The following is a 72089-nucleotide window of genomic DNA, read 5'->3' as shown; positions in this document are numbered from 1 at the left end:
CGGTATAAATAAACAAGTGCTGCAAGGGTTATTTTTTATGCGCAACACGTCGCTGCTCAGGAATTTATTCTTATCTCCAAGTGCTTTTTGAGTTTACATAAGTGATCTTTGCATGTGTCTTGTGTTACGTTTCTCCGTAGCCATCTTTTTATTGTCTGTAGCCATATATGGAAGTGAAACGTGGACGATAAATAGTCTTGACAAGAAGAGAATAGAAGCTTTCGAAATGTGGTACTACAGAAGTGTGCTGAAGATTAAATGGGTAGATCACATAGCTAATGAGGAGGTATTGAATAGAATTGGAGACAAGAGAAATTTGTGGCACAACTTGACTAGAAGAAGGGATAGGTTGGTAGCGTATATTCTGAGGCATCAAGGGATCACTAATTTAGTATTGGCGGGCAGTGTGGAGGGTAAAAATCGTAGAGGGAGAGCAAGGGATGGATACATTAAGGAGATTCAGAAGGATGTAGGTTGCAGTAGGTACTGGGAGATGAAGAAGCTTGCACAGGGTAGAGTAGCATGGGGAGCTGCATCAAACCAGTCTCAGGACTGAAGACCACAACAACAACAACAATTGCAATCGGAAAATGTAAATATTGTAATTTTAGACCCCAGTATTAGAAATTATTTCTTTGTGTATCTGCTTATACACTTCGTGCCTCCCGTTACATACAAAATAATACTATTTTCTACCTAGCACGTAGAGTTCCAAGATTTATATTTTCCTACTGAAGATCATAAAAAGACGACAGGAAGGAAAGAGAAGCAGAACAATCCAACACGCAAATGGTAACATCACATTCAGTATTAATCTGAACTCAAAGAGTGCTTCAAAACCGGAAGAAATTCCTGAAAAGCGTCGTACTGTGCATAAAAAAAACGTAACTGGTGCAGTACATTTTTTATTAAAAACATGGCGCTTTTACTTCTTGTCATTTAAGTTGAGAATGTTTCCGGGCTGTTACAGCATAAGAGTTGGACTTGTTTCTTTTATTTACCTTTACATATACAGCTAAAGTTACATGAGAGAGAACATTCGGAAGAGGAAAATCGAATTTCGGAAGCAGTTTCTTGCCGTCCGCTGTACACGTTAAGCCCTGAAGCGGTTTTGCTAGATGGGTCAAATATACCGATTTTCCGATCTTGTGCTCTGGAAATAAGCTATTCCTGTTTATGATTTAGCCAGCACACTGGATGTTTCTCCTCAGTTGACTAGCAGTTAAATATACCTTCTTCTTCTTCACAGCAGAAAAAGCCAATCTTTCCAAATCAGCCGAAAATTTTAAAAAAACAAGCCGTAACACAACAAACCACGTACGTCTCAGAGCGGTAGCGAAAGACGACTGTAGAGGAGGAACCGCGTTTCTAGAGTCGACTGTTTGTCTTCATGACAAATCAGAAATGGTATTAGGAAATCTGTTTATGAAATACGGGTTTGGGAGCCTCATATAAACGTGGCGTAGGCCTATATGCTCTCTGTGTTTTTAGTACGCGCATAGTATCTCTGCAGATTCACATACGAAATTATTCATCTGTTCGTTTACAATGTTGTTTCGTACTTTTCATTATTTTATGTCTCACTTTTTGCGACCATTTGCATGAAAAATAAGTTAAAAAAAGGCATTATAGCAGCGCATTTCACATTTCTATACCAGTATGCAGCGAAATAGCTGACATCAAGAAAGAATTACCACAAAGAACAACAAATCAACGTTTTAGCAAACTACCACGAAAACAAAAACATAAATATATGTCCAGAAGAATACTAGACTACATCTAGCAACACTTATGTGGAAAAATGCAGATGGCACGCTGCAGAGGAAATAAATATGTACCACCCACTGCAAACTCATGACCAGATTAATCTAGAGACAGTAACGAAAACAACCTCCTTGATGATGGTGATATAGCACTGAAAAATGTTTGGTCACTCTGAAAACAGTCAAAAAAACATGTTGTACTAGAGATGACAGCATGGAAGTAGATTATCGCTAAGCAAACACGAATGATCTTCGAAAAACCCAAGGTAATCGAGCCCAATAATCTCGATGTGCAATGTTACCGTACAGTTCAATCCTCACATACAACCTCTATCAGAAAAGTCTTATTTAATACTACTCTTCTTATCCAGGTATCGCGAAATCAAACGTCTGCTTATATATGATCTCTGTTTTGCTTTCATTACTTCTGCAAAGATCAGCATTTTTATTTAAAACCCATAATGAAAACGTAAAATATTGAAGCTGACTCACGAACTTTCTTTAATTTAGGAACAGCACTTTTTCTATGTGACACTCCACAGCTTCCCATAAGATTGGAATTGCGCGGAAATCGTTCCAGTGGTTCCCTTCGTTTACCAAATAGAAAGCAGAATCATGTTTTCTAAAGCTAGCAGACAGAGAATAAATTAGTACCTGATGGGTTCTATAAAGTGGGGAACTTCAACAAATCAGTGACTGAGACGGAACCGTTGCCAAACGAACGTTTGTTAATCACAGGATGATCAAATAATCGTTTACTTCGGTCTGAAAACGGATGAAAAACTTTGTGAATAATATTATGTTCAGGAACTGTCTCTGACACAGGGTCGCAAGTCCTTGTTTCACAAACTTTATTATTAATGTACTCCGGTTATACGCCTGTTTTTAGTAAATGACTGACCTCAGAGATGAGAACATTACAAAGACATATATGTCAACGTTTCAAATCTATCGATTCTTGACTAAGACTGTAAATGTTATCTCCATTGGCAACTTTCAGCAGTATTTTCAAAAGTATCTAATACAGCATTCACAACAATTACGACTAAACATACATTGGAACAAAATTTTTTTTTTTTTTTACGTGAATGAAGGCACCAGAGTTCTATGTAGGAGTTGCAATAGTGACTAAAAGGGCTGAAGAATTGAACTGCGTTTGTTCATTCAATAGTAAATGTGGGGATACAAACATCTGTTTCTTAATTTGTAAACTGTCTGAGTGAGCTTTGCAGCGTTTCGTTAAATGTGTAGGACTTCTGTATCTGTTATGTCCCTGTGGTTTCATTTATGCTGTATTCGGTAAAGGATGAACTGGCTTCTTTAATCGCCAACTTGTATGGTGTTCTCTGAGCCTTACTTTCATTCAGTCACGTCCAATAGAGGCATTTTCTAGGAGAACTGCGCATTCACATAGAACACTTTCAGCTCGGCAAAACCAGATAAGAATTATCTGTAAAGTCAGTTCACAATAGTCTTACAGCACCTATGAATTGTAGCCCAAATATCCCTGTACATTACTCGCTCCTGAGATTATAGAGTAAGCCAAAACTATTGCTTTCACGAAGAGAACAATAGTCTGTGGAACCATTGTACGAGAAGGTCTACACAGTTTTATTTCAATAGACTTCCAGCAGAACTAAACATTTGAGAGACAAACTCCACTTTTCAAGCAATATGTTGACACAACTTTCATTTTCACTTCTTTTATGCTGTACAGGAGTTTCTATCAGCGGATTAAATGTTCTCGTTGTAATGTTATAAGGAAAGCCGATGGTTATGGAAGGTAAACATTCCCTAGGGCACCTATATCGTCACTAAAATGATGAGTGAATGCTTACCATAAATTTAAAAAAAAAAAATCCACTAGTGAAGGTGCACCATCACTGACCAGGGTTAGTGATGTGTACAGCAACAGATTATTAACCATGCGTCCGACAATGGTACCAGGCATCAGCATAAATGTAATTGTCGTCAGCTGGTTACACAGCATTGCAGCTATGGTTCTACGAACATCTTACAATGGAGAAGGGAAACACCAATTACGAAGTTAATACAAACTGTCACTAAACAAGGCAAGATTAAGTACAATGTTTATGATGAAGGGCGATGTGATATACTATATAATGCTCATGTAACGACCGGCCATGGTGGATGCGACCGAATGACACAATGCTTCAAGTCAACGTACATTACTACAACATAAATGGATGTTCAGCTTTATTTCAGTTTATCTGAGTCTTGTTTACAAAAATAAAAAGGTCAGAAGAAAGTTAAATTCCAGATGTCAAGCAGATTTCATCTATTTCCAATCGCGACAAGGTACAGGTTATAAATTCGTAATGGGATACTAGGACCATTTCACTAAATTCGTTGTTCTCTGAAGTCCAAAACGGTGAGGAGCTACGTGAGAACGTTACTGACATTTTCAAGTTGTTAGATGCTCGCTCAGTGTTGCAGTCAGACAATGGTCGTCGGGAGGACGACGGTTCAATCCCGCGTCCGGCCATCCTGATTTAGGTTTTCCGTGATTTCCCTAACTCGCTCCAGGCAAATGCCGGGATGGTTCCTTTGAAAGGGCACGGCCGACTTCCTTCCCCATCCTCCCCTACTCCGATGAGACCGATGACCTCGCTGTCTGGTCTCCTTCCCCAAAACCAACCAACAATGGTCGAGAGTGCATTAGCAAATAGTGAGCAGTTTAGCTGAACTTTTCTCAGTTTTAATGTTGTACACGATATAGCTAGACGCAGCCAGAGCCAAGCCAGCGTAGTATGGTTTTTCTTCATCAAGTTAACGTCCTGAAGCATTGGCGAACGATCACTCTGAGGACGACCTAGAAAATATAATTAATCAGGTGAGTGTTAGCAGTGAGAATGGGACTGAGACGTTGCAGGATCATAGCAGATCTCCAGTGCAAGGAATAACATACCAACAGGAGCAGAGGCTGAGAACACAGAGAAAGAGTATTGTGTTCCAGACCTTAATGAATACCGCAAAAAGAAAAACAATAGAGAGGAGAGTTCCAGAAGCGAAAACTGTTGCTCTGAGGACTGTTGCGACGAGAAGCGGCCAAGTGGATCTGCCAGCACAAATGCTTTTGCAAAAAGAAAAATGTGTTGTTCAATTCTGTAAGAGCCATAGTGCACGTCCTTGCTGCAAGAAATTAATTTTATACGACTACGTTTTGGAATTGCAGCTCAAAAAACGGTACTTTCGAAATGTGACTATGTTTTGTTATTGTAGCCATGGTTCACGTATCTTGCCTCTTAGTGGTGAAGGCGTAACATCACTAGCGATTGTGCACTATCCCTAGTGAATGTGTTTTGTTTGTCAATACTGGAATCGGTAATCCACTTTCACTAAAGGGGTCAGTGAAGGTGAAACTTCCACGTCCGCAGTAACAAATACACTATCGTCATTAGTTTATTTACTGTTACTTTCTTCAATTTTATATTTTTTTGTAATTTCTAATATTACTATTCTCTGAATTTTGTTTTCACTCTCTCCTTGAGCGAGGAGCTATAGCACACGTGGACTCGCAGAATTTGAGGAAAAAAAAATGAGAAAAAGACGAATGAGTTATTCACTCAATTTTCGTTAATGCCAGATGCGCTTCAGCAATATATTTTAGTATCTTCTCTTCGGATCCATCAATTTCCTGAGAACAGTGCAGTTTTCCGAACACTGGTTGCCCATTGAATAAGGATTTAAAATACTGAAAATAGCATCGACATTGATGGATTAAGGAATATTGTGTACTGTAGTCGCATTTATTACAGCCGTAAGATGTTACCATCCGGAAACGACGAAGCGGCGTAACGTGATACAGTGACAGACAAGCCAGATTGACAATGGACTGACGAAGCATTAACGTAACATCTTGGGACTTCAGAAACGGCGTTGGTTCGCATTAAGCGTGACATCAGCATTACGATGCATCCACAACGCTCAAGTGACATTTAGCTTCCAATTATTATTTTCTCACGCGCGTTTTCGTCAATTTTGCCTTGTTTTCCAAACATCATTCGCTCCTAGAAATGTGATGCTCTTCTCCACGTTACACTATCGTAAATATTTGGCCGAATACAATAAGCTTTGTCATTAATGCCACTACTTGCCTTCCAATCTCTATTGCCAACTTTTGTTGTCTACAGTTCCCTACAGTCATCTCCTTGTCCAAATCACATAGTTTTGTGCTATTTAAGATGTACCCCATAGAGGAGTATCTCTCCGCTAGTTATCTCACATACTTACACATCTAACTTACGAGGGCTATCCACAAAGTACATTACGTTTTGGAATTAAAAATAAATAAAGTATTGGAATTTTTTTATTATATACAGATGAAAGCCACACTTCAGTACTACTTTTCTACATAGTTGCCATTTAAATTAAGGCACTTATAGTAGCGATGGACGAGCTTGGAAAATCCTTCGTCGTAAAATTCGGCCGCCTGCGCCTTCAACCACGTGGTTACCTCTTCTTGAAGCTGTGCGTCGTCATCAAAACGCTGCATAGCCAACCACTTCTTCATTGCTGGGAATAAGTGGAAGTCGCTCGGTGCCAGGTCGGGACTGTACGTGGGATGAGGAAACAACTCCCACTTAAAAGATTCGAGAAATTCACGAGTGGCATTTGCCGTGTGGGCCCGGGCGTTATCGTGAATCAACAAGATCTTTGAGCCCAACTTTCCCCTGCGCTTGTTTTGTATTGCTCTTCTGAGGTTGTGCAGAGTTTGCCAATACCTTTGAGAGTTTATTGTAGTGCCTCTTTCCAGGAAATCCACAAAAATCGTATTTCTACCGGGTTACTGATTAACCACGTGGTTGAAGGCGCAGGCGGCCGAATTTTACGACGAAGGAATTTCCAAGCTCGTCCATCGCTACGATAAGTGCCTTAATTTAAATGGCAACTACGTAGAAAAGTAGTATTTAAGTGTGGCTTTCATCTGTATATAATAAAAAAAATTTCCAATCCTTTATTTATTTTTAATTCCAAAACGTAATGTACTTTGTGGATAGCCCTCGTATTTCACCCTACCTGCCTTACTTTTACGATCTTTATTAAGACAACGTCTCAAATGCGTCGCATTCTCCCTCGTGACAACAATCCTTTGTTTATTTTACACACATAAATCGTGCTGAACTCCAGCTTTTGTTATTCCTTACCCCCTGAGGACGGAGAGCAAAAATTGAGTGTCTGTTGTAAGACGATCAATTTGGATTTCGGAAAGGAAAGGACACGAGAGAGAGGCAACAAGGTGTTGCGACTGATAATGGAAGGAAGACTTAAGAAATATCGACACGCTCATATGACTTACTGATACGGAAAATGCTTTCAACAAGATAATAAGGTGCAAGATGTTCGAAAATCTGAGAAAAATGAGAGTAAGCTGTAGGGTAAAACGGATGATATAGAATATGCACAAAGTGGAAGAACGAATTGCTAGGATGAAAAGAGTGTACGACTTGGAGGTAGTCTTTCGCCACTACTGTTCTATCTGTACGTCGAAGAAGCAATGATTGAAATGAAAAGTTCAACAATGGATTTAAATGTCAGGGTGAAAAGATATCGGTGACAAAATACGTTGTCATCCTCAGTGAAAGTAAAGAAGAAAATGGCTCTGAGCACTATGCGACTTAACTTCTGAGGTCATCAGTCGCCTAGAACTTAGAACTAATTAAACCCAACTAACCTAAGGACATCACACACACCCATGCCCGAGGCAGGATTCGAACCTGCAACCGCAGCGGTCGCTCGGCTCCAGACTGTAGCGCCTAGAGCCGCACGGCCACTCCGGCCGGCAGTAAAGAAGAATTACCGAATGTGTTGATGGGTAGAAGCAGTGTAATGAATACGAAATGTGGACTGAGAGTTGAAGGAAGAAAACGAAAGTAATCAGGTGTAGCTGAAATGAGATTAGCGATAACCAATATCAAAATTAAGGATCACAAATTAGTCGGAGTTAAGCAATTCCACCACCTTGGTGGCAAATTAACAAGTGGCGGACGAAGTGAGGATATTAAATGCAGATTAGCGCAGGAAGAGAGGGCATTCTTGGCCGAGAGAAGTCTACTGGAATCAAACATAGGCCTTAATTTGAGGAAGAAATTTCTGAGGATCTGCGTTTGGAACGCAGCGTTCTACGGTAGTGAAGGACAGTGGGAAAATCGTAACAGAGGAAGATCGAAGCGTTTGAGATGTGGTGCTACAGAAGAATGTAGAAAAGTGGGTGGCCTGATAAGATAACGAATGACGAGGTTCTCCGCAGAATCTGGGAGGAAAGTGATATACAGAAAACACTGACAAGAAGAAGGGACAGGGCCACAGGACTAGTGTTAAGGCATCACTCCATGCTACTAGAAGGAGCTGGAGAGTGTAAAAGCTCCTAGGGAAAGACAAAAATTGGAGTTCACCCGGCAAATAACTGAGGACGTAAGGTGCACGTGCTATTCTGACATGAAGAGGAATCCACGGCGGGCCACATGAAACCAGTTACTCAGAAGATTGGTGACTCGATAAACAGATCGGCAAATTAGTGGCAGCGCGGGATTAGCCGCGCGGTCTAGAGTCGCTGCAGTCATGGACTGTGCGGCTGGTCCCGGCGGAGGTTCAAGTCCTCCCTCGGGCATGGGTGCGTGTGTTTGTCCTTGGGATAATTCAGGTTAAGCAGTGTGTAAGCTTAGGGACTGATGACCTTAGCAGTTAAGTCCCATAAGATTTCACACACATTTAAACTTTTTTTTTTTCTTCAAATGAGTGTGGCATATTTCTTTCGGCAGTTCGAATGTTAAGGCATCCTTGCTTTGGTGAACTTATTTAATTTTACTTCCCATAAAACAAATATTCTGCTGCACCTTTCACAGATTTCTGCAATTACTCTTGTTTACTCTGCTCCTACTGAATATTATTGACTTTTTTGTTTGTTCTTAAATCAGCTTGTCCATCGTACTGCAGTCTACCAGATCTTTCGTCATCTTCACAATGAGTGACTGTCGTGTGGTGGACGTTTCCCTCTGGACATTAATCATGTCCTGAACTTTTCTTTCAATCGCATTTTAGAGAGCTAGCTAAACATTAAAAGTGATAATAAGGAAGTTCTGTCTTTTTCAGTAGAATATTTTTTTGCTGGCAACTCCGTTTTTATTGCTGTTAATTATTTCATTTTGCAGCTGGAAATTAACATAATTTGTGCTGTTCCTTCTCAAGTTTTAATCGCCTTGTTCCAGATGTGACGGCATTCTGATTCTTTCTCATGGTAGCCCTGTAGAGCCACGGAGAGAGACGGTGAATCAACGAAGGATTTTCAACAACAAAGATCCAATAAAGCGTCTACAAAAAGATTTTTAAATATTTTGAATCCTAGTTTCACTGTGCCTCGGAGTTACAGAGCAGGCCCCTCTGTAACTAGCTAAGTACATCAGCTCAAAATTCAGAGTAAGGCGACATCATACCAGTTCCCAGAGGATCCTACTAAATAAAGCACTACAGTGTTCAAACCAGCCTTCCAGACGAGGACAGCTTTACACTCAGAACACACGTCTACACTATCACGGACAGATGGCGCGAACGACACACCTCACTTAGGTTGACGGACGTCTATGACGTCATCTGGTCACAAAGTTAAAATAAAATAAATTTGCCAAATCATGAAAGCAGCGGATCCCATCGACGGGATGAACGATGGGAAAGAGAAACTTTTTTACTAGTACATTCTTTCAAGTCCTGTTCAAACGATCTGTTCCATTCTGTCACGGAGCATGCTTTTTTGTTCTTCTGTTATAGTCTTTTTTTTCATATCATATCCGCTCTCTTACAGAATTTCATTCTTCAAAGAAATTCCATTTCATGTGACCGTATTCTGTTTTCTTTTCTAACTGGCCACTCATCTTTCATTTCCATATGTAAGCGTGAGAAGAGCCATCGTCTTATATTCGTCAGTGTCTCCTGTGCTTTGTTCCTCGTGATTCTGTTGGTCGTTCCACACTTTACATTGAATTTGTTTACTCTTTTAGCCAACGTCTTGGCTGTGATCGTGAGTTATTTTCCATCCCAAACAACTGGAACACTCTGCTTATTCTACAGTCGGATTCGAGAGGAAGACGATTCAAATCCGTGCCGGGCCATCTAGATTTAATTTTTCTGTGATTTCTCTAAATTGCTCCAGGCAAATGCCGGGATGGTTCTTTTGAAAGGACACGACCAATTTACTTCCCCATTCAGAGCTTATGCTCCGTCTTTAAAAACCTCGATGTCGACGAGACGTTAAACACTAATCTTCCTCCCTTTTTCTTATTCTGCATTATTATTTCATCGTTCATTACAGTTTTTGATGTTTCTAGCGCTGGTCCTTCCCTTATGGGGGAGGAAGTCTTCATGTTCTGGGTGTGGCTGTTTCACTTAAGATTGAATTAACTGAAACAATAAGAACCTGCACAGTCTGCAAATAAAAGCGGGCTGAGCATAGTGGTGTTGTCCAAGCAGATTCCCTCATAAAATCACATTTTCCCTTCTACAATTGCTCGTACGTAAAAACTGAGAAACAGTTTCGTTAAATGCAACATCCTTGTCTTATTCTTAGTGATTCAACGTGTTTTCTAACAATTGTATCTCCCAAATCTTATACTACGCTTTTCCTTTCGTAGAAACACCAAACTACTTCCATCAGATAAAATGGACGACCAGTGTCTACCACAGCACTCCATATTTTCTTCTGTTTTACCACCCCAAGGGCCTTTACATGTATAGATCAACTTACCTTGGGCTAAGAATTCATGCATGTGTATTTTAGGTTGTTTCTAAAGGGCTAGTCCCTTTTTAATTGTTACATAAAGTTCTATCATTTGTCTTAAACATAATTATGATTTGTAATAGTCGCTGTTTTCTTTTTATAAGAAAGTAAAATGTAACGAGAAACCATCTGTATTCGCTGTATCCACACTGTTAAAGGAATTCTCCTGGGGTACCGTGCCCAAGAGTATTCTGAGGATCTCAGGTAGAAGCGGAAGGAAGGGAGCGGAGAACGGTGGACCGGTTAGTTACAAAATACAGCAGTAGTAAGTTTGAGATTTCAAAATACAGGCCGCTTGCTGCAATTGCTAGCAGTGCGTACCCATTACACGTTTTGGCCTTCTTAGACCTGATACTGAGTTAATACGTCCGTTTGTTCGGCGAGCAAGATGTAAATGACTTCTGCTTGAGATTTTTTTATGTTGATGGGGTGGGGGAGGCGGGAGGGGGGGGGGGGGGAAGCTATCCTAGCTGTGTACGCTTTTTGGACCTGCGCCACTACAGTAACAAACATTCATTAGCTGTCCAATTTTTTTCAAAAAGTTATCAAATGAGAGACTAAGGAACTATGTGTTGAAAAGGGCTGTATTAAAACGAACGAAACCTGAAGGGAAAGCCCGTTACACTTTAACGTTCCATCGACAGAGACGGAGCAAAGCTTGGTATAGGGAAAGATTTTAGTTTTTTGCCCTTACCTTCATAGCCTTCTCAGCTTCTCATTTCAAAAGGCTGCCAAGACACGAGCAACACGGGCAGAAAATAGAAAAAGGTAGCGTGGGGAGAAGATGAGAAGGTGAAGGCGTGAAGAAAAAAGTAGATAATAAGGGAAGTACAGGAACTAAAACTGTTACATGATCTAATTGGTCAGTACAGAGATAAAATGAAAAGCATAAAGCGCTTCGTTTCATCATGATTCACATACTCAAAGCCGTAAGAAAATTATAGTTTTTGTTTCTCCGATATAGTAAGGATGTTGTACCTAGACGATAGGGTATCTAGGAACACACGATGTTTTGTGGTCAGAACTTCAATCTAGTGACTGATTTTAGCATGCGCACTAGAGATCACCATATGCTGTTTCTGCCATTTTCTACAGTTTCTGTTTGTTAGAACTGAGGTAGTGTTCTGCGTAGCATTTGTAAACATTTTGCGTTCTGCACATTTAAGAGCTGTGTAATACGTTAAAGCTCTTTGGAATATGGTATTAATTCTTCAGGCAGAGAATTTTATGGTGAGTAAAATGCTATACATTTCTAGAACTTTCTGTATAACGTCTTTGTTGATCCATTGTGGACGTGGGGCAGCGGCTGGTCAAATATTTAACAAAAAAATTCTCCATACAGCCGTGCAAATTGAGAAGTTATTTTATTTTGTTTTGGCTTCGGCATTTCAGTATCTAAAAAATTATCGATATTGGCATACTGAGGCCATCTGTTTCTTGATGTTGTGAATTCTCAAGTACTTCCTGCGAAGACTTGACCAGAAACAGATGGCTACAGTATGCCAATATCGATAATTTTTGAGAGGTGCGTATGGGGCCTGAAGGCGGCATACTGAATTGCCGAAAGTGGTAGCCAAAACAAAATAACATGACTTCTCAATTTGCACGGCTGTTGGGCGAATTTCTTTGTTAAACGTTCGTCGGCCTTGCACCATCTTGTACCTGGAAACTGAAGGGGTCTTTTTACAAAGTAAAGTATGATACTTGCGAAGGAACTGACTTTACTTAACGCCTAACACTTCTAACTGTTCTGAAAATGGATATTTATGTTAGTTTCCAATAACTTCTGTTTCAGAATTTATTTAAATTGTAACTTGTTTGTGATAATAATCCTCTTTAATTAGATTTCGCTTACTGATCGTAGTTGTAGTAGAGTAATAATGAAGATTTTCTTTATTCAGTGCTTTTAAACTTCAATTGAAAATTTGTGAGGTACGTGACCATGTTGTACCTTGGAACATGATTTCATATTTGGAAAAAACTTAATTTTCCGGAGCAATTTATGTAATTTCAGGGAAAGACTACAGCATATAAAAAGTCATAACTTAAAAACAGTCATAATTCAAAAACAGATTAAGAAAATACATGAAACTTCTGTTACAGAGCTGAAAGTCGGAAATTTTACCAAGCTATAATACTCTCTGCTATATCAGAAGAGCAGAATGGTGGCATTTTGCCCTTTTGCTGTGTTAATTAATACAGCAAAAGCGGAAAATGTCCTTCTTTTAATAAATTCATTGCTCTGGCACCCGCTATGAAGAATATGTAGAGAAAGATAATACGTGTGCTGTAGTGAAAATCACAAGGATTTCACCACGGATGCTAGTCAAGCAGGTTCTCGCAATATTTCAGGTATTCTCCAGCATCGTGGTTTGCACTTTACTAGCACTCATACGTGTATTCTGTTTATACAGAACGTGCAGTGAAGAATTTTCCCGTTGAGGATATTTCGCGAACGAAGCAAGTAATACTTCCAGAATCTTCTTGGAACCTACGCTCTCAGAATTTCAATACAAAACTTCTCCCTATTGCATAACACCTCTCTTGTAGCGTCTTCCATTGAAGTTCATTGAACTTTTCCGTAATTCTCTGCTGCTTTCTGAAGGATCCTGTGACGAAACGTGGCGCTCTTCGTTGGACCTTTCCTATGTCTTAGCTTAATGCAACTTGGTAAGAGTCCCAGACTGATTAGTAACACTCAAGACCTGGTACTTAAGTGTCTTTTAAGCAACTTCTTTCGCGAATGAATTACATTTACATAAAATTATTTCAAAGAAATACAGCCTGGCATCAGCTTCATCTAACATTAGTACACTCTAAGAAAGAAAAAAACGGCGCACCACAAAGGATTTATCCGCATGGGACAGATCAGTAGATGTGCTGTACGTGTACAGGCTAACAAATCATTACAATTTCACAAAAATTGGGTGATTTATTCAAGAGAAAGTGCTTCAGAGATGGGACAAGTCAATAACGTGTTGGTCCGCCACTGGCCCCTTTGCAAGCAGTTATTAGGCTTCACATTGATTGTAAAATAGCTATTTTTTATGATGTTATTAAATGTGTTAATATTTGTAAAGCAAAATTATATATTTGAAGAATTGTGGTCAGAGAAACAGATGTTAGGCAACAGTATCAGTTTAACTTTAAATGCGAACATTTTTAGGTTAGGCTTTACAGTGGCTGTTACTGACATTAAATGAAACAACAAGTTCACTGTTACCAGTCACCGTTTTATTTATTTCCACGACGCGTTTCGAAGGTTTAAACCTCCATCTTCGGGTGGATTTACTCTGCTTCAGTTGATGTTGCTTCAGTAAAAATCGATTTAATTCTTTCATATGTTTATAAATAGTACAGTTCACTGTTAGAACTTTGGAGTTACAGAACTTTCTTTCTAAGGACACGCACTCAGACTTTTCGGTATTAACTTGTAGCCCGAAAGTCGACGCCACTGGTTCCACGATCTGAATGCTTCTTTTCAGTTCTGCTTGTGTTCATGCTATTACGGCAATGTCATCTACATAGTCCATGTTGTTGTAGTTGTTATGGTCTTCAGTCCAGAGACTGATTTGATGCAGCTCTCTCTGCTACTCTATCCTGTGCAAGCTTCTTCATCTCCCAGTACCTACTGCAACCTACATCCTTCTGAATCTGCTTAGTGTATTCATCATTTGGTCTCCCTCTACGATTTTTAACCTCCACGCTGCCCTCCAATGCTAAATTTGTTATCCCTTGATGCCTCAGAACATGCCCTACCAACCGGTCCCTTCTTCTTGTCAAGTTGTGCCACAAATTCCTCTTCTCCTCTATTCTATGCAATATCTCCTCATTAGTTACGTGATCTACCCATCTAATCTTCAGCATTCTTCTGTAGCACCACATTTCGAAAGCTTCTATTCTCTTCTTGTCTAAACTATTTATTGTCCACGTTTCACTTCCATACATGGCCATACTCAATACAAATACTTCCTGAAACGACTTCCTGACATTCGAATCTATAGTCGATGTTAACAAATTTCTCTTCTTCAGAAACGCTTTCCTTGCCATTGCCAGTCTACATTTTATACCCTCTCTACTTCGACCATCATCAGTTATTTTGCTCCCCAAATAGCAAAACTCATTTACTACTTTAAGTGTCTCATTTCCTGATCTAATTCCCTCAGCATCACCCGATTTAATTCGACTATATTCCATTATCCTCGATTTGCTTTTGTTGATGTTCATCTTATATCCTCCTTTCAAGACACTGTCCATTCCGTTCAACTGCTCTTCCAGGTCCTTTGCTGTCTCTGACAGAATTACAATGTCATCAGCGAACCTCCAAGTATTTATTTCTTCTCCATGGATTTTAATCCCTACTCCGAATTTTTCTTTGTTTCCTTTACTGCTTGTTCAATATACAGATTGAATAGCATGGGGGATAGGCTACAACCCTGTCTCACTCCTTTCCCAACCACTGCGTCCCTTTGATGTCCCTCGACTCTTATAACTGCCATCTGGTTTCTGTACAAATTGTAAATAGCTTTTCGCTCCCTGTATTTTACCCCTGCCACCTTCAGAATTTGAAAGAGAGTATTCCAGTCAACATTGTCAAAAGCTTTCTCCAAGTCTACTAATGGTAGAAACGTAGGTTTGCCTTTCCTTGATCTATCTTCTAAGATAAGTCGTTGGGTCAGTATTGCCTCACGTGTTCCAATATTTCTACGTAATTCAAACTGATCTTCCCCGAGGTCGGCTTCTACCAGTTTTTCCATTCGTCTGTAAAGAATTCGCGTTAGCATTTTGTAGCCGTGACTTATTAAAGAGATAGTTCCGTAATTTTCACATCTGTCAACACCTGCTTTCTTTGGGATTGGAATTATAATATTCTTCTTGAAGTCTGAGGGTATTTGGCCTGTCTCATACATCTTGCTCACCAGATGATAGAGTTTTGTCAGGACTGGCTGTCCCAAGGCTGTCAGTAGTTCTAATGGAATGTTGACTACTCCCTTGGCCTTGTTTCGACTTAGGTCTTTCAGTGCTCTGTCAAACTCTTCACGCAGTATCATATCGCCCATTTCATCTTCATCTACATCCTCTTCCATTTCCATAACATTGTCCTCAAGTACATCGCCCTTGCATAGACCCTCTATAATACTGCTTCCACCTTTCTGCTTTCCCTTCTTTACTTAGAACTGGGTTTCCACCTGAGCTCTTGATATTCATACATAGGCCATATAAGTTATATTTTCATTGTTGATTTGAACACCCTGAAAGTTTTCTTTGTTGAACTCCTGCATTGCCTTTCTGAGTGCCGGACTGTAGAGGACAGATGATAATTAATTTCCTCGTCTTAATCCTGTACCCACTTGGAAACTTCCAGATTAGAACTGAGAAAAATGTTCTGCGCCCTCGTGTGTGTCCCAATACGATTTTCTAGCTAACGGTGTTGTCTTTGCGCCTATGATCCTGTGGGAGGTTAATTTTGTAGACAGCTTTTGTGTGGCGTTGGGCGGACACTCCGCGGTGACAGCGCTCTCGGCCTCGCGAGGATCAGCATAACGGAGAGAGCGTTAGCGGGCACCTCTGCGGCGTGTCCCCTGGATGGCAAACACTTGTGCTAATGGCTGAGCAGACACGCAGACAGAGGCGCAGCAGGACGGCCGTTCCTTGACCTCCCGGAGACAGTCACGTGGCGCTGGCGCCGACTGGCGCTGCAGCTCCCCATCACCTAGTAACAGGTTGAGGGCGCTGCCCAAGTTTACAAACACCCTCCTTTTTAAATTGAACGAACCGATATATTCGCTAAATAATTTATCCTAGCGGATTCCTAACTCCGTACATACGAGGTGTGGCTAGAAAAAAACCGGACTAGTACTGGTGAAACAATAAAACGAATGCAATAAGGCTGAAAGTCGCGTGGCCTGTCACGTGACTCTCGCTCCGCCTACTGCTCGAGTTTCGTCTGCCTCCTGCACTCAGTCTGCCCGTGGCGTCTGTTTTAGGTAGTTGACGTTCTGTCTGTGCGTCGGAAAATGTTGAGTGTACAGAAAGAACAGCGTGTTACCATCAAATTTTGTTTCAAACTAGGAAAATCTGCAAGTGAAACGTTTGTAATGTTACAACAAGTGTACGGCGATGATTGTTTATCGCGAACACAAGTGTTTGAGTGGTTTAAACGATTTAAAGATGGCCGCGAAGACACCAGTGATGACACTCGCACTGGCAGACCATTGTCAGCGAAAACTGATGCAAACATTGAAAAAATCGGTAAACTTGTTCGACAAGATCGCCGTTTAACAATCAGAGCAGTGTCTGAGTTAACAGGAGTTGACAAGGAACAAGTTTACCGATTTTTTCAATGTTTGCATCAGTTTTTGCTGACAATGGTCTGCCAGTGCGAGTGTCATCACTGGTGTCTTCGCGGCCGTCTTTAAATCGTTTAAACCACTCAAACACTTGTGTTCGCGATAAACAATCAACGCCGTACACTTGTTGTAACATTACAAACGTTTCACTTGCAGATTTTCCTAGTTTGAAACAAAATTTGATGGTAACACGCTGTTCTTTCTGTACACTCAACATTTTCCGACGCACAGACAAAACGTCAACTACTTAAAACAGACGCCACGGGCAGACTGAGTGCAGGAGGCAGACGAAACTCGAGCAGTAGGCGGAGCGAGAGTCACGTGACAGGCCACGCGACTTTCAGCCTTATTGCATTCGTTTTATTGTTTCACCAGTATTAGTTCGGTTTTTTTCTAGCCACACCTCGTACAGTCTTGAAAATTTTCCATTGCAGATTTTTAATACTTTAAGGTTCGCCGATGACATTTTAATTCTGTCAGAGACAGCAAAGGACTTGGAAGAGCAGTTGAACGGAATGGACAGTGTCTTGAAAGGAGGATATAAGATGAACGTCAAGAAAAGCAAAATGAGGATAGTGCATCGTCAATAGAGCTAAAAGCTATTCCAGACAGCAAGTGCCAGAAGTGTTCGTGGTATTCGTAAAAGCGCTGGTGTAAGTGTATCTCTGCAGTAATGGAAATCATATAAAGGCAGGGTACTTATGAAAATAATATACGATGTCTAAAGCATACATCTATCGAAGTTAGTTTGAAAGTAGTAGATAAGCCGGCAGGAGTGGCCCAGCGGTTCTAGGCACTACAGTCGGGAACAGCGCAACCGCTACGGTCGCAGGTTCGAATCCTGCCTCGGGCATGGACGTGTGTGATGTCCTTAGGTTAGTTAGGTTTAAGTAGTCGTAAGTTCTAGGGGACTGATGAACTCAGAAGTTAACTCCCATAGTGCTCAGAGCCATTTTGAAAGCAGTAGATACATATAAGACGTAAACAATGATTGCTGAATTGCGTAGTTTCTAGGATTTCCCGTAAGGAAATTGGTATAAAGGCACTGACCGTCCTGTTGCGTTATTGCATTGTTAGTACTTTGTCCCACCCCTCCTCTTCCTAGTTACCTCAAAAATTCTGTTCGGCATTGATTTAGTTAGGTTTTGTAGTTCTTGCAGTGAAATTGTCGCCCACCCTTCTCGTATAGATCCGTTCAGGTCAAATGAGGCCTCAAATTTCCTTCCATTACGATCACAAGCCTTGCAAGTATTCCTCGAAGGTTTTACACACGATTCAAATGTAGGCTGCGTGCATCTCACGGGAAGACATTGATACTTTTATCTTCAAACCTCTTTATTGTTGTCCAGAAACCTGCACAGATGCATTATCTTGCTGAAACATTGTACTTTCGTCCCCTAGGCCTCATACATTCTAATCCATTCTGTCTCTAGCATCTCAGTGTACATATTACAGTTCAGTCTCGTGTTCACCCAAGTTATACGTGATTTACCTTCAGTGCAGAAGGCTGCACAAGTCCTAACATTTCCACCACCAAAATTTCTGCTCATTCTTAACTGTTTCAGAGCAGTTCTCTGCAATCGTTTCGTGAATGCAAGATGATTTCATGTAACAAAATACGTCGTACACGTCTGTCAACAGCTGACAACCGCAAATCAGCAACAAGCTGAGAAGAACAACGGTTTGTGGATCTTGCACTGCGCAAAAGTGACCGTTTCGATGCCTCGATAATTTTCTACTTTGCCCATATTTTCCGTTCTCTCATATCGTCCGCCAAATCTAATGAAATTTGAAATCATTGTACTTGAACAGTTCAACTTCTTGGCAATTTGACGATTAGAGCGTCCCTTTTTTTTTTTTTTTTTTTTTTTTTTTTTTTTTTTTTTTTTTTGTACATGCCGACTTTTGCTTTTTCATCACATGACAACTGTTTTCCGCGTGGCATTGTCACAGTCGTGGCTTACGTACAGAACACACGCCGTCACTAAAGCTGTCTGTTTCCGATCTGCAGTAAAGGCACGTACGCACACACTAACACAACACAGAATATCTAAGCTAGTTATTTAATAAATGTATGTGGTACGGGGAGGTAATTCCAGCAGAGTGGAACTTAGTTTATCTAAGCCCAGTACATAAAGGAAGCAAGAAAGTGTGTAGCAATTGCCGTGGCATAACTGTCACAAGTTCAATTAGCAAGTTGTAAGGGAGGATTTTATAATCAAGAGTAAATGAGTAGAAAGAACAAAGTTGCTTTAGAAGAGACAGGTCATGTGCACATACTATCTGTAACCTAAGACAGATCGTGGAGAACAGATTGAAAGGGAATACAAGCAGTCGTTTGGTCTTCATATATCTTGAGAAAGCATATGACACAGCGCCACTAAAGTTATTGCTCGAAGTGCTGTGGGCAAGAGTATTGCCAAAAGTTTGTGTAAGAATTATCATAAATCTTTACAAGTCGGCAGAATACGTCATTAAATTGGGTAAAGAGATTTCTAGAAACGCCTTCAGAATGCATAAAGCAGTGAAACAATGGTGCTGTCTGTCTCCCACACTATTTAAGTCGTATGTACAGAAGGCACTGGATCTGGATATAGAAAGTGTGTGGGCGTGGAGACTGACGTAGGGAACCAGTGCACGTACACAATTTCCTATGCTGATGATCAGTTGGTTGCAGAAAATAATGAAAATGATGTAGCCTTTCTTACATTCTTTGGAAGTTGTTGGAGAAGTATAAAATTGAGGTTCGAAAATTGATTTTGTACAGACGGAATATCTATGTTGCGGAGAGAAGGGAAGTAACTTGGACATTGGTGGACATCATATTAAAGTGTGTAAAGAGTTTTTCCTCCCATCAGATGATGGGAGATGTGACAGAGAGAGCCAACAAGGCAGGAAAGGATGGATACGTAAAAATTAAATGCTATGCTTTGGCCCTCAAAAATGAGTTTGAAGATTAAAATGCGTTTATACAAATCCACAACAAGCATTGGTAGTGAGTGCTGGGAAACCACAGGAAGAAAACAAGAGATTAGAGCTTTAGAAATGGACCGCTTGAGGAGAGCGTGGAGAATTTCCGGACTTGAGCATGTAAGAAACGAGAAAATAAGAGAAAGGACTCATTATAGTATTACGGACAGTACAGGAGAATGGCAGCTACGATGTTTAGGGCATGTCAAAAGAATGGAAGAAGACAGGTAGCGCAAGAGAGTACTTCCATGGCAACCTCCTGAAAGGAGAAGAAGAGGAAGACCTTGGAAAGTGTGCTTGAGGTGTATAGAAGAAGCGATGAAGAGAAGAGTAATAGAAGAGGATGAGGACGAATGGCGAGATCGAAGCGTTTGGCGACAGAGATTCGGGCAGCGAGGCCATCTCTAGGGCTCCCGCAGCAGGAAGAAAAAATTTCAGAGTTTTCCGAAACTTTTCCTCACTGACAGACCCCACAGCATAATGAATGGATAAAAGTTTAAAGCTTAGTACATGCTCGCTGTTCATGCAACAGCATCAGGCATGACATTTTAATTTATTATTTCTTTACTGCTAACTCTACTCTACTGAAGACGGTGTCCACATATGCCAGTGAATTTACGTGAAGAGTATCTCATTGTACGACACATAGGGTAGTTATCATATGATTCTATAATATATGGCCTGATATTTACACGACTGACGTCATATGTAACAAATTAACTCATTAGCAAAGTAATCAGACGTTTGAAGCTGTTTTGTAAATGGGGTTTCGATTATTTAAAGAATCGGCTTTGACGGGGGGGGGGGGGGGGTAGGTGGAGGGGGAGGGGTTGAGGTACTAGTAATATTTAATGGAAATAACATTGATATATTCTTTCAAAAAATCCCAGGGTTTTTTTTCCAACCTCGTGCATGTACTGCGCCATCTCGTTACAGTCTGTACGTGAAGAGTATGTCATCGTACGACACACAGTTTAGGGGAAAAATTAGCTTTACAATTAAATTATGTAGTTATCAATGTAGGTTGTATAAATGTTTACAGAATTAAAAAAAACTATGTCGTCTGCGTGACCGCATAGTTCATCGTAAGACACTAGTTTTGCTTCTGATGATGCCTGCCAGTTACCGACGACTTGCCGCGTGGCTCAGATACCGCTGTCTGCTGGTCGGCAGGCACTGGAAGAGAAACGCCAGTCACCTCTGCTCTGATTACGAGACCGGTTGTCAGAGGGGCATGCCGCACCCCCCAGCATACCTCTCCCGTAGGGAAGAAGCAGATAAGATCGCATTAATTCCGTTCCCAGAGAGGATGCTACCAGACACCCTTGCCGTACTTCGTCCTTGAATGAAACGGGAGAACACTAAAAAAGCAGTACCACAGAAAGTCCCCTCCACTGTGTGCTTTAACCTGTTTGTATGGTCCAATACAGATGTACGTAGATCCGTAATAGTGGTCCGTGACAGTGGATGCCCATGGAACGAAGCAAGGAGTATACAAGCTAGTGAATGAAATTTATGACGGGTAGTCTCAAAGCTTTAACCGCAACCTCGAAACATAGTTACGTAATTAATGTTTTCTTTATTTGCGACTATATCTCTGAGGCAACGGTATACTGTATATGGAAATTACCGCGCTACGATACTGCAGTACAACAAACTGAAATGGAGCAACCCACTGAGAAAGTCTGTTCAAATGGTTCTGAGCACTATGCGACTTAACTGCTGAGGTTATCAGTCGCCTAGAACTTAGAACTAATTAAACCTAACTAACCTAAGGACATCACACACATCCATGCCCGAGGCAGGATTCGAACCTGTGACCGTAGCGGTCGCTCGGCTCCAGACTGTAGCGCCTAGAAAGTCTGTAATGTTTCCATAAGGTAAGGTTCAGCAGCCGTAGACTGTTTTATAAAATGCATTTTAACCATCAGCTGTTTAGTTGTACCATTAGTCATCTACCGGTTTCGGTTATTAACCATCGTCCAGGGTATAGGGTACAAAAGATTAGTTAAAAGCATTCCATATTTCTGTGAAGCTGAGCACATCGAAATTATCCAATGAAATTGTACAAACACCTCTTGTAATTTGTCTTGGAATACTGACTGTCATATCTCACGTCAGACAGACAGACATCGCAGGAAACAGCCGTGTCACGTCAGTTCAGACGGCTAAAGAAGTCGAAGATTTTCGCTGCTGCCGCAAACGAATTCCTCAAAATTCTCCACTTTCTCGATGATGATGATGATGATGATGATGATGATGATGATGATGTCCCACACTCCGAGGAGCGCAGGGGACGATGCGGGAGATCCGCACCGCTGTACTAGGCAAGGTCCTAGTGGAGGTGGTTTGCCATTTCCTTCCTCTGACCGTAATGGGGATGAATGATGAGGATCAAGACGATACAACATCCAGTCATCTCGAGGCAGGAAAAATCCGTGACCCCACCGGGAATTGAACCCGGGACCCCGTGCGCGGGAGGCGAGACCGCTACAACAAAACGACGAGCTGCGGTCACTTTCTCAATGGGCTGCACCATTTCAGTTTGGTGTGCTACATTATCATGGCGCGGGAATTTCCATGTACATAGCGACTGCAAACGTCTAACCACAAACAAAGAAAAAATTAATTGCATAACTATTGCAAGGTTAACCTTGACGTGGTTCTTCATATTTTCCGTAGTTGCTTAACGATTCCTGAAGGTATTTTCGTTCTGGCGTTGCAACTACAAGAAATAGCCTTTTTTTTTTCACCAGATGGGTTTCGCTTTATTGGAGTAAAGTATCATCAGTGGTCTGTAATTAAAGATATCCAATTTGTTTTCAAGATCGAAAAGCAGTATATCGGGAAGTGCCGTCTGCTAGCACATCTTTGGTGTTTTTCTTCTTTAGATGTGACTGTCGGCTGGACTTTCACTAACACTGACGGAGGTTACCTAGCAACAGAAATAATAGCAAATGTAAGTTCAGTCAGTGAACTACTTATTGTACTATCATATGTACGTACACATATAGGGCAAAGTCGTACATCCACAAAACCCAGTTTCTAAAAGAAATATCACTAAATTGATGAAAGCAATAAACTACATAATTCAAAGGAATAAGAGAAGACGAAATGAAAATCATTACCTCCAGAAATCACGCAGGAATCGACCTGCTCCGATATGGCACAAATCATCGTGTTATTCACACTACAAGTGTAATCAGAAATGCAATGACCTGATAACATGCACATGGAACAATAATGAACTAGAAGTGGAAGCATAGAACTCACTATAATAAAAACACTCAAAAATTGTGTAAAGAAAAGGAAGAGATGAATAATAAAATAATTGCCAGGAGGGAATATTGGCCGGCCTCTGTGGCCGAGCGGCTCTAGGTGCTTCAGTCCGGAACCGCGCTGCTGCTACGGTCGCAGGTTCGAATCCTGCCTCGGGCATGGATATGTGTGGTGTCCTTAGTTTAGTTAAGTTTAAGTTGTACTTAGGGAACTGATGACCTCAGATGTTGAGTCCCACAGTGCTTAGAGCCATTTGAACCATTTGAAGGAATATTGGGTTTAACGTCCCACCGACATCTAGATCATTAGAGGCGGAGCACAAGCTCGGACTGTGTCAAGGTAGAAAAGGATATCGGCCGTGCCCTTTCAAAGGGACCATCCCGAAATTTGCCTGGAGCTGTTTAGGGAAATCATGAAAAATCTAAATCTAGATGGCCAGACGCGGATCTGAGCTGTCCTCCTCTGAATAATGTAATGAAAAGCAGTGCTAAGTGCAATCAAGCGCTACCATGAGGATGCAAAAAAATCAGCTGATGCCTGATTGACTACATACTAGACACATGGGTCAAAGCAGCACTTACCCAAATACACTGGTACTGTGTCCAGCAAACGAGTCTACACACCACCAGAGATAGAAGTGCCTATCTTGCTCGAAGTCTGAGCCCACAGGTCCAAGCACCTGTCCCAGTTGAAGTCTGAAACCAGAGATCCAAGAGCCTGTCCCAATCGAATCGAAGTCAGAACCAAAAGGCCCAAGTGCCTCTCCCAGCAAAAGTCTAAGCCCACAGATGCAAGCACCTGGCATGTCAAAGTCTGAACCTGGATGTCAAAGTACCTGTCCTGCTCAAAGTCTGAACCTTGAGGTCAAACCACCTGTCCCGATTGAAGTCTAAACCCAGAGGTCCAGGCACCTGTCCCAATCGATGTCTGACACCACAGGTCCAAGTGCCTGTCCTGATGTAAGTCTGAATCCAGAGGTCCAAGCACCTGTTCTGGCTGAAGTCTTAATCAAAGGCGGAAACTAGAGGTCTAAACATCTGTCCCAACTGAAGACTGAACTCAGAGGTCCAAGCACCTATCCCAATCGAAGGCTGAACCCAGAGGTCCAAGCACCCATCCTGATTGAAGCCTGAAATGAAATGTCCAAGCACCTGTCCCAATCTAAGTCTGAACCCAAAGGTCCAAGCAACTGTCCCAAATCAACTCTAAACCCACAGGTCCAAGCTCATGTCCCAATGAATGTTTCAAGCCAAACGTCCAAGCTCCTTTCCCAATCGAAGTCTGAAATCATATGTCCAAGCACTTCTCCCAAACAAAGCTTGAACTGAGAGGCCCAGGCACCTGCCCCAATTGAAGTTCCAACCCAAAGGTACAACCACTTGTCATAATCAAAGTGAGAACCCAGAGGTCCAAGTGCCTGTCCCAACCAAGGTTTGAATCCAGAGGTCCGCATGACTTTTTGTAAAGGCAGAGGTCCAAGCACCTGTCCCAACTGAAGTCTGAACCCAGAGGTCTAAGCTCATGTCCCAATCAAACGCTTAATGCAGAGCTCCCAGCCCTTGTCCCAAGTCTTAAACCAGTGGTCCAAGCACTTCTCCCAAGTAAAGGATGAATGAAGAGGCCCAAGCATGTATCTCAGTTGATGTCTTAACACAGAAGTCCAACCACAAAAGTCTGAACCCAGGAGTCCAAGCCTCTGTGTTGACTGAATCTGAACCAGAGGTCGAAGCATCTGTCCCAATTGAAGTTTCGAACCATACATCCCCACGCATGTTGCTATTGAAGTCTGAACTGCAGAGGTCTAAGTGCCAATTCCAACCAAAGTTTGAACCCAGATTTCCAAGTGCCTGTCCCAATCAAAGAGTGAGCCAGAGACTCATTCCAGCTATCAAAGCAGAGTGTATAGTGGACAGTAGTCAATATAGGGACAGTTTTTGCTGTTTGTGGATGACCCTGGAGTTGCCGACAGATGATGTCCCATGTGTGGTTCGACTGGAGACAGGTCCTGTGATCGAGAAGGCCAAGGCAACATGTCGACCCTCTATAGAGCATTTTGGGTTACAACAGTGGTGTGTGGGCGACCGTTATCCTTTTGGAAAACACCCTGTGAAATGCTGTTCATGAATGGCAGTACAACAAAAGAGTGCTTCTGCTGTTACACTAAATAGCACCCCAGACCATAAATTCGCGGGATACATCCAATGTGTCTATCATGCAGAATGGTTGGCAACCGATACACGGCCATCACTGAGACTGGGGAAGAACCAGCTTTCCTCAGTAAACACAACAGACCTCCACCCAGCCCTCCAAAGAGCTCACGCTTGACACTACTGAAGTCGCAAATGACGGTGGCTTGGAGTCAGCGGAATGGACACTACAGGGCGTCTGGCTCGGAGCTGTGCTTGAAGTATCCTATTTGTAACAGTGTATTGTGTCACAGTGGTGCCTACTCCTGCTCGGATTGCTGTAGCAGATTACGATGCGCCAGAGCAATACGCGGAACACGACGGCCATCCCTCTCGGTGATGCAATGTGGCCGTCCGAAGTCCAGTCTTCCTGCGACCATACCTTCTCGTGATCAATGCTGCCAAATGTCATGCACAGTGTCTACAATCTGCCAAACCTTTCAGCAATACTGCAGAAGGAACATCCAGTTTCTCGTAGCCTTATTACAACACCTCGTTTAAATTGGGTGAGATGTTGATAACGGCGTTTTTGTCGCCTTAAAGGCATTCTTGACGAACATCAACTCATCACGTCCAGTCTCAAAGTTACGCTTAGAACTGTTACAGCGCGTATTTAAAGCAATCCTGATTTGAATCATCATAGTGGCGCTACTAGCGACTTGCGCCAAGCTTGAACACACATCATCTTTCAGATGTACAGGGTGTTTCAAAAATGACCGGTATATTTGAAACGGCAATAAAAACTAAACGAGCAGCGATAGAAATACACCGTTTGTTGCAATATGCTTGGGACAACAGTACATTTTCAGGCAGACAAACTTTCGAAATTACAGTAGTTACAATTTTCAACAACAGATGGCGCTGCGGTCTGGGAAATTCTATAGTACGATATTTTCCACATATCCACCATGCGTAGCAATAATATGGCGTAGTCTCTGAATGAAATTACCCGAAACCTTTGACAACGTGTCTGGCGGAATGGCTTCACATGCAGATGAGATGTACTGCTTCAGCTGTTCAATTGTTTCTGGATTCTGGCGGTACACCTGGTCTTTCAAGTGTCCCCACAGAAACAAGTCACAGGGGTTCATGTCTGGCGAATAGGGAGGCCAATCCACGCCGCCTCCTGTATGTTTCGGATAGCCCAAAGCAATCACACGATCGTCGAAATATTCATTCAGGAAATTAAAGACGTCGGCCGTGCGATGTGGCCGGGCACCATCTTGCATAAACCACGAGGTGTTCGCAGTGTCGTCTAAGGCAGTTTGTACCGCCACAAATTCACGAAGAATGTCCAGATAGCGTGATGCAGTAATCGTTTCGGATCTGAAAAATGGGCCAATGATTCCATTGGAAGAAATGGCGGCCCAGACCAGTACTTTTTGAGGATGCAGGGACGATGGGACTGCAACATGGGGCTTTTCGGTTCCCCATATGCGCCAGTTATGTTTATTGTCGAAGCCGTCCAGGTAAAAATAAGCTTCGTCAGTAAACCAAATGCTGCCCACATGCATATCGCCGTCATCAATCCTGTGCACTATATCGTTAGCGAATGTCTCTCGTGCAGCAATGGTAGCGGCGCTGAGGGGTTGCCGCGTTTGAATTTTGTATGGACAGAGGTGTAAACTCTGGCGCATGAGACGATACGTGGACGTTGGCGTCATTTGGACCGCAGTTGCAACACGGCGAACGGAAACCCGAGGCCGCTGTTGGATCACCTGCTGCACTAGCTGCGCGTTGCCCTCTGTGGTTGCCGTACGCGGTCGCCCTACCTTTCCAGCACATTCATCCGTCACATTCCCAGTCCGTTGAAATTTTTCAAACAGGTCCTTTATTGTATCGCTTTTCGGTCCTTTGGTTACATTAAACCTCCGTTGAAAACTTCGTCTTGTTGCAACAACACTGTGTTCTAGGCGGTAGAATTCCAACACCAGAAAAATCCTCTGTTCTAAGGAATAAACCATGTTGTCTACAGCACACTTGCACGTTGTGAACAGCACACGCTTACAGCAGAAAGACGACGTACAGAATGGCGCACCCACAGACTGTGTTGTCTTCTATATCTTTCACATCACTTGCAGCGCCATCTGTTGTTGAAAATTGTAACTACTGTAATTTCGAAAGTTTGTCCGCCTGAAAATGTACTGTTGTCCCAAGCATGTTGCAACAAACGGTGTATTTCTATCGCTGCTCGTTTAGTTTTTATTGCTGTTTCAAATATACCGGTCATTTTTGAAACACCCTGTAGAAGCACGCCTATCAATTTTCATTTATGTACCAGAATCCTTCTTTCTATTGCGACTTTCTTCCGTCAGTGTATTATGCACGTCTACATCAAATGATGTGTGGATGAGGACCTCTGCGGTACACCCGTTCTAGTGTGTACATGTTGTAAATGTCAAGCACTAAACGGTCAGACGTCTTGATCGTATTGGACACTTTTGCCAAGAGCTGAAAACAAGGAACTGGTAATAAAGTAATAGTGACAACTCTATCTGCCGTGCAGAACTCCAACCAACCGATCATCGAATAATGTTAACTGAGAAACATCCAATAATTGACTTGCAGAACAGTATTACAAGTAAGGGAGCTCTGAATTTGAACATACGAAGGGCGTTTGAAAATTCCGTGCGAAGTCCGAGAGATGACACCACCGGCGCTTATCGAGGTCATGTTTAGTTAGTAGCATCTTTGGAAAGAACGCACACCAGGTTTCAGACATATTGTTCCATTTCTTCGTGTTTGACATTCATGTGAATCAAGGAAGTCGAGGGATTGTCAAAAAATGGACGAAAAAGAATTTCGTGTGGTGATTAAACATTACTTTATGAAAGGCAAAACGCCTCAGGAGACTAAAGAGAAGCTTGATAAACATTATGGTGACTCTGCACCTTCGATTAGAACAGTTTATAAGTGGTTTCAAAATTTTCGGAGTGGCCATATGGGCACAAGTGATGCTGAACGTTCTGGATGCCCTGTGGAGGTTGATCCATGATACGGTGATGGATGACAGAAGAGTTAAAGTGCGTGAGATTGCTAATACTGTGGACATCTCGAATGAACGGGAACATAATGTTTTGCATAAACATTTGGACATGAGAAAGCTATCCGCAAGATGGGTTCCGCGACTGCTCACGCTTGACCAAAAACGGAATCGTGTGAATTATTGCAAGGATGGTTTGCAGCTGTTCAGGAAGTATCCGCAGGACTTTAAGCGTCGTTTCGTCACTGCGGATGTAAAATGGATACATTACCACACCCTTGAGACCAAACAACAATCTAAACAATGGGTTACGAAGGGAGAATCTGCACCAAAAAAAGGCGAAGACCATTCTTTCAGGCGGAAAGGTTATGGCGACTGTCTTTTGGGATTCGCAAGGGATAATCCTCATCGACTATCTGGAAAAGGGTAAAACTGTTAAAGGTACATATTATTCGTCGTTATTGAACCGTTTGAAAACCGATCTGCAAAAAAACGCCGGCGATTGGACCCCAAAAAAGTCCTTTTCCATCACGACAATGAACCAGCACACACCTCAGCAGTTGTGGTCGCAAAATTAATGGAAATAGGATTCCAACTCGCTTGACATCCCCCCTATTCTCCAGACTTTGCTCCCTCGGACTACTATTTGTTCCCCAATTTGAAGAAATGGCTTGTGGGATACAGATTTTATTCAACCGAGGAGGTGATTGCAGCAGCTAATAGCTATTTTGCAAACTTGGACGATTCCTGTTATTCAGAAGGGATCAACAAATTACAACAGAGTTGGACGAAGTGTGTAAGTCTAACTACGTCGAAAAATAAAAAAGGTATACCCCAAACACGTAAGTAGTTTTTATTTTTCACAGACTTTTCGAATGCCTCTCGTAATTACCGTACCAAGTTGACGATTCTTTGATGCCTCAAGAACGTATTATGTATTCTCCTTTACAGTGGTAGAGGAATTCCTTTGATGTTGTGATGCTGAGATTGCGATTGTGAACCACGGCATTCTCCGTGGCTGTAAAATCCCACTTCGAATTTGAAGTCGGATAGCCATCTACGTAAACTCTTTCCTGCAAGGTTCTAAACTCTACGTCGTAATGGTTCTATTGTACAGTGCACAGGGGGTATCGGCTCTCCCTCTCCCTCCCTCTCTCTCTCTCTCTCTCTCTCTCTCTCTCTCTTTGTCTCTCTCTCTCTCTTTGTCTCTCTCTCTCTCTCTCTCTCTCTCTCTGAGTCTCCCGGGGAATGCGGTTAACTCTTAAGATGTAGGTCGCGAGCGGCTGATAAATGTTCGCCGCAGACACATACGAGCCGCCTACGTACGCTGAGTGCTGTGTGTAGGCAGCGTACAGAATGACCTCGCGGCAGGGCATGCTTTGGACGCAGTGGATGATGTCGACAGCCGCAGAGAGAGAGAGAGAGAGAGAGAGAGAGAGAGAGGAGCGCCGTGGGCGTGGGACAGGCGGTTCTAAATAAAGAGCCGGCCGCTCTACTTATAGGCGGCTCTCACGCTACACGGGGCTGCTCTCTCAAAGGACCACACCACAGGTGCCGCAGTCGCTGCCCATGACAACTCGCCACACAACGGCGCAGTCAAACCTCACCAGCGGGAAAATAGGGTCTTTGCTAGACCAACTGTAACATCAGTCAATAATGCCCTTGAATATCTGAAACTAGCCTTTACAAATAGTTTCAGTTACACGCACTTCACCAAAAGAAATAACTTCCATAATAAAATCGTTAACAACAAAGGATTCTAGTGGTTACGATGAAATATCAACAAAGTTAATTAAGCAATGTTCTTGTGAGTTTAGTACAATTCTATGTTACTTGTGTAACCAGTCAGTTATAACTCGGTCATTTCCTGACTGGCTAAAATACGCAGATGTTAAGCCTCTATTCAAGAAAGCGGATAAAGAGATACCATCAAACTACAGACCGATTTCACTTTTGCCAGCATTCTCAAAAATTTTAGAAAAAGTAATGTACTGGCAGCTTCTCAACCATCTGACCACAAATAACATATTATCAAGAACACAGGTTGGATTTCTGAAGGGTTCTGATATCGAGAAGGCTATTTATACCTACAGTGAAATTGTACTTAATTCATTAAATAACAAATTACAAGCAGCAGGTATTTTCTGTGATTTGTTAAAGGCATTTTATTGTGTGAACCACAACATTCTTTTAAATAAATTAGAATTCTATGGTGCCACGGGCAGTGCTGCAAAATGGTTCAAGTCATACCTCGCTAACAGGAAACAAAGGGTGACAGTGCAAGGGACTAGTGAATTAAGTCATCAGTCATCATCGGAATGGGAAGAAATTACATGTGGTGTACCACAAGGATCCATCTTAGGGCTATTGCTTTTTTTTGTGTACATTAATGATCTCTCATCAGTTACACTGCCAGAAGCAGAGTTTGTTTTGTTGGCAGATGACACAAGTATTGCAATAAACAGTATGTCGAGTGTAGCTCTAGGAAGGTCTGCTAATGATATTTTCATGGATATTAATAAATGGTTTAAAAACCAACTCACTGACATTAAACTTCGAAAAGACTCACTATATGCAATTCAGAACCTGTATCAGGTTTCCACCCAGGATATGCATAAAGTATGAAGAAGAGCAGATAGAAAAGGTTGACAGTCTTAAATTCCTGGGATTAAACTTGATAATAAATTCAATTGGGAGGAGCACACCACAAAACTGCAGAAACGCCTTAACAAATCTGTATTTGCAATTCGAGTTTTAGCTGACATAGACGACATAAAAATGAAAAAGCTTGCATACTTTGCCTACTTTCATTCCATAATGTCATATGGTATAATATTTTGGGGTAACTCTTCAAGTCAAACAAAAGTTTTCAGAGTCCAAAAGCGTGTAATACGTTTTATTTGTGGAGTAAATTCACGGACATCTTGTAAAAACCTCTTCAAAGAACTGGGTATACTAACTAATGCCTCTCAGTATATTTAGTCCTTAATTAAATTTGTCCTAAATAATATATCTCTTTTTCCAAGAAACAGCTCAGTTCATACATACAATACCAGGAACAAAAATGATCTACACAAGGACTTAAAAGCACTTACTTTAGTTCAAAAAGGGGTCCACTACTCAGGAACACTCATCTTCAATGACTTGCCAGCAAACATAAAATATTTAGTTATAAATGAAGATCAGTTTAAAAGGAGCCTGAAAGACTTATTAGTGGCCAACTCCTTCTACTCCATCGACGAATTTTTTAATAGAAACAAATGATGTATTGTATATAAAAAAAAACTTGACATGTTCCACATCCACGAGGATCTTCTCAGCACGGATCTATGGAACGAAAAACTAATCTAATCTAATTTTCTGCTCTTTTCATTAAAACAGAGTTACCATCTCTTTTCTTGTTCTCAGTCCTAGAAACATATCAATCTCTCCAGCTCTGCGAAAACGGAGGAACAAAATTGAGCGACGAAAGGACTTCGAACATTTGTATGTACATCCTTTTAGCAGGACGTCTCTGGGACGACGACCGTTTACTATCTTGACAAAAAATAAAAAAAAAACCTACAGCCGTCCTTAGGATTTTATTTTATTTTGTCGCTAACAGTTTCGACGCTTCATTGCGTCATCTTCAGGCCTGTATGCATAAACATTAAAGATAGCATTATCAGCTTATCGGTCAAGTTACATAGAAACAGATTAAAATAGAATGAGAACAAAAGGCAAGACTCTACGAATGAATCTACACCGAACGTTTTGACAGAAATAACAGATACAGCCATTGTCACATATCTAAACTGTACCATCACGAATTTCTACTCAATACATTGTACAATTATACTGTCTATTAAAACTTCTTTAAATACTATTCACGATTTTTATTTGACAGTCGGGCATGCATTATCTGTGCAACCTTGAAATAACTTACTGTGAGACAAAATAACTGTAAAAGATGATGAATGGAAGGAAACAGTACCTCACAAAGAAGTAAAAAGAAGGAACATGACCTATGTGTCGTGTCGAAGTATCAAATGTTTACGTGTACACAGATGAGGGGCATACAGTATGTCATATCTATAAAATGAACGTCCGAGACGTGCTATAAACCGAATTTAGGACCCACATACATAGAACGTATGAAAGACACCCACAAGAAAACTGTTCTTCATGCAAACATCCATATGCGAATGCATCATATATCGTGTATTGTCATGAAACAGTCACTCACAAGGATATTAAGTAGTCCGCAAGTACACATAAGCATTTGATACTTTGACACGACACATAGGTCTTCATCCTTCTTTTTAATTCTTTGTGGAGTACTGTTTCCTTCCATTCATCACCTTTCACAGTTATTTTGTCTTACAATAAGTTATTTCAAGGTTGTGCAGATAATGCATGTCCAACTGTCAAAGAAAAATCATGAATAGTATTTACAGAAGTTTTAACAGATAGTATAATTGTACAATGTATTGAGTGGAAATTCGTGATCGTACATTTTAGATATGTGACAATGGATGTATCTGTTCTTTCTGTCAAAACGTTCGGTGTAAATTCATTCGTAGAGTCTTGCCTTTTCTTCTCATTCTATTTTAATCTGTTTCTGTGTAACTTGACCGATAAGTTGATAATGCTGTCTTCAAGATTTATGCATACAGGCCTGAAGATGACCCAATTAAGCGTCGAAACTGGTAGCGACAAAATCAAATAAAATCATAATGGCGGCTGTAGGTGTTTTAATTTTTTGTCAAAAAAAAAGACATCGAGGTTAGTGACCTGAGGATTTGGAGAAACAAGAAGAATACTTTTTATACAACCGTAACAGTTTCACCTAAGTTCCAGATGTGGCAGTATGGACCGAAACAAGAAAAAAATATCTAGTTATCAAGGACTCTAAAATGCATACTTTAAGAGCTATGAACACTTGTTCGTGTTCGCTACTGTGAGATAATTCTCTTCTGCTAACAGCTCTTTAGCTTCCATATACTGAGAGTATGGTAGTATGGACCAAAAACAGCCCATGTTGACTCGAGAACTGAAGGTTCCGTAGAAATATCCGTGTATTTACATTTCATCCATTCCGGGCATAGAGAACCTCAACAATTTTTGTCTGTTGTCTACACAGATACTGACAAGATACTGCTCCCAGTGATTCCAAGGTTATCGAGAACGTTTTAATTTCAAGTGTGACTTCAGATAACAAATGAAAAAAGAAATACTTTCTTGGATGCTACAGTTACAAATAAACAAATTTCTGATTTTATTTCCTTTATTTGTACCGTGAAATCTTGCTTCTTGCCAAGTTTCATGACCGTGCGTCAACGGGAAGTATTTTGTAGGTTTTAATGAGCAAGTTTGGGAGTATCAAAATATTTGACATAAATGGCCGTGATCTTTTGACTGCGTGGCTCAAACTAACGTTTATTACACCGCCAAGAGATCATAAACCTTAGCATGTGATGTAAATTTGAACTTGATACATAAAACTGGTTCTTAACAGTCGGAGGGAGATACAGATAGTCTGATAACCAATGATAATTTTCTTCGTGTTATATAATGACAAATTAACGATTTTCAGATTTTTTCCCTTTACTTTTACTGCGAAACCTTGCTCCCTTCATGATTGCAAATTTCATGGTTCTGTGACAAGGGAAAGTAGGCTATACGTTTAATGAATGAGTTGTCGAGTATGCACCATATATGACCGTGTCTTTTGCTTACATTGACTTAGAAGTTTCCACTTATTACACCACCAAGGGACTACAAACCTTAGTATATGACATAAATTTCTAGTTGATACGTGTACCCGTCAATGAAAAAAGGGGGCTAAATAGACGGACAGACAGAAAGATAGAAATGACAAAAAAATTTATCGACTGATATAATTACTAATCACAATTTTCGTTTTTTTTTATTTACTTGTACTGTGAAACCCTGCTCCTTGCCAAATTTCGTAATTCTAGGTCAACGGGAAGTACCTGTAAGTTTAATGAGAAATTTTGGGAGTATCATAATATGTTATATAAATGACCGTATCTTTTGATTGCATTGACTTAGAGAATGACATTTACTATACAGTCAAGGAACGATAGACCTTAGTACGTGACACAAATTCGAACTTGATACGTGTATTCGTTCCTGAGAAAAAAGTTTTTTAATAATCGGACAGACAAGCAGACAACAAAGTGATCCTGTAAGGGTTACGTTTTTACCGACTGAGGTATGGAACCGTAAAAAAGAAATAAATATCCAGGTAACATGTCCTCTAAATTGCGTACCTTACGAGGTAAGAACACATGTTCATCTTAGGTTATGCTTTTTAGAGCCTATTATTTACTGGACATTGTTTTCTTGCTTTTATACAAACTACCTCCTCCCAAAACATGGAAAGCAAAGAACTTGCAGTAGAAGAAGTGTCACAATATCGAAGATGAAGAAATGCTCTTAGATTAGTAGTGTCCGTTATAGAGCTCATGTTTACTACATACTTTTTCTTTATTCGGTCCATAATACCAACTCTGAAAGTTTCTGGATGGAGTTATGGTTCACCCTATACATTTTATCTGCCTACTTGTATATAAAAAAAGCTCTATCTTCATCTTCAAGTTTTACAAGCTATAATCTAGGCGTTTCGTTATAGCTCGGTGATTAATTAATAGTATTCTCGAGCCAAACTGTACTAAACACAATGGGCGAGGAAATTGAGTTACGTAGCACTTACGTCGTAGCTTCTCCATCACATGAAGATTCACTTAACTGCATCATACTACTATATGCTTGCGTTTAATTGACATCTACAGAAATACAACGAAGGCCGCAGTAGAGTACAGAGCGCATAGAACAGAATGTTTATTAAACTTTCGCTTCATCGGAGGGCCCCCATGAGGAAAGAGTGATCGTAGGACAGTAAAACTTTGTGCAAACACTCGCGAAGAGCAACAGCACTATTGATATTTTGATAAAACAGCTTTACGAGTAAAGCCCCGCTCATCTTGTCCACACCCATGTTGATGTATACACTGACGCTTTCCTGTGCCAAGCTCTTCATCTCGGAGTGGCCCTTGCAGCCTACGTCTTGTGATGTTACAAAATAAAAGTGATGTTGTTTTTCAATGGAAAGTTGGAAATTGAGATTTCGCTTACTGTTTTATCAATCACAATTGGCGTAAGAATCATGGATTGACCATTGTCATAAAATATTGCATTATGAGATGTGAATAGTTTTTACTTGCTTGAGGCAGTCACAACTAGCGTGTTATTGATTAAGAAATTGCGTTATCGTCCTTCTAATTACTTCATGATCGTAGATACGATCATACCCGGTTGTGAAGTTATTGTTATGACAAAACAATTTCCTAAGAGACCAGAAAGTTCTTAAGGGCGCAAAAACAACTGTAACATCACACAAAAGGGAAATTCAATATTAAAGCTGATGCAAGGTGACGATAAAACAGTTTTCTTTTTATCAATGTAACACGCACATTGGACTGCTGATCTTGGTGTCTGTAATCTTAGCAAAATTCATAATTAAAATGAAAATAGTACTGAGGAGATGATAGGAATGAGCACTGCTAAATGATTCAGTATTTCTAGAACAAATATTTATTATAACTAAAACATATATCGTACCTTAAGCTTAGTACTACAATTACGGTAGATTTTTATGTCCGTATCATTTCCATTGAGCGCTCTTTTATATAGCCATTGTCGTTTTGAGTCGCTCGTGCGTCGTCACGATAAGTTATAACAGTTCTTCTTTTTACACTTCACCCAAACTTAGACATAACACGTTTTTATACATTTAGTAAAAATTAGATCAGGCTGCCACAAATCTGCGTCCGTCTTACTTAAGAAAAAACAGTACAAGTCTTTAGCACTCAAGGCTTCATTTGTTCTCCAGCGAACAAAATAGTGAAGGATCGCATATCTACCTGTATTTTTTGTTTATATTGCCGCCCAAAGACGACGAATTACATTATTTAGAAAACTCCACCGTCGCTATGCGACGCCTTATTATACATTAATCATTCTTTATAAACAAGTATTTGCCTTCTGGCTGAAAGTATTAAGTATTTGCAGTTTTAATGAAGTCAAAAATAGCGAATGTCACAGTCTTCAATTATTTGCTGAATATGTTCCAATCTCTGTTTCCCTCTATAGTTTTTACCCATTCCATCTCTCTTTAGTGTCACGGAAATTACTCCGTAATGCCTTAACAGATGTCCTGCCTGGCCGTCGCCGAAAAAACCGTTAAACGCCGAACCCAGGTCTGCTCTGCTATCTTAGTGAAATACTTCATTCTTCCACCAGACAGCTGTTAGCTGGCTGATCTGACACAAAACAGTCGCCGAATAACAGTACCGTTAACCTGACACTCAGTTTTACAGTTGCTGATCAGCTGTTACTGGAGTAAAGCTAAGTCCGTTAAATCACGAGAGCCTGTGCTGAAAACACGCTCTGCCTACTAAACTGGGAACTGTTGATAGCATTCCGTGTTCAGAGGCTATTGCACGCTTCTCCCTCATGGACTCTGCGAAGGGTTGCTACCGGCTCCACAATTTCGCTAATTCAGAGAGACGCTCGAAATATGTTTAACGCTATAGCTACTCTCCCAGTCAGTAATGTAGGTGCAGATCGCGTATATTTTCACCAACGAGCTTTCTCATTTCTTCAGCCTGCTCTTTAACTCGTAACGAAATGTGATAAAGTAATGACAAAAAAGTTACCGTGACCTCGCCTGAAGCCCCTCTGACTACTCCGTCAAATGAAACCATTCCGAAGCGCCACTCTATGCTTGAATTTGGCAAAAATCTACTCCTTTCCCATTTCTCTACAGCTTCCGACAAAGAGAGTTTTAGATTTCCGAATGTTTGACGAAAATCCCATTGAATGTTGAGGTCGTCTCATCGAACGCCGCGGTATGCCGCACCGCAGTCTAAGCATGTGGCTTGACTAATTAACTTCGACAAGCGACACCTACTAACACGGGAAAAATGCGCCACACTCAGTAATAATGATTTCGGAGAACCGGTATTCAAATTACATTGCGCAATAGTACTGCTTCTTCCACTGCACGTCACACATAGGAATCGCAGCGACAAGGAAGTTTATAACTCGTAGATGGAAACACACACATCCCCTGCTCCATACGGCGATAGAATAATTCCATCGAGTAACGAATATTGATATGAAGTACAGGGTGGTTATAATTAAACTTTTGCTACTTGAGCGAGTGTAGACGGAAAACTATTTATCGTGTTGGAATCCAACATTACAGGAATGAAGTTCGTACTGTGTGCTGCAGGATTTGCGTTGTTAGGCGCTGTTACTGTTACGACAGTATGGCAAGGCAATTAGATACTGGATTGTAAGGTGTACCCAGGAGCAGATACAGACTCAAACTACAAGTTAGTAGTGATGAAGAGTATTCTGAAGTTTAAGAGATTAGTCATGAAGAATCTGTGCTCAAAGAAGTGGGATACTAAGGAATGAAGAGATGCTCTTGAAGTTCTCAAAGTATGTAGATACTGCGATAAGGAATAGCTCAGTAGAAAGTTCAGTTTAAGAGGAACGGACATTTCTAAAAAGGACAATGACAAAAGATCGAAAGAAAAACATTGGAAACAAAGAAGTTAACAGTGAAGGAACCACGGGTAACAGAAGAAATGGTTCAAATGGCTCTGAGCACTATGGGACTCAACTGCTGAGGTCATTAGTCCCCTAGAACTTAGAATTAGTTAAACCTAACTAACCTAAGGACATCACAAACATCCATGCCCGAGGCAGGATTCGAACCTGCGACCGTAGCGGTCTTGCGGTTCCAGACTGCAGCGCCTTTAACCGCACGGCCACTTCGGCCGGCTGTAACAGAAGAAATACTTCAGTTTGTAAGTAGGCTGTTTATGTTTTCTTTATGTAAGTAGGCTGTTTATGTTTTCTTATTGGCAATGTTACGTAGCGCTCAATATGAAAATCACTGGCTGTGCTGTGTGCAGTCTGTGGCTGCTTTGCATTGTTGCAATACTCGCCATTGTAGTGTTAGGCAGCTGGCTGTGAACAGCGCGTAGCGTTGCGCAGTTGGAGGTGAGCCGCCAGCAGTGGTGGATGTGGGGAGAGAGATGGCGGAGTTTTGAAATTTGTCCTGAACTGCTATATTTATATATGATAATATCAAGGTAAATACATTGTTTGTTCTCTATTAATATCTTTCATTTGCTAACTATCCCTATCAGTAGTTAGTGCCTTCCATAGTTTGAATCTTTTATTTAGCTGGCAGTAGTGGCGCTCGCTGTATTGCAGTAGCTTGGGCAGCGAAGATTTTTGTGAGGTAAGTGATTTGTGAAAGGTATAGTTTAATGTTAGTCAGGGCCATTCTTTTGTAGGGAATTTTGAAAGTCAGATTGCGTTGCGCTAACAAAATATGGTGTGTCAGGTTAAGCACAGTCATGTATAATTGTTCAAAGGGGACGTTTCATATGTCGACCCTTAGCCTAGGATACCTCACTGGAATCTTCTGATTTTTTCTTGTAGTTTGTGTATTTAGTGTAGCTTTTGTTTATTGCTAGCGCGTAATTGTAGAGAGAATTTCCTTTGTAGTTGCAGTCTTTCATTGTTGTATAGTAAAACAGTTGTGGCATGCATGTAGATTTGCACCAAGTATTTCGCAGCTGCGCTTGCAATTAACTAGATATTATTTTCAGTGCTATGTTAATGTGTTCTCTTATTTTTGATCTTCAAATTGTGTTTTTCTGTGTTGTCGTGTGAAATACTGTGACAATAATGGCGTGTGAAAAACGTAACACTAGGCTCCAAACTAAACTGAGAAATAATAGTGATGACGAGCGTAGCTTATCAGCGCCGCCGAGTAATGAATTTACTAATGTTCAAAGTAGTAATTTGGTAACTGTGCACAGGGAAATGGAGCGGGCGTCAAACAATGGCGTGGACAGTGAAACAATTAGTGAAGAGGGAAGCATTATCGATCGACCGGTCGGCAATAGCTCGCCTCAGGAAGCCGAAATGACAGGAAACAATCTCGCAAATACTGTAGATTCAGGTTTTGGATCCTCACCGTTTTCTCGAATAAGTCAAGACACATTTTCTGCTTGTCAAAATGTGAATGTTTCCGGTGTAAATTCACTGCCGAAAAGCACTGAGGAACATGTTTCAGACACCAATGCATTGTTATTACAATTAATACAACAAATGGGACAAACACAGCAAAAGCTTCAAAAGTTAGACACAATGGAACAAAATCAGAGACAAACACAGCAAAAGTTAGACACAGTGGAACAAAATCTTAAAAAGTTAGACTCATTGGAACAAACTCTTGAACAAACACGTGAAGATATAACTACTGAGTTACATAACATTGAATCGAAATGTCAAAAAGTCTGTAATGACGTAAAAACTCAAATTTGTGAGCATTTTCAACCTATTTTTTCGCGGCATGAAAATGCATTACGGAATCACGAAGCAGCCATAAAAGAACTGCAAACTATTGTTCATGAAAATCATGAGACCTTGCAAGCTAAATTTGACTCAGTTGCATCTACCGATTCGGTTACGCAACTTGCAAAAACTCAGGAAAACTTAAAGGACACAGTAGATTCGATTTCAACACAAATGGACACTCTGAAGCTTGGTTCAGAAAAACACACTGAGGAAATGTGTTCATTATCAGAGAAAGTAGTTGAACTTTCGGATCAGCTAAATAATTTATCTACGAAGGTAGACGATAATCTGAATGACGCAAAACCGGTAGTCTTTAATGACACAGAACAGAGCGAACAAATTAGGAAACTGAAACAAAATCTGAATCAAATTGATACGCAACACCAAAGAGAAATCCGGGAAGTACAAGATCAGCTGACACAGGTAATACAAGAATTACGTATTTCAGAAGACACTCGCGCTCCAACACGGGAAGAGGAACTTAGAAATACGCAAAAGCCACAAAATAATAACACAGGGCATTTCGGTAATTATGAAAGAAATTGGGAATGTGCACCGAATTTTGAGATGGAACGGCCGACACGACCTAACAGTGACCGATATGCGACTCGCCGACATGATGATTTTGACTATAAGCTGTTCATTACTACACGTAAATTCAAAACATTTAAGAATTCTGGCAACGACATTCATCCACAAGCATGGCTCCATCAATTCTCGCATTGTTTTCCTCCCAACTGGTCGTTAGAACACAGATTAGAATTTATGTGTGGCTACTTGGAGAATGAACCAGCTGTAAGAATGCGATCGGTAATTCACGATTGTCACAGTGAAGGAGATTTTTATCATGCCTTCCTCTCAGCATATTGGTCTCAAGCCACACAAGACCGCGTAAAACATGGCATCATAATGATGAAACATTTCGAACAATCTGAATTTTCCAGTCTTGTGAAATATTTTGAAGACATGTTGCACAAGAATCAGTACCTGTCAAACCCATACAGCCCCTCAGAACTCATCCGCATTTGCTTAATCAAATTACCTGAACATTTACGACACATTATTTTGGCAGGGCGTTGCAAAGACGACATTGAAGCATTTCAGGGACTGTTACAAGAATTAGAAATTGACACTGACAATCGCGGAACGCGAAACCAGGAACACAACAATTACAGGTCACATCCGTCGCAATTCCGCGATGAAAGAAGTAATAACTTGACACGACAAGGCTATTCTCACAACACAAATCGTGACCAAACCAGACACCACCCGTATGACAACCGTTGGCAGAGTAGTAATAACTACAGGGAAAGATCACCTCTCCATGGTAATGACTATCACAGAGACAATAAGAGAAACAGACAATATGGGAACCAAAATAAATACTATCAAGGGAGACAGAATAACTTTAGACGCAACGGACCAGCGCGCAGTTACGATTCAGGGAGAAATTCTCCACCATGTGACCGACAAGAAAGAAACTATGGAATCTACCGACATGACGACAGACGATATGATCGTAACGACAGACCTGAGTTGCATCAGAACTGGCGGGATTCAAACAGAGCAGGGCCCTCTCGTCACGGTAAATTCGTAGAAGTTAGGTATCCAAATCCCAATAACGACGCGCGCCAACAAAGGAACAGACAATGACTCGCACAGCAGGCAGCTGCGTGCGGCCGCTGGCTCAGGGAAAAATAACAAAGACGCTAGCCATGAGAAAAGATTTAGCATTCTTTACCGATGTAAACAACATGATAATTGCTTTGAAGCTGAAATTCTGAGTACTAGGAAGAGTAAAGGTTTACACCACATTTCACATGTAAAACCATTTATTGAGAGATAATCTGCTTTTTAACTTCGTCTTTGCCATAAAACTTTTCACTTCACATTTCTAGTATGCTTTGTCAGACTTAAGAAACTGTTAACATGTAACAATGTTTGAAGTTAAATATCCAGTCTAGAACCTAGGGAACATTTTTAAACAGAAATTACGAATGCATTGTTATAGTGAACAGACGACACAGTGCTGTATTTGTACATTCTTGCTTGTTAGTTGCACGATTACGTAACGACTATCAGGCTTACATACTTAGGACACATACTATATTGGTACTGCTAATGAGATTTTAATGCAACATTTTGGTTTACTTGAAAATACATTCTGGGTTTAAAGTACTTTCTGTGAGATACCAGACGACAGAGTGATTAGTTTATGTGACAGCTACACGATTTTTATCACGACGCTACTAATGAGTGACAATTTACAATGTTGATTTTGCGGTGTTTCTGTTTTATATCTGCACAGTTTTTCTGTATTATTCCGGAAAGTAAAACATGTTTTAGTAGTAACTTTTATGGTGTAGCTACAAGGAGACAGCCTTTTCTGTAGCACAACAATACGTTACAGCACAGTACTTTCTTCATCACAACAATAAGCGTAATAACTACGATATCTATACACAAAGCATTTTACTTTTGTTTATCATGAGGTAAGTACATTGACTTTAGCAGAACTTTGCTTACAGAGGACGATAACTACGACAGTTCCACAGAATTATCTTACAGCAAGACGCGCATTTAGCGCTACAGGACACGCATTTGAGTGATCAATTTTATACTTAAAACATTTATTTTTAAAGATTTTTGAATTACAAAGAAAGTTTTCCGTGATACATTTCATTCCATTGCTGTAATCTGTAACACCTGAGGGTATAATTACATTAATCCTCAGGGGGGTACACGCTTACTTTGTGTACCATGTGTGTGGCAACCACAAGGAACCCTAGCTAATATGGTATTTGCTTATACAACTTTACACATCGGTACCATATTTCTCTAACACACAAATTACACAGCTATCTGATTATTTAACTGAGAGAGACAAACATTTATTTTACTACATCAGTGACACATGTTTACGCAATTATACAGTTGGATAACTTCACACTTATGAAACTGTATTTTGTCTGTACTTTGTAAACTGTTCATATTTTTTCGGAATCATTGTGATACTATGAGAGCTTTGAATGATGTATTTGGTATGAGATCATGATTTTTAAAGTACGTTTGAGGCAGCTGACACTTTTGACATGAGCAGAGAATTTTTTTAGGCTTAGAAATTATTGGAGGAAGTTACGACGATTTTGAGATTTGACTGAGGTGTTATGATGTTATTATTACGACGACGATGTGTATTATGTTGTTGAGGAATGTTTATTATGCTATGTATTTCTCATGATGAAATATTGAAGAAGTGTCGACGAATATGTATGTGTATAATGAGGTAAGGAATAATGAGTAGTGTTTAGGGACTCTGATTTATGAAAAGGATGTTGGAAACCAAGAAACGTACTTTAAGAGTTATGAAATGTGTGTGTATATTCGTGAATGTATTACAATGCAGACGAAACTTTTTTTTTGGACACTGTTATATCAATAGCATTTTGTTTCTACAGATTTGTAACGCAAATTCTTGACCTGTGAAATATTTTTATATGCGACTGTCTCTGTAGCGGAAACTGCTGTCGTAAATATTTCCGTAAGAAAGTTAACGGACCACCTACACATAATGCGTCGTGGGCACCCAGCTGTGTCAGACGCCTGGAGAAAAAGCCATTAGCGCGTGCCTTTCAGAGCACAGGAAAACACCTGGAGAACAAGCCATTAGGGTGTGCCTTTCATCGCTAATGCGACACCCTCGTTACTTGAAAACATATGATTACTCGCACTTTGTGCTAATTGCTGAAATGCTTATGAATTGATGGGAAATATTCGTACATCTGCACACCTGATTATGACAAGTGTCTTTCTATGAGAGTTGAAAGCATACTGTGGAGCTCGTAATTTATGATATTTACTGAAATGCCTAATGAAACGATGAGAAACATTTCACAGCTATTGCCTTGCTAATTAAGAAAAATGCCATATGGCTTGCTTTATGTATTTATTTACACATTTTGTTTAATATCAAGTTTCTAGCTGCACTGCAGCATTGGTTAAAATAAAATTTTACAGATGTACTAATATAAATATTTTCTGTCTACAGATCGAGTATATAATAATTTTTTTCAAAAAAATGAGGGAGCACAAAGCGACATTTACCTTCACAGGAACTGCATTCATAATTTTCTTTTCAAATACTTGGTAATTTCTTTTGTAGAATAAATTGTGATGCATCACTCTAATGTTAAGATGTGACATAGGTATTAGACATGGCCATTTTAGTGTAATATTTTCTCTGCTTGCGCTATGTCATGTTTAGGTACAAGTTGCTGCTGTTTGCCAGGCATAGTGTTATTGAATTTGACTTTTGCTCATTTATGCTGCTAGCTTTGCCAATTTGCATTTTTTGCATTGCTGTTTGTGTCGATTTGTTATGTGATGCTGCATTGCCTCGTCCCTTAGTTTAGCATCTGAGCTCAGTAGATTTAAGTTAGCTTAAGAGGGGGTAGCCTCTAAGAGAATGAGTTGCGATGAATTGGAAGAAATGCATTGAGAAAACAGGTTTAGGTAGGATTTTCTTGGAAATAAATGTTGAGGTAAGAAATGTGTGAACATATAAATACAGAAAGCATGCTTGGATAGAATTTTTTTGGTGGAAACAAAGGATGAAATAAGAGGAAAGATATATGAAGTTTTGGGTTGGACTGCAGTACCAAATGTTACACTGAAAACGAACCCTGTCCTTTCCTATTGGTGTTATCCCACTATGTGTTTGTGTACCCTTGTGTATTTGTTTTCTTCCTGTCTCTGTGTAGTTTCATAGAATTTTTTTTCTTTTAATATTAAGCTACATTCACTATGATGAGGAATACTGTCATCCTCGAATATCATTGGCATTAATAATATGTTATTTACTTTGTAAAGATGTTCAGACATTATTTATTCTGGTTTGTTGCTCACATGTGAAGGTGATGTTTCAAAAGTTATTGTGATCTTTTATGTATGTACGCATGTCATAATTACTGTAACACTGACGTATATGTCTATTTCTATTCTTTTGTAACACCTGTTTTACTACAAATGTTATCTGTATTGTTATGTTCTTTAATGATGTATTTTGTACCTTTGTTATTGTATTCTTCTGTTATAAAATTGTAATTGTCATCAGTTCATGATATTATTAACTTGTAAGTTACATTTCACTGCACTCGTTTCTGTTGGTCATAGTATATGGACAATATGTGAGAAGTAGGGACTGTTAGTGTTTGCACGTGTGTTACTAATTCTGCAAGGGACTGGATAACAGCATTGCTGGTTCTAAGGACAATTCCAAAAACTTTGTGAATGCACAAGTGGTGGTTATGGACTTGCTATATTATTCGCAAGACTCTTCGATGGTAAATGTGCACCTGCACAATCGCAACAGATGGCTGCTGGACATTTCTACAAGGACTACAGTGGGTCTGCACCTCTGGTGACCCACCAATACCATTATCTCTACAAGGACTACAGTGGGTCTGCATCTTTGATGACCCACCAATACCATTATTTCTACAAGGACTGCAGTGGGTCTGCACCTCTGGTGGCCCACCAATACCACAATCTCTACCAAGACTCCAGTGGGTCTGCTCTGTGATGACCTACCTACCAATCTTCTTCAAACCGTCGAATGACTCTGCTGTGGGTTTGCTCTGTTGTGGCCCATTACCTGTCAGCATGTCAAGAGTCAAGACTGCATGGAAATCCACTACTACCGTGTGCATTTTCTTCTACTGCTCAAACTTTGAGAAAAACACTACTATTTTATCGTGATGAATGATCAGGACTGTCTTTATGGACTGTGAGAAAATTTTAGCTTTTGACCAACATTGTATCAATAAGTGTGTGCATTTGATATGTTTGTTATTGTAATTATGAAAAATTTTATCAAATCATTATTGGCCACTGCCCAAAAATATTTTGTAAAATTTTTTGTGGGGAGCATGGGGGCTATGTAAGTAGGCTGTTTATGTTTTCTTTATGTAAGTAGGCTGTTTATGTTTTAAGTTGATCGACAAAAGAAGGAAGTACAAAAACACTCAGGGAAATTCTGGAATACAGAAATACAAGTTACTGAGGAAACTGAGGCTAAATGGCGACATGAAAAATATGAAGAAATTGAAATCAATGACTGTCGGAAGGGCTGACACAGCACATAGGAAAGTGAAAAGAGCCTTCCGTAAAATTGAAAGTACGGATGGTGACAATGGGAGTTGCGCTGTTAAATGCGGAGGAGAGAGAGCAGATAGATGGAAACAATATATTGAAGGCCTCTTTGAGGAGAGGAAAGATTTGTCTGATGACGTGATAGAACAAGAAGCTAAAGTCGATATAGAAGAGATAGGGAATCCAGTATTAAAAACAGAATTTAAAACAGCTTTGGAAGACTTACGACCAAATGAGGCAGAAGTGTTAAATAAAATTCCATCAGAATTTCTAAAATCAATGAGAGAAGTGGCAACAAAACACGGTGGTGTGTAGAATGTATGAGTATGGCGATATACCGTCTGACTTTCGGTAAAACATCATCCACACAAAGATTGCAAGACAAATTTACAGCACATGCATCCAAGTTTTTGACAAGAAAAAATTACAGACGAATGGAAAAGACAATTGAAGGCGTGTTAGATGACGATCAGTTTGGCTTTAGGAAAGGAAAAGTCACCAGAGAGGCACCTCTCACGTTGCGGTTGATAATGGAAGCAAGACTAAAGAAAAATCAGAACACATTCATAGCGTTTTTCGACTTGGAAAAAGCTTTCGACAATGTCAAATGTTCAAAGATGTTCCCAATTCTGAGAAATATCTGGGTAAGCTACAAGGAAAGACTGGTGAAATACATTTTGTACAAGAACCAAAAGGGAACAATAAGAGTGGAAGCCTAAGAACGAAGTGCTCGGATTAAAAAAGGTGTAAGACAGGGATGTAGTCTCCGACGTTGCTGTTAAATCTATATGTCGAAAAAGCAATGACGGAAATAAAAGAAAGATCCAAAAGTGGAATTAAAATTCAGGGTGAAATGATATCAATGATAAGATTCATTGGTGACATTGCTGTCCTCAGTGAAAATGAAGTAGAATTACAGAACCTTCTGAACGGAATGAACAGTGTAATGAATACAGAATACTTACTGAGAGTAAATCGAAGAAAGTAATAAGAAGTAGAAAATATGAGAACGGCGAGAAACGTTACTTCAGGATTGATGATCACGAAGTAGACAAAGTTAAGGAATTCTGCTATCAGAGCAAGGAAATAACCCATGACTGACGGAGCAAGGAGGACATAAAAATCATACTAGCACTAGGAAAAAGGGCATTCCTGTCCAAGAGATAGATCTTAATTTAAGGAAGAAATGTGTGAGAATGTACATTTGGAGCACAGCATTGTATGGTAATGAAACATGGATCTTGGGGAAACCGAAACAGAAGAGAATAGATGCATCTGTGATATGGCGCTACAAAAGAATGTCGAAAATTAAGCGGGCTGATTAGGTAAGGAATGAGGAGTTCTGTGCAGAATTGGAGAGTAAAGGAAAATGTGTCAAACACAGTCAGGAATGTGTGTCAGACGAGGCTGCTAACAGTTGCCTGGAGGTAGAATGAAGTGTTTCACTAAGATAGCAGAGCAGACCTGGGCTCGCCGATTAACAGTTCTTTCGACGACGGTGATACAACGTCGCATAGCGGCGTCGTATGCGTCACCTAAAGTACGTGGACCGATGCACGTATATGCTTCCTAGATGTGACATAATTGAGAAGGAGGCACGTTGGCTGTTACAGGCGTCGAGGAGAGGTGACGAGAACAACCTCACAAGTTTTCTAGATATCTACAGATAACTTCAAAAGTCTGTCTTACACATTTCATGAGTTAAAGACTCCGTTGTACATATTGTAAATGTACTTTCTCAGTGAAAGCAGGTAATGCGTCATCAAAGGAATTCCAAATCAGCAAAAGGACTTCGACAGGGTTGTCCACTGGCTCCTCTATTGTTTAAAATTCATCAGAAGATACGTTGAAGACGTAGAGAACTAAATTTTAATGCAATGTGAATGTCTGTGAAAAATTACAAACTGTACTCTCACCTGTTCGCCGATGACCAAGTGGTAACTATAGAAGATAATGACGATTCTTGCTATATGCTAAGCAAGCTGAAATATATCAAAAAACGGACACAAAGAAAACTGAGTGTATGATAGTGAGACATTTAGTAGTAAGTATCTTCTTTTAAGTATCTAAGTGTAGCTACACCTGAAAACTGAAAGACGGTACGATAAGGAAACGTGTTACTGGACATAATATTGACCTTCATCACCTGTGGAGGCAATATAGATTAATTTTTAACAAAGCATTGCTTCTTTTCAGTGTAAGAATTCCTGGAAATGAAAAATTAAAAAGCGTTAATTAAATATTAACAACTAAATGTAAGCTGAGTTAAAACTCACGAAACTTTCTCCTCCTCTGGAGAATTCTGTGACTGAAGGTAGAACATTTGTAGGCAAAATGGTAACCTATAATTATACTGTGTAAAAGTATGTTTCAGTTACATTTCTCAATTTTTTAAATACTTTTTATGTATGTACACATTTTATTAGCAGTAAATTTCATTGTCTTTGCATTATCAATGCTTAATTTCATGTTTCATTTATTTTTAAAAATTATGCTCCTTCTGTTGTATTTCCAGTGGTTATTTTCATTATTTCTGTGTTTCAATGAATATTTGTGTAAATTCTCAAGCGGCAATCCATTTACCTATATATTTCTTTGTTGCTCATATTCATTGTTTTTATACTCTATTTGTTAGTATATTCATCAATGAACAATTTTTCTGTTTCTATTTTGCACTGTAATTTTTTCGAGAGAATAATCGTCTGAAACTGATTTTTTTCTTAATCGAAAACGACCTGTCCTATATCATGTGTACATTTGTACAATATGTAGTCCACAAGACAAATAAAAATGCAAACACAAACAAAAATGTAAAAAGAGAAGTAAAAAACTTCAAACAGCCAAGATCGCTATTTTTCAGCATTTATTTACATTACCGGTTTCCGCAAACTGTCTATCTTCGTATCTTTGTGCAATACATTTCAATGACTCTCGACCTTGTTCACATTACACTGTGTCACATCATGTAAACACATTTCAAGAACTTGAAAACCATTCTGTATCGGCATGTCAAGTATAAAACAAACGTTAGATAAAATGTCCTGCATACTGCACCGATTATGCATCCTCATGTTCGTGTAAAACAAACGTTAGATAAAATGTCCTGCATACTGCACCAATTATGCATCCTCATGTTCGTGCAATATCTACTGTACGAAAATGAGCATGTACAGTCGGTAAAATATGAAGGGTATTTTATGAAACGTTTGTTTTATACTAACTTGCCGATATACCATGGTTTTAAAGTTCTTGAATTGTTTTCTTGTGATGTGACATGGTATAATGTGCACATGATCGCGAGTCATTGGCATGTATTGCATAAAATTCGAAGTTAGCAACTTAGTCTGCTGAAAATGGAAATCTAAATAAATGCTACAAAACGATTTTTACTGGTCGAAGATTTTTACTTCTCTTTTGGTAATATTAAACAGTTAGACTCTAATGAGATCACAAATAAAATTGTTTTATACAAAACAATGGTAGAAATCCTACGCATATGAGCTTGTAATATAAAAGTTCAACTGCTTCCATGGAAACGAATCACTGGAGACGAAATGCTCAAGTCTCAAGACAAGACGACATCAGAAATACAGTAGTCAGAAAACATAAGGAACCTAAAGTGGAAATAATGGGAACTATTGAAAAGAAGAAATTAACATGGTATGGCGGAAGTAAAAAAGGATATAAAATACGGATTAGCAATAGACAATTTTTTTCTGAAAAACATAAATTCCTTAGCATCAAACTAAATTTCACGGGTTAAGAAGTCAAGTATTTTTCTATAGTGCTACCTTTTATGGAAGTGAAACGATGGCAATAAACGGTACGGATAGGAGAAGAGTAGAATATTTTAAATATGATGCCACAGCAGAAAGCTGACGAATAGATATGTCTGTCAGATAAGTAGTGAGTAAGTACTGGAACTAAAACAGACATAAGAGAAATTTGTGGCACAACTTAACCAAAAAAAGGAAGTGACCGAGACGACGTATCATGAGACACTGGATGTAGTAAACAGGTGCAACTGGATGTAATTTTTATAGAAGAGCTACACTTTCCCAAAATTATACCAGTCAAACGAATTCGGCCATACACCTTTCCTACCACCAACCTAACGTGCTCATTCCATTTCATATCGCTTTGTAACGTTACTCTGAAGCATTACATGGACAGACCCACGTAATTGTATGTAAACGTAGCGTCACAAAAACGGTGGAAACCACAGAAATGCGTACTAGTCGATTTTTGTTACTGTAAATAACTTCATGTCTAAGTAACTTATGTACATTTTGTGATATGCAACTATACATTCATAAATAACATTTCAAAGATATAGCGGCAGTCAGCCTGTGACTGATTGCGAACGATCACGATAGGTTTTTTTTTGTCTAGAAAGTGAAGACTGTTCCTGCTCCCATCTCCCTCCCTCTCTCCCTCCCTCTCTCCCTCCCTCTCTCCCTCCCTCTCTCCCTCCCTCTCTCCCTCCCTTCTCCCTCCCTCTCTCCCTCCCTCTCTCCCTCCCTCTCTCCCTCCCTCTCTCCCTCCCTCTCTCTCTCTCTCTCTCTCCCTGTCTCTCTCTCTCTCTCTCTCTCTCTCTCTCTCTCTCTCTCTCTCTCTCTCTCTCTCCCCTCTCTCACTCCCTCTCTCTCTCTCTCTCTCTCACTCCCTCTCTCACTCCCTCTCTCACTCCCTCTCACTCCCTCTCTCTCTCTCTCTCTCTCTCTCTCACTCCCTCTCCCTCCTCTCTCTCTCTCTCTCTCTCTCTCTCTCTCTCTCTCTCTCTCTCTCTCTCTCTCTCTCTCTCTCTCTCCCTCTCTCCCTCTCTTGTCTATTAGCTTTTGTACTGATAGGACACACTACAGCTACGTTCCTTGCGTACCAATAACTAGTCTTTCTTTTGTGTAGACAAATCCGATATAAGCGTACCTTACAACCATTAGTAATTAAATTAATGTAAATTAGTTAAGTCTCATGAGTTGTCATTTTAAAAGTTCTCCTAATAGATATAAGGAGGACTGGGCACTTCGGTGATCGGACTGCGCCTAACTTGGCTGGCGGACTAAGTGGTTCGCCTGTAAGATTAGAGCTGGTTCGGCAAGTCTCGCAGGACGGACATGTTGTCTGCCGCGGTCGCCGTTAACTAAGACATTTTTTTTAGCAATATATGGTTATTTGGACATATAGTTGAGAACAGTGTGAGACTAATTACAGAAATACACAGTTCATTAATTTGCTGAAGAATAAAAATAATTTTGTGACTCTAAAAAGGAATATAATTGTGCAGGTTTCTCGTGTTCTGGCAATAAAAAGCGAGTGGCATCATGTATAAAGAAACTGATTGGAAATTTGTTTCTAAAACGACATTTCCTCGCTAAGAGTTTCTTACAGCCTTAAGATTACGGATTCACGACCTACGTGCTATTTTCTGCACGGGGGACAAACTATAGAAGACTGCAAGTTGGTGAACACTTATTAGAACTTACGCATTCCACTCAAGGTGGTGGAAGCAAATACACTCTGGAAATTGAAATAAGAACACCGTGAATTCATTGTCCCAGGAAGGGGAAACTTTATTGACACATTCCTGGGGTCAGATACATCACATGATCACACTGACAGAACCACAGGCACATAGACACAGGCAACAGAGCATGCACAATGTCGGCACTAGTACAGTGTATATCCACCTTTCGCAGCAATGCAAGGCTGCTATTCTCCCATGGAGACGATCGTAGAGATGCTGGATGTAGTCCTGTGGAACGGCTTGCCATGCCATTTCCACCTGGCGCCTCAGTTGGACCAGCGTTCATGCTGGACGTGCAGACCGCGTGAGACGACGCTTCATCCAGTCCCAAACATGCTCAATGGGGGACAGATCCGGAGATCTTGCTGGCCAGGGTAGTTGACTTACACCTTCTAGAGCACGTTGGGTGGCACACGGGATACATGCGGACGTGCATTGTCCTGTTGGAACAGCAAGTTCCCTTGCCGGTCTAGGAATGGTAGAACGATGGGTTCGATGACGGTTTGGATGTACCGTGCACTATTCAGTGTCCCCTCGACGATCACCAGTGGTGTACGGCCAGTGTAGGAGATCGCTCCCCCACACCCATGATGCCGGGTGTTTGGCCCTGTGTGCCTCGGTCGTATGCAGTCCTGATTGTGGCGCTCACCTGCACGGCGCCAAACACGCATACGACCATCATTGGCACCAAGGCAGAAGCGACTCTCATCGCTGAAGACGACACGTCTCCATTCGTCCCTCCATTCACGCCTGTCGCGACACCACTGGAGGCGGGCTGCACGATGTTGGGGGCGTGAGCGGAAGACGGCCTAAAGGTGTGCGGAACCGTAGCCCAGCTTCATGGAGACGGTTGCGAATGGTCCTCGCCGAATACCCCAGGAGCAACAGTGTCCCTAATTTGCTGGGAAGTGGCGGTGCGGTCGCCTACGGCACTGCGTAGGATCCTACGGTCTTGGCGTGCATCCGTGCGTCGCTGCGGTCCGGTCCCAGGTCGACGGGCACGTGCACCTTCCGCCGACCACTGGCGACAACATCGATGTACTGTGGAGACCTCACGCCCCACGTGTTGAGCAATTCGGCGGTACGTCCACCCGGGCCTCCGCCGCATGCCCACTATACGCCCTCGCTCAAAGTCCGTCAACTGCACATACGGTTCCACGTCCACGCTGTCGCGGCATGCTACCAGTGTTAAAGACTGCGATGGAGCTCCCGTATGCCACGGCAAACTGGCTGACCACTGACGGCGGCGGTGCACAAACGCTGCGCAGCTAGCGCCATTCGACGGCCAACACCGCGGTTCCTGGTGTGTCCGCTGTGCCGTGCGTGTGATCATTGCTTGTACAGCCCTCTCGCAGTGTCCGGAGCATGTATGGTGGGTCTGACACACCGGTGTTAATGTGTTCTTTTTTCCATTTCCAGGAGTGTAGGAACCTCGCGTATACTGTAATCTTAATACAATGAGATCACTGACATGTCACGTGTGCTAGCACAGAGGAGGTATGAAGAAGAGAAATATTTTTGAGGGAACGGATTTATCGTATGCACGTATATAGATCACCCAATCTCTCGCTCGCACTCTCTCTCTCTCTCTCTTTTACAACTTGGCGCATAGTGCGCACACTCAGGTTAAATCTTTAAACCTTCACAGATGCTGCAGCGATCAAGTCAATGAGCTGAACGCGCATACACTGCCTCTAAACAAACATAAGGAAGTGGCGGTCAGCGAGACATTTATGTTTGGCGCGGACATTGTACGTAAGTATGGGTAAAAGTAAGGACGTGACAGAGTGGCAAAAAGGGGCAATCGTATTTGGCCGTTCCCACGGTGAAACGGTATGTGAAGCTACTGGATCTGTTGGTGTTTCGCGGCGGACTGTTCAAGATGTGTACAAGCAGGTGGCGTATCATACGCGACCACGAAACAAGACATCAGAACTGTGATCGAAAAAGGATCCTGACTGAGACGGACCGGAGACGCGTTTCACGGTTTGTGAATCAAAATTACCCCCGAAGTCAACAGGAATCCTGGACGCAGTGAATGAATGTCACCATCAGTGAGCGAGGGAACATTTCGACGGCCACTTCATGCGATAAACATTTGGAGCATCTCGCTTTGCAAGAGACCGTTAGTCATGCAGGCACGTAAAGACGACAACAGGCTGGAAGAATGTGTGATTGGTTTTCAGAACACCATATTACATATCGAATGGCCTACAAAATCATCTGGCTTGAACGCCATAGAAAACGTGCGGGACTTGGACCAGCAGGTAAAACGTCGAAACCACCCTCCTCGCAGTATGGTAGAACTGCGCAATCAAATCCTCAGCAAGCTGGATGCGACATACCTGCACAGTCTTGTGGAATCACTTCCTAACAGAATCCAGGCGGTTATCGAGCCCAAGGGCGAAATTACACGGTATTAAACGATGCATGTTATGATTTCTCTAGGGGTGACTAAGTTTTCGTCTGTGATTCTCAAGGAATTGGCGGCCGAAGACTTCCGGCATATTATGACACCCTCATTCAGCCAACGGCCTTGTCAAAGAGGGAGGGAGAGCGGACAGTGGCTCAGGGCACTCTCTTGTCCTAGGGGTGGGAAACTGCCCCTAAAGGCGGAAGAATCAGAAATGATCATCGGCATCAGGACGTAGAAGGCAATGGAAACTACTGAATTAAAAACACATTACGTGTATTCACAATACATGTGGCCTGCAATTTAAAAAGTGTCTTGATGATCTCTCCATTGGCAAAAGATTCCGGAATAGACCCTCATTTAGATCACCGGGAGAGGATTGCCAAAGGGGAGGCGACCATGAGAAAAAGATTAAATAATCAAAGGAAAGATAAAGGTTCTACGAGTCGGGTCGTGGAATGTCAGAAGCATGAACGTGACAGGTAAGCTAGAAATTTTGTAAATGGAAATGCAAAGGTATAGTAGAAGTCAGTGAAGTGGAATGGAAACAAGGTTTTCTGGTCAGATGAGTATAGGGTAATATCAGCAGCAGCCAAAAATGATACAAAGGGAGTGGGATTCGTTATGAAGAGGAAGGTAGAGCAGAGACTGTGTTAATGTGAACAGTTCAGTGACACGGTTCTTCCTATCAGAATCGACAGCCAACCAGTACCGACAACGGTAGTACAGTTATACACCCCGATGGCGCAAGCTGAAGATGAAAAAATAGAGAAAGTATATGAGGATATTCAAAGGGTAATACAATACGTAAAGGGAGAGGAAAATCTAAGAGTCATGGCCATTGGATGGCAGCTGTAGGGGAAGGAGTAGAAGAAAAGGTTACAGGCGAATATAGGCTTGGGACAAGGAAAGAGAGAGGTGAAAGAGTAATTCAGTTCTATAATAAATTTCAGCTAGTAATAGCGAATACTCTGTTCACGACTCACAAGAGGAGTAGGAATACTTGGAAAAGGCCGGGTGATACGGGAGATTTCAGTTAGATTACATCATGGTCAGACAGATATTCCGAAATCAGATACTGGATTGTAAGCCACATCCAGGAGCAAATATAGACACAGATCACAATGTAATAGTGATGAAGAGTAGACTGTAGTTTAAGAGATTAGTCAGAAAGAATCAATATGAAAAGAAGTGGGACACGGAAGAACTCATGTTATAGATACAGCAATAAGGAGAAGTTCAGTAGGAATTACAGTTGAACAGATATGGACATCTCTAAGAAGAGCAATCAGAGAAGTTGGAAAGAAAAATATAGATATAAAGAAGGTGAGAAGAAACAATGGGTAACAGAAGAAATACTTCACATGATCGATGAAAGAAGGAAGTAGAAAAATCAGGAATACAGAAATACATGTCGTGAGGAACGAAATAAACGGGAAGTGCAGGATAGCTAAAACAAAATGGCTGCATGAAAAATGTGAAGAACTCAAAAAAGAGATGATTGCCGGAAGGGCTGACTCAATATATACGAAAGCCGAAAAACGTCCGGTCAAATTAAAAGCAAGGTCAGTAACATAGAGAGTACAACGGGAATTCTACTGTTAAATGCAGAGGAGAGAGAGAGGGGATGGGTGGAAGTAGTACACTGAAGGCCTCTGTGAGGGGGAAGATTTCTCTGACGTGATGCAAGAAGAAACAGCAGTCGATAGGGATGCGGTAGGGGATCCAGTATTACATCAGAATTTAAGATAGCTTTGGAGCACTGAAGATCAAATAAGGCAGAACGGATAGATGACATTCCATCAGAATTCCTAAAAAAATTGGGGGATGTGGCAACAAAAAATTGGTTCAAATCGCTCTGAGCACTATGGGACTTAACATCTGAGGTCATCAGTCCCCTAGAACTTAGAACTACTTAAACCTAACTAACCTAAGGACATCACACACATCCATGCCCGAGGCAGGATTCGAACCTGCGACCGTAGCGGTCACGCGGTTCCAGACTGAAGCTCCTAGGACCGCACGGCCACACCGGCCGGCATGTGGCAACAAAACAGCTATTCACGTTTAGAATGTATGAGTCTGGCGACATACCATCTGATTTTCGGAAAAATATCATCCACACAGTTCCGAAGACTACAAGAGCTGGCAAGTGCGAGAATTCTCGCACAATCAGCTGAACAGCTCATGCATCCAAGTTGCTGACAGGAATAATATACAGATAAATGGAAAAGGAAATCGAGAATGTGTTACATGACGGTCAGTTTAGCTTCAGGAAAAGTAAAAGCTCCAGGAAGGCAATTATAACGGTGCGGTTGTAATGGAAGCAAGACTAAAAGAAAAAGTCAAGACACGTTCATAGGATTTGTTGACCTGGAAAAAGCGTTCGATGACGTAAAATGGTGCAAGATGTTCGAATTTCTGAGAAAAATAGGGGTAAGCTATAAGCAGAGACGGGTAATACACAATATTTACAAGAGCCAAAAGGGAATAATAAGAGTGGACGACCAAGAACGAAGTGCGCTGATTAAAAAGGGTGTAAGGCAGGAATGTGGTCTTACGCCCCTCGTGTTCAATCTGTACATCGAAGAAGCAGTGATGGAAGTAAAAGAAAGGTTCAGGAGTGGAATTTAAATTCGAGGTGAAAGTATATCAATGGTACGATTCGCTGATAACATTGCTATCCTGAGTGAAAGTGAAGAAGAATTATATGATCTGCTGCATGGAATGAACAGTCAAATGAGTACAGAATGAGGATTGAGAATTAACATCATGATTGATGGTGACGAAGCAGATGAAGTTAAACAATTCTGCTACCTAGGTAGCAAAATAAGCAATGACGGACAGAGCAAGGAGAACATCAAAAGCAGACTAGCACTGGCAAAAAGGGCTTTCCTGGCCAAGAGAAGTCTACTAGTATCAAACATGGTCCTTCATTTGAATAAGAAATTTCTGAGAATGTACTCTTGGAGCGCAGCATTGTATCGGAGTGAATTATGGACTGTAGGAAAACCAGAGAGAAGAGAGGAGGTTCTACGCAGAATCGTAGAGAAAATGAATATGTGGAGAACACTGACAAGAAGAAGGGACAGGATGATAGGATGTCTGTTAAGACATCAGGGAATGACTTCCATGGTACTAGGGGGAGCTGTAGAGGGCAAAAACTGTAGAGGAAGACAGAGATTGGAATATATCCAGCAAGTAATGAGGACGCAAGTTGCAAGTGCTACTCTGAGATGAAGAGGCCGGCTCAGGAGAGGGATTCGTGGATGGCCGCATCGGTCCAATCAGATGAATCATTACACGTCTTGTGCGTACAAACAGTTTTTGCAAGACTTACTTCACTACCATGATTGACACTGGGCCGCCAAACGTCTGGATAAGGCAAGGGCACTTGCATCTCTTCCTACCTACTGACGCACCGTAGAATCGTGAGAGAAATGGATTCCTGACCTCGCACACTCAAATCGGCGCCAATCTGTCTCAGAGTAAACTGTCGATCGCCCGTTAAGGCTCCTCAATAGCTATATGACGTCCGTTCAAATGGTTCAAATGGCTCTGAGTACGATGGGACTCAACTGCTGAGGTCATTAGTCCCCTAGAACTTAGAATAGTTAAACCTAACTAACCTAAGGACATCATAAACATCCATGCCCGAGGCAGGATTCGAACCTGCGACCGTAGAGGTCTTGCGGTTCCAGGCTGCAGCGCCTTTAACCGCACGACCACTTCGGCCGGCCTATGTGACGTCCGTCCGTCCGTCCCTCAAATACTTGTGCATGGGTTTTCGCGATGGAAACATTGTCTCTGCGATACTGAAGATCTACCACAGTCGACCTCGGGTTTCTTGTGTAATCTCCGATATGCTATGACTGACGCTTTTTGCACCGCTTGTCACCTCACGTTCGAAGTCGGTGTCCTCACGATGTACTGCTACATCTCTTTGTAACAGAATGCTCAGATATTTCAACTTCACTCGTGCTACATGCTGCATCTAACCGTTTCATTCAGACGTTATACACGGTACACCCTGGAATGGGACAATCCTTCCCCCGACTTTTAGCCATTCAGTTTAAGATGTACACATTTCTAATAAGCGTTAGCTTCATAAATCTTCGGTTTTTTTAAGAAGCCTATTTGCGCCGTCAGCTATACGAATTATGTGTTTATTCATCTTCACAAGAGAAAACTGTAAGGTACAAAAAAAAGACAAATATAGAAAATACACAAGCATCATAATGGCGCATTTAAAGATTTCATATTGAAGTACTGACACGGTGTACATCAATGCATCCAAAAATACAGTTTTTTCGAATATGACCCAACTTTGAAACTGACTTATTTCACAGTGATTAGTTCAGATAAATACCTCTTTTTCAATTTCTGTAACACTGAAGTCGATATTCCACATTATAACAGGTTATGTATTTGTGTTTTTGTTCACGGAAAGGACGCTATGTCATTTCTGTATTTTCTGTTACTGTAATCTTTGTAGAGACCAAAGGACATTTATTAACTTTTACGTATTCATACTTTGTATGTGTTTCAACTTGATCTTTGACGATCATGTAGTATTTGTATCTTTGACAGTTTTAATGTGCCAGTTATTAAGTGTGGAATTATTACCAAGTGTGCATTAGTGCAATTGTACCAAGACACAACAGATTTATGTCGGCTGTGTCAAACAGACTATGTTGACAGTTATGTAAGTTCCACATTTGGTTGGGTCAGTCTTGTGAAAATGTATTTTTGATCCATTGATAGAGACTGTGTTTTTAAAATGACCTTTTCTAACTGTGCCATTTTTCTATGATGCTTGTATATTTTCTATATCCGTCTATTTTTTACCTAACAGTTTTCTCCTGTGAAGATGTATCGAATGAAAAACAGCCCACTAAATTACGTTTATTTTAAACCTTGACCACGGTTTCATCTAGACCAGTGATACAATCTACACATGAACTTCAGAATTAGGTAAGTGATAACAAAAAAATGGTTCAAATGGCTCTGAGCACTGTGGGACTTAACATCTTAGGTCATCAGTCCCCTAGAACTTATAACTACTTAAACCTAACTAACCTAAGGACATCACACACGTCCACGCCCGAGGCAGGATTCGAACCTGCGACCGTAGCAGTAAGTGATAACATATTACTTACATAGACACTAATAAATGAAAAATGTCTTAGCCCAGCGGCTGCGTCAAGACCAATAAAAAAACTTCCACAGACATAAGCCTGTTTCGAACAAATGTAAAATTACCTATGGCACCGTATGTCCTCCGCCACTACCACTGTTACACTGGGCGCACGGTTGTCAATTGTGGTGCACCCTGCGCACGATAGGTGGCGCTCATCACGCTGAGAAACGTCGCACCGTTTATCAGGCAACTAGTCAATATGTGCGACAATAAATTAATAACAAGCCTACATGTGCAAATGACGGACCACATACTACACTCCTGGAAATTGAAATAAGAACACCGTGAATTCATTGTCCCAGGAAGGGGAAACTTTATTGACACATTCCTGGGGTCAGATACATCACATGATCACACTGACAGAACCACAGGCACATAGACACAGGCAACAGAGCATTCACAATGTCGGCACTAGTACAGTGTATATCCACCTTTCGCAGCAATGCAGGCTGCTATTCTCCCATGGAGACGATCGTAGAGATGCTGGATGTAGTCCTGTGGAACGGCTTGCCATGCTGTTTCCACCTGGCGCCTCAGTTGGACCAGCGTTCGTGCTGGACGTGCAGACCGCGTGAGACGACGCTTCATCCAATCCCAAACATGCTCAATGGGGGACAGATCCGGAGATCTTGCTGGCCAGGGTAGTTGACTTACACCTTCTAGAGCACGTTGGGTGGCACGGGATGCATGCGGACGTGCATCGTCCTGTTGGAACAGCAAGTTCCCTTGCCGGTCTAGGAATGGTAGAACGATGGGTTCGATGACGGTTTGGATGTACCGTGCACTATTCCGTGTCCCCTCGACGATCACCAGTGGTGTACGGCCAGTGTAGGAGATCGCTCCCCACACCATGATGCCGGGTGTTGGCCCTGTGTGCCTCGGTCGTATGCAGTCCTGATTGTGGCGCTCACCTGCACGGCGCCAAACACGCATACGACCATCATTGGCACCAAGGCAGAAGCGACTCTCATCGCTGAAGACGACACGTCTCCATTCGTCCCTCCATTCACGCCTGTCGCGACACCACTGGAGGCGGGCTGCACGATGTTGGGGCGTGAGCGGAAGACGGCCTAACGGTGTGCGGGACCGTAGCCCAGCTTCATGGAGACGGTTGCGAATGGTCCTCGCCGATACCCCAGGAGCAACAGTGTCCCTAATTTGCTGGGAAGTGGCGGTGCGGTCCCCTACGGCACTGCGTAGGATCCTACGGTCTTGGCGTGCATCCGTGCGTCGCTGCGGTCCGGTCCCAGGTCGACGGGCACGTGCACCTTCCGCCGACCACTGGCGACAACATCGATGTACTGTGGAGACCTCACGCCCCACGTGTTGAGCAATTCGGCGGTACGTCCACCCGGCCTCCCGCATGCCCACTATACGCCCTCGCTCAAAGTCCGTCAACTGCACATACGGTTCACGTCCACGCTGTCGCGGCATGCTACCAGTGTTAAAGACTGCGATGGAGCTCCGTATGCCACGGCAAACTGGCTGACACTGACGGCGGCGGTGCACAAATTCTGCGCAGCTAGCGCCATTCGACGGCCAACACCGCGGTTCCTGGTGTGTCCGCTGTGCCGTGCGTGTGATCATTGCTTGTACAACCCTCTCGCAGTGTCCGGAGCAAGTATGGTGGGTCTGACACACCGGTGTCAATGTGTTCTTTTTTCCATTTCCAGGAGTGTATTAATACGAATGTCGAACAGATGAAATACTGTTGAATACGATCATTAGAGTGGTAGAACATTAACAATTTCATATAACAAAGTTTGTCATATCACTATTTGATGCATCATTCAGAAACGAGACACTCATATGCAGATATAACTGCAGCTTACATTATACACTCTAATAGCTTATAGGGCTAATTCTACCAGCTGACCTTAGTCGTTGTACACAGCAACACTACAAGTTATTTTTTTGGTCTTGACGAATCGGCTGGGCTAAGACATTTTTCATTTATTAGCGTGTTTGATCATTTTACGACTTCTGAAGAAGGCTATATTATTATAGCAGAAACCATGGTCAAGGTTTAAAATAAACATAATTTAGTGCAACTATGGGCTGTTTTTCATTCGAGACAATTTCGTAACAGTTGCTGTAGTCGCTGCCATGATGAAAATAATGTCCTGTGAAAATGATTGTGATAATGGAAACTGGTAGAGAATGGATATACAATTGTGCAGCTCATAGCAAAAAATATCTAACAGCTGTAGATAGTAGCCTATGAAAAAAAGTCTTCACTTTCCCCTGTCGTACATTGATCTCTGCATCTGTTGGCAGAATGGACACGTTTTGCTGCTCACATGTCTTGGTGAAATTGATTTGGAATTATTAAAAGTTTTAAGTGGGTAGGGAGTCGGGCGAGGTGGCGGGGATGCGTGCTGAGACAGCAAACTGTGGCCACTGCGTCAGCAGACAGCACACTGCCACAGTGTCAGCGGCTGTCCTGCTGACTGCACTAGGCTGCTTCCAGCTCACCCTCGCTGTGTCTTCCACCACGTGGCGTTCTGCAGTCTCATCAGGGGACTGCTTTAGCGCTCTTTCATGGGAAGCAGTGCACCAGATGTACACAGATGAAGCAATTCGCTTCACACTGAATGTTACGCATTCATTCGCACGAGTGCCACAGAGCTTCATTAATTGAGGCCGCCTGAACTTGCGTAAGAGGTCAGTGAACTTTGTAATGAATTAAATTGTAGAAATCCATTTCTTACTACATATTTTCTTATTATAATGGAGGACTCGTTTTGGCTGATGATTATTGCAAAGACAAAACCTGTCAAAAATTTAATAAACAAATGTACCAGCTAGACACTGATTTCTACAATTTAAGAAAGCTGTTCACTGTGCCTGTCATAAAGCATGTCAACCGAATCACTGCCACACATTCACGAGGCAGTAGCCCCATTACTTCTACCCAGTATTGGTCACCTGTCTGTTGTTGACATTGTGGTTTCACTCCAAAGACTGCTCTGCAAGCTAGTCTTTGTCTGCATAACTACTGCAGCCTGCATCCAATTGAACCCTCTTCCTTAGCCAACCTCTTGTTTCCCTTTACAATCCCTGCCCTCCCTCCCCTCCCGTGCAAACCTCCTTGCACAATCAGATTTACAGCTCTTTGATGACTCGGAATGCGTCCTACCAGTTGCGCGATAAATTTCTTCTCTCCTTTATTTGTTTCAGTAACTGCTCATTAATTACAAAAATTTCTGCTCGCTTCTTGTCTAAACTGTTTATCGTACACCTTCCACTTCCATACAAGGCTACACTTCAGACAAGTACCTTCACAAAAGACTTCCTAATCCTTAAAATTATATTCGATTTTAGCACATTCCTCGTTTTCTGAAACGCGTTTCTTGCTATTTCAAGTCTTCCTTTTGTGTCCTCTCTATTTCAGCCATCATCAACTATTTATTTTAAAATGAACAACCGAGATCGCATTAATATTTCTTTATTCAGCCGAGACTGGTCAATAAAGAAATATTAATGCGATCTCGACTGTTTACTTTAACGTAATTATAACATCGAGTCGCTGCTCTCCGTAAGACATGTCATCAAAATTTACTATCGTCAACTACTCTGACAGAAAAAAATCGCACCTCTAACGAATAATTAATCTAGAGTAATGAATTTCGCGTAACTGATTAACAGTGCAAGAACACCGGTTAACCCAAGCGCGAGATAAGCCATTGCAAGTGTGAAATGTTGGTACATTAAAAACCGGTGTACCCGCCAGATTGTGCATGAAAATTGTAACCTCCCCGCAGAAATTTTATAAAAGACGATAATTTCCCCGCAAATAATGTCAAAACAATAACCTCCCCGCAAAAAATGTAAAAGACTATATTTGAATGTTAATCGAAATAGAGCCAAATGTTGTTAAGCTCCCACAAAACATCGTTAAATTGAAATAAAAGCGACTGTACTTTCGCTACAAAAATATTGAAAAATAATGGCCCAGTGTAAACTCGACACAAAAATTGAGAAATGAACATTAATCATTAAACCCACAATAATAGGGCAGCATCGCTGACCTTAGGCCCTGTGCAATAATTAATCTGATAAATTGATTCTGGGAGTAAAAGCATAGGAAATATTGTTTCAATTGGAATGATTCTTTTCTTAAAATGATTGCTTTGAAAACAAAATTATTATTGGGGCATTTCTTGAACAAATTAATTACAATTAACAGGTGTTATTGGCTGAGCGCAATGCTGCTTCATTACCTTATTTAACAACATACCTCGTCCCGAACCGTGACCAGAGACCCATGTCGACGCCCGCCGACTCCTCACACACTACTCCGACTGAGTACAACTCGTAACTGAACTCTCGCGCAGTCAAGAGCAGATTAGACACGATAAATAACTCTCTGGTCAGAGATTCTGTCATGCCTCGCCATCGCTGGTAATGAATACATATGAAACGTACGCGTTTCAAAATGTGCCTGCATTGTGTTGTACAGGTGCCAGATGTCAGTTTGTGAGATGTTAATTCCATCCCTGTTGCATTTGGTCGGTCAATAGAGGGGCGGCTTATGCTGTTTGTGGATGACGCTGGAGTTGACGTCCGATGATGTTTCACATGCGCTCGATTGAAGACCGATTTGGTGATCGAGCAGGACAAGGCAACATGCTGACAGCCTGTGGAGCATGTTAGGTTACAACAGCGGTAAATGGGCGAGCGTTATTCTGTTGTAAAACACGCCCTGGAATGCTGTTCATGAATGGTAGCACAAAAGGTCGAATCACCAGATTGACACTCCAGACCATAACTCCAGAAGTAGGTCCAATGTGTCTAGCATACAGGCAGGTTGGTTGGTTGCAGGTCCTCAACTGGCCCCCTTGTAAGCAATAAAAGCCCAACACTGGCACCGAGACAGAACCAGCTTTCATCAGAAAACACAACAGACCTCCACCTAGCCCTACATTAAGCTCTCGCTTGACACCGCTGAGGCGGCAAATGGCGTTGGTTTCGGGTCAGTCGAAAGCATGCTACAGGGCGTCTGGCTCGAAGCTCCCCGAGCAACAATCGATATATAACAGTTGGTTGTGTCATTGTGATACCAATTGGTGTTCGAACTGCTGCTGCAGATCTACGTCTACGTAATTACTTTGCTGTTCACAATAAAGTGCCTGGCAGAGGGTTCAATGAACCTCTTTCAAGCTGTCTCTCTACCGTTCCACTCTCGAATGGCCCGCGGGAAAAACGAGCACTTGAATTTTTCTGTGCATACCCTGATTTCTCTTATTTTATCGTAATGATCCTTATGTAGGTGGGTGCCAACAGAATGCTTTCGCAATCGGAGTAGAAAACTGGTGATTGAAATTTCATGAGGCGATCCCGTCGCAACGAAAAACTCCTTTCTTTTAATGATTGCCACTCCAATTCACGTATCATGTCTGTGGAGCTACCTCCCCTATTTCGCTATAGTACAAAACGAGCCGCCCTTGTTTGAACTTTTTCAATGTCATCCGTCAGTCCCACCTGATGCGGATCCCACATCGCACAGCAGTACTCCAGAATGGGGCGGACAAGCGTGGCGTAAGCAGTCTGTTTAGTACACCTGTTGCACCTTCTAAGTGTTCTTCCAATGAACCACAGTCTTTGGTTTGCTCTACCCACAACATGATCTATGTGATCGTTCCAGTTTAGGCTATTTGTAATTGTAATCCCTAAGTATTGAATTTACAGCCTTTAGATTTGTGCGACTTACTGCATAATTGAAATTTGGTGATTTTTTTTTAATACTCATGTGAATAAGTTCACACTTTTCTTTATTCAGTGTCAATTGGCACTTTTCGCACCGTACAGATATCTTATCTAAATCATGGTGCACTTCGTTTTTGTCATCTGTGTAGATTGATCCAGTGTAGAGAGAAAACTGTTCCACGAACAATACGAGACTGGAATAGAAGGGAGAACCGATAGAGGTACTCAAAGTACCCTCCGCCACACACCGTCAGGTGGCTTACGGAGTATGGATGTAGATGTAGATGTAGAACTGCTTACCTTATTGTTACCCAACACTATTGAAATGTTGTTCGGACTGTGCGCTGCACGATTTGCCTTGTTAACAGTGCTAATATTACGATTTGCTGTTAGGCACAGGTACTGGTACTGATACGGAGCATAGAAACACAAGCATCAGTGTGCATTACAATCGCTGACAGTCAACACTGGTCCGGACAAAGTGTGTAAGGCTTTGCTCGTAAAGCTGTTTTATCAAAACAACAGCAATAGCGCTGCTACCCTTCGCCAGTATCGACGCAATAAGGGGATACGGAGAGGTCCTCCTTCAGCGCAGGAGTTGAGGAACAGGATTCGGAAGTTCGAAATAACTAGCGATTTGGAAATTGCTCCTTGGAAAGGCCGACAGCTGATTGCGCCGCAAATTGTTGAAGAATTTCCATGGCTGAGAGTGCTGGACCCAATGTGCGATGTTAAAGCAGTGCAAGAGTTGAGTCACGGCAGCTGAACATTCCATGGCCCACCATAGTTTCGGTCTACAGTAGAGCAATTTCTCGTGCGGTTCCAGCTGTCGTAGACGCAGATGGTTGTCACACTGAGCAACTTTCGTAACCTGCAACGTAAACGTGGGTCGCAATTAACAAATTATACCCTTTTATGTGAAAATTAAAATGTGTTTCTTCCGTATGTCCTTAGAGAACGCTTTTGACAATGTTGACTGGAATGCTCTCTTTCAAATTCTAAAGGTGGCAGGGGTAAAATACAGGGAGCGAAAGGCTATTTACAATTTGTACAGAAAGCAGATGGCAGTCATAAGAGTCGAGGGGCATGAAAGGGAAGTAGTGGTTGGGAAGGGAGTGTAGCCTCTCCCCGATGTTATTCAATCTGTATATTGAGCAAGCAGTGAAGGAAACAAAAGAAAAATTTGGAGTAGGTATTAAAATCCATGGAGAAGAAATAAAAACTTTGAGGTTCGCCGATGACATTGTAATTCTATCAGAGACAGCAAAGGACTTGGAAGAGCAGTTGAACGGAATGGACAGTGTCTTGAAAGGACGATATAAGATGAACGTCAACAAAAGCAAAACGAGGATAATGGAATGTAGTCGAATTAAGTCGGGTGATGCTGAGGGAATTAGATTAGGAAATGAGACACTTAAAGTAGTCAAGGAGTTTTGCTATTTGGGGAGCAAAATAACTGATGATGGTCGAAGTAGAGAGGATATAAAATGTAGACTGGCAATGGCAAGGAAAGCGTTTCTGAAGAAGAGGAATTTGTTAACATCGAGTATAGATTTAAGTGTCAGGAAGTCGTTTCTGAAAGTATTTGTATGGAGTGTAGCCATTTTTGAACTATACAAGTTTGTCAATCGACAAACAGCCTAATGAAAAGAATGTTTCACGTTGAACTATCTAAGTGTTGCATCTGTTCACAACTAGGAAAATCACTTTTTTCAATGCTCAGAAGTGATTTATGAAGCGATGCGTTTATGATTTCTGGAGTGGACTGAGGAAAATATTATGTCCACAAATGCTACTTCCCATGTGCGTGGGGAGCAGTCATATGACTGCCTTCTCTTGTCATCTTCTTCTACGGTGGTAGCAAGACGTCAAAATCTTTGTTACATATTTTAAATATTTTGTGTCAAGACTAGACCATTTTCTAATTCTTTTGACTGCCCAAGTGTGGAACAGTCCCACAGAACAGGGCTAATCTAACCTTCACTTAATAGGTCGAATACGACCATACCTTCACTACAGTGTGGAAAACATAGACTTGAGTGCACCCTTGGAAATGAAGGTAGCATGAATAAAATTTACGGAGCGTAATGTCATCTATAACTTGTTCAGAGACCAGAATGCAGGTATAACAGTGAAGCACATGATGGGAACCAATAATTAAGGGTCGTAGCGTATCCCAGATCAACTGAAACTGTACACGGAGCAAAAAATAAAAGAAACCGAGGAGAAATTAGGACAGGAAAAAGTTCATGGAGAAGAAATAAAAACTTTGAGATTAGCCTATGACATTGCACGCTCACAAAAGGCAAATGACTCGAAAGAACAGTTGAAGGGAATGGACAGAAGAGAATCTAAGCATTTGGGACGTGGTGCTACAAATGAATGTTGAAAATTAGGTGGATTGATAAAGTAAGGAGTGATGAGTTTCTGCGCACAATAGGAGAGGAAAGGAATATATGGCAAACACTGACAGGGAGAAGTGACAGGGTGATAGGACATCTGTTAAGGCATCAGGGAATTTCTTCCAAGGTGCTAGAAGCAGCTGTAGACAGCAGAAATGAATGATGAATAAGTCATCAACAAAAGTAGAGGATGGTTGTAATTAAACTTTCGCTACTTGAGAGGGCCCGCATGACAAATGAGTGATCGTAGAACAATGAAACTTTATGGTAACATTTGTAAGGACATGTTGTTGTTGTTGTTGTTGTTGTTGTTGTGGTCTGCAGTCCTGAGACTGGTTTGATGCAGCTCTCCATGCTACTCTATCCTGTGCAAGCTTCTTCATCTCCGAGTACTTACTGCAACCTACATCCTTCTGAATCTGCTTAATGTAATCATCTCTTGGTCTTCCTCTACGATTTTTACCCTCCATGCTGCCCACCAATACTAAATTTGTGATCCCTTGATGCCTCAGAACGTGTCCTGCCAACCGGTCCCTTCTTCCTGTCAAGTTGTGCCACAGACTCCTCTTCTTCCCTATTCTATTCAATACCTCCTCATTAGTTACGTGTTCTACCGATCTAATCTTCAGCATTCTTCTGTAGCACCACATTTCGAAAGCTTCTATTCTCTTCTTGTCCAAACTATTTATCGTCATCTGACGTCATCAGTCGCCTAGAACTTAGAACTACTTAAACCTAACTAATCTAAGGACATCACGCACACCCATGCCCGAGGCAGGATTCGAACCTGCGACCGTAGCAGTCGCGCGGTTCCGAACTCAAGCGCCTAGAACCGTTCGGCCACCGCGACCGGCAAACTTGTATAGTATTTACTTTTTTTCATAAGGTCAGCACTTGTTCCAAACACAATAACTCCCTTTATGCAAAACATTTCGTAACTGAGAATTTCTAAAACAGCATGCTGGTAACTGATACTTCAGCTGTTCCGTGTCGTCTGAGTGAGACTTGCGTTCCGTGTGTTGACGAACGACCGCAGGAAGGGGCTTATTGTATCCAGATGCACAAGCTCTCGTGTGAAAGAGGCCTTAGGGAGGGGATGCAAAACGTCACCAACAATTTTCAATAAATACAGTATCTATACTTAGGAGAAAAGAACAGGTTTCAAAACCATTGTCTCCAATAATACACAAAAACCAGTCTGAAAGAAACAGCTGCAAAAATGCGACAGCATTTCTCGTATGAGAACTCGCCATATGGAACGGACCGGATCGATTCAATCGCCATCTGTCTAAATCAGAAATATCTGTCATGTGGACAAATTCAGGTATATAGGAGAAATTATTGAACATCAGCAATAAATTGGGAAGACACCATAGAAAGAACTGCAAAAGTAGCTTACAAAGAGCATGCTCACGTAGAACAAACACAAAAAAGTCAATATCGCAATAAGGAAAATCACGACGTTATAACAGGGTTAAAAAGTAATTCCATTTTGCTCGTAGGAACTGCAGTTACGAATCTGAAACTATAAGAAATGGTGGAAAATCCCAGATAAAAATCAATGAAAAACATGAAAACTTTCAGAACAATCTTGACACCAAATACGATAAGTCTGGATTGTACCAATCAAGAGGTAGAGCACTGAAACGGGAGAAAAGAACAGTGTGGAAGAAATCAGTTAAAATTCGGGATATGTTGACAGAACGCATGTTGGGGAGTTAAAGGATAGTGAATTTGGTAATGGACGAAAGAATGGATGTTTCGAAAACTATTTCCCAGAGGCAGGTCGCATTGTAGTGTCCCCTTTAAATCGCCACACGAACGACGAAATGACTGATAACGCAATAAGTGACCTTAGGGTAGGAAAGCAACTGGCCATTGGACCTGACGGGATACCAACACGGTTCAACACAGAGTATGCTAAGGAACTTATCACTTTTCTGGCAGCAATATGTACAATAGACCTTTGGAAGCGTGAAGCGCTTCTGATGATTGGAAAAACAGGGCAGGTCATTCCAGTTTTCAAGAAGGGTCTTCGAACAGACGCAAGTAACTATTGGCCTAAATCTCCGACGTCGGTATGTTTTAGAGTTTTGGGACGTGTACTATTCTCGCGTATTACAACATTTTTGGAAACCAAAAATCTAGTCTGTAGGAATGAACATGGGATTTTAAAACAACGATCATGTGAAACCCAGCTCGCCCTGTTCGTCCACGAGACGCGGAAGGCGGTAGATATCAGGGTGTTCCTCGACTCGATGCGGTTCTGCACTGCAACCCTTGTTTTTTTTTTTTTTTTTTTTTTTTTTTTTTTTTTTTTTTTTTTTTTTTTTTTGAAAAGTCTTCTGACTGATTTCATGCGACCCCGCCCCGCCACGAAATCCTTTCCTGTGCCAACCGCTTCATCTCAGAGTAGAACTTACAACCCACATTTCTGCTGTCTACAGCTCCTTCTAGCACCTTGGAAGAAATTCCCTGATGTCTTAACAGATGTCCTATCACCCTGTCATTTCACCCTGTCAGTGTTTGCCATATATTCCTTTCCTCTCCTATTGTGCGCAGAAACTCATCATTCCTTACTTTATCAGTCCACCTGATTTTCAACATTCGTTTGTAGCACCACGTCCCAAGTGCTTAGATTCTCTTCTGTTGCGGTTTTCTCAAAGTCCATACAATGCTATGCTGCAAACGTACATTTTCAGAAATATCATCCTAAAATTAAAGTCGATGTTTGATACTAATTTGGTTATTTTGCTGCCTTGGTAGCACTTTTCATTAACTTCATCTGCTTCGTGATCATCAATCGTGATGTTAATTTTCTCGCTGTTCTCATTTCTGCTACTACTCATTACTTTCGTCTTTCTTCGATTTACTCTCAATCCACATTCTGTACTCATTAGACTCTTCATTCCATTCAGCAGATCATGTAATTCTTCTTAACTTTCACTCACGATAATAATATCATCAGCGACCTATATAATTGATATCCTTTCACTTCGAATTTTAATTCCATTCCTGAACCTGTCTTTTATATTCATTATTGCTTCTCCAATGTACAGATTGAACAGTAGGTGCGAAAGACTACATCCTTGTCTTACACCCTTTTTAATGCGAGCACTTCGTTATGGTCGTCCACTCTTCTTATTTCCTCTTGGCTCTTGTACATATTGTATATACCCGTCTCTCCCTATAGCTTCCCCTATTTTTTCATAATTTCAAACATCTTGCACCATTTTACATTGTTTAGCTCGACAAATTCTATGAACGTGTCCTGATTTTTCTTTAGTCTTGCTTCTATTATCAACCGCAACGTCAGAATTGCCTTCCTGGTGCGTTTACTTTTCCTGAAGCCAAACCTATCGTCATCTAACACTCCCTCATTCTTCTGCATATTATTCTTGTCAGCAGTTTGGATGCATGAGCTGTTAAGCTGATTGTACGATAATTCTCGCACTTGTCAGCTCTTGCAGTCTTAAGAATTTTGTGGATGATGTTTTTTCGAAAGTCGGATGGTATGCCGCCAGTGTCACACATTCTACACATCAACGTGAAAAGTCGTTTTGTTGCCACTTCGCCCGATTATTTTAGAAATTCTGAAGAAATGTTGTGTGTTCCTTCTCACTCATGTGATCTTAAATCCTACAAAGCTCTCTAAACTTCTGATTCTAATAATGGATCCCCTATCTCTTCTGAAGCAACTCCTGTTTCTCCTTCTATCACACAGACAAGTCTTCACCCTCATAGAGGCTTTATTGTATTCTTTCCACCTATCCGCTCTCTCCTCTGCATTTAACAGTGGAATTCCCGTTGCATTCTTAACATTAGTACCCTTGTTTTTAATTTCACCTAAGGTTGTTTTGATTTTCCTATATGATGAGTCAGTCCTTAAGACAAGCATCTCTTTTTCGATTTCATCGTATTTTTGAAGTTATAAGTTCTTTACTTTTCACAATATGCATGAATGACGTAGAAGATGACAGTGAAAGTTCTGTGAAGAGTGTCGCGGATAATTCTGTTGTACACAGAGAAGACGTAACACTGGAAAATTGTAGCGAAATGCAGGAAGACATCCATAACGTATTGTGTATACATAGACGAAAGACCCATTACTGTCCAGTATACGCAGGAGGAAGAAATATATTTGTTGACTCTTCTAGCAACGAATGCTCTCGAAACTTTAGCAGTAAACTACGCCACCATGAACAACACTTTTCTTGCAACATCTGCCACTGGAGTTGCTTGAGCATATCCGTGAGCCTCTCATGCTTACAAAAAGAGCCAATAACGAAAAGCGCGGCTCTTCTTTGGAATTTCTGTGTTTCCTCTATCAGTCCTAACAGGTGTGGATCCCATACTGACGAGTAATACTCAAGTAATGGTCGATCGACAGTCGTGCGGTCTAACGCACGGCTTTCCGGGCGGGAAGGAGCGCCTGGTCCCCGGCACGAATCCTCCCGGCGGACTTGTGTCGAGGTCCAGTGAGCCAGCCAGTCTGTGGATGGTTTTTAGGCGGTTTTCCGTCTGCCTCGGCGAATGCGGACTGGTTCCCCTTATTCCGCCTCAGCTACACTATGTCGGCGATTGCTGCGCAAACAAGTTCGCCACGTACGCATACACCATCATTACTCTAACACACAAACATAGGGGTTACACTCGTCTGTTGTGAGACGTTCCCTGGGGTTGGGGGGGGGGGGGGGCGGAGGGGGGGGGGGGGGAGACCGGGGGCCGAACCGCACAATAACCCTGAAAGACTGGTTCGGTGTGGGGCAGCGGAGGGGTGAAGTGGACTGCGTTAGTCGTCATGGAGTTGTGGACCACTGCAGCTGCGGCAGGGACAGAGCCTCTGTGTCGTTTCTAGGTCCCCAGTTAACATACAATACAATAGAATACAATGGTCGATCGAGGGTTGTGAAAGCTA

Source organism: Schistocerca piceifrons, chromosome 8 (assembly GCF_021461385.2).
Source record: "Schistocerca piceifrons isolate TAMUIC-IGC-003096 chromosome 8, iqSchPice1.1, whole genome shotgun sequence".
NCBI classification, from domain to species: domain Eukaryota; kingdom Metazoa; phylum Arthropoda; class Insecta; order Orthoptera; family Acrididae; genus Schistocerca; species Schistocerca piceifrons.
This window is presented reverse-complemented; position numbering follows the sequence as displayed.